Source organism: Nyctibius grandis, chromosome 2, assembly GCF_013368605.1.
Source record: "Nyctibius grandis isolate bNycGra1 chromosome 2, bNycGra1.pri, whole genome shotgun sequence".
NCBI lineage: Eukaryota > Metazoa > Chordata > Aves > Nyctibiiformes > Nyctibiidae > Nyctibius > Nyctibius grandis.
Window position 1 is genome coordinate 16,233,138 of NC_090659.1, and position 72,089 is coordinate 16,305,226.

Below are 72,089 nucleotides of genomic sequence, written 5' to 3' on the forward strand. Positions count from 1 at the left end.
TTAATGCAAATTACCTTTTAAACCACATGAAGAAGGAATCACTTGCAGTAAAGTACATATTTATTTCAGCTCTGTGAGCTTGTAGACTTCTTGGCATCAGAAGGGGATCAACAGAAGCCACTTATGATCAATATTTCCTTTAGTGCTAGGAGACACTATTTTTCTGCCTATGTGAAGCTACTTCTGCCTTCTGGATAGTGCTTTCAATCTCAAGCACAGTTCCAGTTTTTTAATATCAACCTTCATTGCTCTGTGTGTGGAAGAAACTGGGGAAAGTACAGCTTTCCTCCCGGAAGAGTACAGAATGAAATTGCATGCTGGGCCTATCAGCATCTCTCCAACCTTTTTTCAATGAGATTGCTGCCATAACTGCACCTCAGCCACTAAAAAAGTGGAAAACACAGAAGGCAAATTTTATGTTGCACCCTAGGGTGTGCTGACTCTGTATGTGCAGAGATACTCAGCTGGTCTCTGTGAACAAATCTAGAATCAGAGGCTTGCCCCTAACCTATATATGAATTATTTTCCATTAGCACTGTAGATACAAATAATTTTAAGCTTAATTAAAATATTTTCAATATGTGAATAGCAATTTCAATCTTATGCACCACTATATACAACCACCTCTCTACAAATGAAACCATGGTAGCAGCTTTGGTGCAAATGCAAAATGAGCTGGATTGACGTGAATGTCTATGAAGAACAAGGCCAGGGTTACTGAGCTCAGGTTTTGCAGGACTGTGCTGACATGGCTATAATAGTTCAAGACTTGAGCTGGTGCATCTGTCCAATACTGTAAGAACACACCATCTGGTACTCAGACATTTCAACAATACATGGCAAGAAATAAAGGAGCCCTTAGGTTCTCCTAGGAGCACATGATTTCTTTGCAGCCTCTCAGAAAGTTGCACCTTTGCTTCTTGAAGGAAAATATATGACTGCAATGTGGTAATCAGGTACATATTTTATTACAGCAAATTCTCTAACACTGGTATCTTGTGAAATCCCAGCTCATTGAAGCACAGAGGATTTTTGCTTTGAATGCTGAGGCCTGTCTCCCATGCCATTTTCTTTTATTTTCCTGTACAAGCATGTATTTAGAAAGGATAGTCTCTTCTACTTATCTGTGCATGTACTTGCTGTGAGCACCTGCAAATGGAAAAGTCTACCCTTTCACAGACACTGCAATACCACAGTGATTGAACTTGACTTCAGATACATCAGAAAACCTTTCTATTATAACGGTCACATAAAAGGAATCAGAAGCAGAAAAATTTAACTTCTGTTAACTGATCAAACAGCATTCAGCCTCCATGTATACGTAAGTCGCTTAATCTCTCTGCAGTCTTTGTTCAGCAAGAGGTAGCACGTCATGGAAAAATTAATCTATTTGGAGAACCCAGCTGCTGCTGATCATGAACATTTCATGCTCTATAGTACATGTATTTTAGGAGCACATAGTGCTGTGAAATCTCTTTCAAAATTAAACCTGGTAAGAATGCTACTTGCCCTCTATCACTTCAGTAGGAGAAAATGGAGGTCTGCACTACTTGTTTTTCAAATCCTCAAAGTAACAAGCCACTCTTTCATTTTTTTTTGCTTCATGTTTTTTTATGTTTCATAATAATCTTAATAAAAAGTTTGGGAATTTTGATTTTTCAGTTAAAAAAATTTTCATAGCAAAATAAAAACATTTTCCAATTAGGGAAACACTTTATTTACTAATTTTAAAAACATATTTATTAGAATCATAGAATCATTTAGGTTGGAAAAGACCCTTAAGACCATCGAGTCCAACTGTAAAACTGCCACTGCCACGTCTACCAAATGTTTCTTGAGATCACAAGCATGACTTAGAAGACAAATTAAAATTATAAAGCTCTTTCAGATTATTCACTGAAAAGCCCTCCAACTCAGAAAATTTTATTAAAACTTCATTTGATAACGGAATAGGTTAAAATGCTTAAACTAAAAAGAAGCCTCTTTTCAAGGCAACAAGAAGAGAAAATACCCCATTGCAAGAAAATTCTTCAGCTCATATAATGCTAAAATATATTATAACTTTTCAAATTATTGTCTTAATCTAGAAGAATTGATTTTTCCACTTTGAAAAGCTAAAGAATGGTTTCATCTTGTTAAAAGTCACTTAATAAGAACACACTTATTTATGTAATTGAGAATGTCACAAATTTTTCAGCTAGATTTAGTGCACAATAGACCATAACAGTTCTCTCAGTACTGCAATCTTTTAGGTCTCTGATCTACAAACTGGTGTTGAAAATTGTAGATTAAGCAACTTTCCAGCTCTCTTTGCCGTGCAGTGACAGGCATGGTCTGTGATCTGTCTATACCAAGTGTGTCCATTGTGCCTGTCACCAACCACTCAGGGGTCGTACAGTAACATTGCAGCAGCCCTTTGTAAATACAGCAGGGCTCTGCATCCTCTTCTTTTGTTGCTACATAGAAGACAAATACAAAGAGTTATATGTGTGCACATATGACCACATATACAGACACTCATTTATATAATAAATAGAAGTGTGTTTTTGGATGAGCCTTTTGCTAGGCTTGTTCCTAAAGCTGAAATCAGAGCCTCTATAACAGTTTTTGTTCTTATGGGGTCACAGAGAGGCAGAAATGTCTGTCTGTGGGACTTCAAGTCCAAGATACTGGACAGATATACAACAAAAACCTTTTTCCTCAGCTTTTACACATCAAAGTAATAAATCAGCCTACACTGGACAGGTCCCCAAAAGGAGAGCCAAAACATAGAAAGTAGTCTGGAAACAGAAAAAGCTTCAGGAAAATATTTTAAATTCTCCCTTCAGTTTGAATAAGTGAAATAATAAGTGATATCTAAATTGCTTTACCTGAAGAGCTGTGCTAGAAGTCTTTTACACATATAATCTAGAGATATTTTCTGAGTCTCATTTAGGTTATGTTAATATAACCACTTCTGAACTTGACTTTAATCATGAAGTAAAAGTGATGAAAAATGTTTCAATGGAAAGATTTGTTCAAAATCTTTTTTTTTTTCATTTGTTTTCTTTTTCTTAAATGGGTCATCTTCCCTCAGTGAGCCAGCATAACTGTAGAAATATAGATTACAGCATCTGTGTACTACAGAACACCACATCACCAAGCATAATTAAAACCATAACAAGGGTTTAAGATGTATAGCAGAGAAATTGGAGAAGTGTTTTTAAAAGAAAATTAGTTCCAGTATTTTTCTATGTCATTTTACTTGATAACATTTATCATTTCCCAGACATCAGGGTAAGCATTTTACAATGTCTTTAGGTAAAAAGGTGAACGTCTCTACATTATCACATTGCATGTCACACTGTGCAGTACAAAAATTTTGAGTAAAAAGTGATAACTGGATAGTTTACACAATAAAAAAACAGACTAGCTAGTTGTATAACAATCTTTGATTTTCACTTCAGTAAAGGAGGGTTATCATTGGCTTCTAGAGGAAATTTTGGAAAATAGCTGTCTACACCACCAGATGAAAACAAATACCTTCACTCCCATAACTAGATTCAGGAGGTGACAAAGAAACCTGTGAGATCTTTGTCCACAGGTTTAAATCAAGTGAGAAGCAAGGGGAAAAAAAAGGGTGGAGGAAGAATAAGAGAGAGAACAGCTTGAATACCGAGGGTCTGAATTACTGACCCTAAAAAGAATCTGCTTTTTGAAGGAATTCAGTCATTGAAACAAATCCCTTGCGTAAGCTGTCTTGGTGGCTAGCAATTCTTCCACAGGGAAAAAAAAAAACCAACACAAACACCAAAACTGTTTCTTACAATACAAAGATTTAGAGGTTAAGGGCGTTAGTTAATTAAAAAAAAATACCACAAACAAACAAACAGGAGGGGGAAAAATAAACAAACCAAAAAACAACTCACTTTCCAATGGCTATAAGTCCTGCTAAAATTTGGTAGAAAAAATTAACTGCAAAGAGAATTTCTTTACATAGTAGATGCTTTCAGTGTGAATACTGTTATTCCTGCATCAGATACAGAGAGAAGTAATGGCTAAAGAGTTGAATTCCCGTCCTGGCATCCCATACTCTCAGGATGCTTTGCAGGACGGAGTTCTAAGTCACATGTAGGATGCATCAAATACCAATCCCTATATAAAGATCAAAGCAACTTGAATTAGATAAGGAAGTGTAGTGCAATTGTACAGTGATTAAAACAGTAGAAGATCAACTTAACAGCAGTGTTACAGATAACCAGAGTAAGGTTGGATATCTGCTAATGAAGACATGGTAGTATCATATAAGAAAAGACAATCCAAGCATGAAATAAAGGCACAGGAAGAAAGAAAAATGGGGTCAGGGATTCTGGTGGAAATTCTTGATAAAATGTAGCAAAAATGGTTGAGACAAAAAACTTGAGAGAATCCTTTCATTTGAACTTGTTATACAATTTACTTCTTTTGCATTAGTGCACATAAAAATGGAAGAGATCACTAATTAGTACAATTTCAAAGAGGATTTCTTTTGCCTTATTTTGATCCAAAAATATCATTACAATGGCAGAAGTCAAATAAGCATCTCAGCAAATTTTTGTCTGTGTTTTAACACCAATATGCAAATATCCAGGAAGCTTAGTCATGTTTACTCCCACTTTTCTTTCAAAGTCTTCTCCATATCAACTATATCTTTGTCTACTCTAAATTTTCAAAGGATTTATATCATATGAACTTCAAATAAGCATATCTGGGCCCATAAAAAAAGAAGTTAAGCTATTGTTTCGAAGACAAAAGTCTGTAGGGGGTGTACAGATATGTATGCCATACTGGATCAGGTCAATAGGTTATCTGATATAGTTCCCTGTCTCCAGTGTTAGGGATTACTCGATTCCTCAATGACATTGCCAAGAAATGCAACTAGAGAAAGATAAGAAATCTCCTGCCTACACTTAAAAGCTTTATTCTAACCTTGACAAGTAAAGTGGCAAGGTTGATATGTTGAGATAAGTACTTGCAGGTCCTCCAAATATCTTTGCTTGTGGGGTTTTTTTCTTGCATTTATTATTGCTAATTCTGAATATCCTTACTAAGTGAATATTTTCTCCCCATAAGAGAAAGGAAATGTAGCTTCTCTTTACATTATATAGGACACTGGTATAAAGTGTGAGAAAAATACAGTGTTGGCTGTTATCTTCCATACTGTGGAAGAGTACTGAAATTATGGTCTACACCTATGCAGCCTTATTCTCACAGAGGTATGTGTCCTTATTTCCCTAATTACAATTCAGTCAGCATCAGACTGAAGAATTAAACACATTACTAGCAATCATCCTGGACAAAGTGTAACAAATCTTCTGAATGAGAACAGATACAAAGTTATCTACCTTTGTACAGGTAGCAGGTCAGTATGGATAGCATGTACAAGCTAGTACATTTAGCTTCTGCTCCACATATCACCACCACACCTTTTGACCTGATGATATGGTGACTTCTTCATCCCCTGAATCTGCTGCCTCAGTTAAACCAATCCTTACTTTGGTTTATTGTATTACTTGGAGCTAAACTAAAATAAAAATCTAATATCTCTATAAAAGATAAGATTTGCCATCAAGAATATTGTGCGTGTGATTATTGTGACTGTCCTAAGGACAGAGTTTTATATACTAGAATGGTGATTTTAGCCAAAGGCTGCTCCTTTGGAAAGAGCATTGGGAGATCAAGGGAGCATTCCTTAAAATAAGGAATCTTGCCTTAAAATAGGAGGAAAAAAGTTTATGTTACCTATGGGAGATACATTTGTGTGATCCTTTCCTTCCTGGAGTACTGCTGGTATCCAGCTTTAGGGATGCAGAGTCGTAGAACTTTTTTCATTTCATGTGCAAAAGATGATAAACTTAATACGCTGAGGTAGAAAGTATTTATTTGTTATTTGTAACTACCAGAGAGCTGTAGTGCTCATATCTGCAAAATCACATCATTAAAAAAAAAATCTTAGTTCCCTCCAGCTCTTCCCCTACAAAGAACCCACTACATTTACGGAAAGGTAGCAGATAGTTCTGTTCACGGTCTGCCCGTTGGAACCCAAACCATCCTTTGGTGTGACGGAGATACTGTATTCCCACTTAATAGAGAAGAAAGTTTTATACAGCCTCATTGCAGGGTGCTGAAACTCATCAAGATGATCTGATAGTGTCATACTCCTGTTATATTTTATGATTCTTTTTCATGGTTTACCAGTAAATAAAGGAAGTGTCAGCTGGAGACAGTAACTTGTGTAATACCAGCAGGAAGAAAAGCTAGCTCAAGACTTTCAAAATCATTTGAATGCATAAAAAACTTTGGTGCAGTGGGTGAGGAGGGAAGTACTGTTTTGTCCTATGATAGCAAAAAGAGTAATGTATTACTCTCAAACTGAGACATTTTTTGTTGCCTTTATGCACAGAAATAATTCTCCAGTGCTGTATGCTGGACATTGGTCAATAAAGTGTTTCTTCTAACTTTGCTACACAGGACGGTTTACAATTAATGGGTTCTAAAGTATTCAAGAGGTAACAACTAGCTGAATGTCTACTGCCTCATTTTTAAGCACTGCACAATTACTTAGTATGTATAACAGTATATGGTCCTCTGTGAGGAAAAGAGACTGGAGAAAAAAAGGTATCATACATTAAAAGCACAATATTGTAAAAGAAATGTCTGCCCATAAAAACCCTGGGATTACTGATATTCTGTTATGTTTCAGCTCCTGTAGTGTAAAATGAAAATACATGACAGGTTCTGTGTTAAAACTGCAGTAAACCAAGCTTTAAATAATAAAAGGAATATCATCTACAGTTTTTGTAGTGTAACTCTTCCTTTAAAAATTCCATAGCCATGACTAGAGGCAAGATCCTTAGGGTCAGATTAAAATTATAACTTCTTAATGTAAGGAATTTAAGACATCCTAGATTTTTTAATTCTGCATTATCTCTAGTATATGCCTGCTGTGGAATCCTCTAGGTGGTTTAGAAAATGGATACAATGTTGCTATCTTTTGAAGGCAAGATTGTCTCTTGTCTTCGACATACCGCGTGGAGTAAAGAAATATAGAAGGCTTTTAATTCCTTGCAGGTTTGGTTATCTGCAAGGCATAATATAAGACAGAAGAGTTGTAGAGAAGTCTCTTCGGAGTCACTCGTACTTCCCATTTGCACTGGAGAGGAATAAAGAAACGGCAATGAGAAATACGCAAAAAATTAGTTTCCTTGTATTGTGTCAGATATCAGAAATTAGTAAACATGAAGGGACAAGCCATCTGCTAGCAGTAGTAATGTTTTTCCTGAAATAAAGAGACACTAAGTAAATGTACTGTGATTTCCATTTCTATGTTTTTCACTGGTTTGCTTCTAGGCAGCACAGTAATGTGCTGCCCCTGACTAATGAGATACTCTGAAATCTCTCTCTCATTATGTCCAGATGTATGTGTCTCAACAGCTAAAGAAAATGTCCTGAGTTTGGATTGGGTGAGGTTGGAAAGGAGGAGGAAACACTTTAATTCCATTTTATATCAAGCTGGACAAATAATTGAAAATGTTGTTATGAACGTTAGAAGGTAGAATATCCTCTCAACTCACTTTAACTCCATAGGGTTAGAAGAACAGACCCTATAATAGACAACTAATTTATTTACTGTGTTGTCTCTCTTCTTGAACATCATATCCATGGGGATATAAACCTTACTGAATGCACTTCTCTTCCCCCTGCTGAGAATTTAGGGAAAATTTATATAAAATGTTGAAACACAATTTTAATTTCAAGTAGCTATGAATCTTTTTTCTTTACTTGTTCTCCTAATGCTAAGCTCAAGACATTGCATTAAAGTCCATGTTACATACTTATTCATTTATAAGGCAGAATTAACCACTCTGAACATATATTTACCTCTGAAGTATTTTTTCAAGCAGGTGAGCTTTGATCTGTTACACGTGGTCAGAGGAACATCAATTTGTCTTTAACTTTTAGGTTTTGTTGGGCTTTGCTATGACTACGCTCCAGCCTAAGTGATTTAGACAAAGTGTGAGTGCCTGTGCAGAGCAATGCTTTCTGCTGTAGGATTTGGGCTGAAGCCATTAATTTCCTCCCTCTCCCCACTGCAAGAAGCATATTGACAAAAAAAAAAAGATACTAGACATAGTGAGCTGTAATTTTTTAAAATGCTGAAACAGGAGTCAACAGCTGAAGAAAAGCTTTGAATTTCTACATACTAGTTATAATCAACTATTAGTCATTCTACTTACTCTATATTTTCTGTGGATATGCCCCTGAAGGACTAACCTACCTGAATTACCAGAGATTTTCCACTTCTGTTCCTAACATGAGACAAAATCCTTAGCACACTGAAGAAAAAGGGGAGTTTCAAAGGATTGTGATTTCATCTCAGATAGTTTTTGGCACTCAACCCTTTAAAAATATTTCTGCATCAATCTGTCTCCTTACCCAGAGCAAAATCATTGTTGAAGATACATAAAAATCATCAGTGTCTGTCCATAGTCACTAGTAAAAAGATAAAGGATAAATTCAGGAAGTATTGTAGCACTATTTGTTAGCAATGTGAATAAAAATATAGCAACGTCATTCTTTTAAAGAATCTTGCCGAGTTTTTCAATGCAGATCAATACCATAATGCATTGTAATGGCTTTCATAAAATTGTTATGGCACTACTGAAACTTCGCTACTGTCCGTCACTTACTGACTGCCCATACTAATGCCTGTCTAGATTACTTGTCATCTTACGTGCTAGTGCTAAACACCATTTGCTCTACAGAGTATGGCCATTTTTCTTTATTACGCCATCTACTACCACCCTAGACTGCAAAACCACACACTTCATCTTGCAAGTGACACACGCTACTTGGTGTATTAGAGTAGTGCCCAGGTTCCCTAATTGAGATCAGAGGTGAATCCTGTTCAGCATCATAGGATCACAATGGGAGCCATAAGCAGCTTACTAACTGTATAAACAAGAAGGAGAGAGGGCAAAATTAAAGGAAATAGATGCACAGGGAGATGGAGAGACTGGGCCATGGATGCATAGCATCTAAGCAGCAGTGAAAAGGCTGTAAATCAATTTTCTTTACATTGTTTTTGCCACTAGAAAAGTGTTTCTCATTCACTGCTTCATGAACTACTCTTAACCTACAAGACATTGGCAGGAAATCCACGAAATCAAGCTAAAAAGAGTACACCTGTGGTTGCTTACATATTCCAAATACGAATAACAAGGGCAAAATAGAGCTTAAAAAAGGGAGCATTCAAACTTTAGTCTAATTTTGTCAGTGTGATGAGACACAGCTCCTCCCAGGGAGCACGTAGTCTCCCTCCCAAAGAGTTTCACCTGAGCTGCTGTGCAGCATCCATACCAAGAAAAAACAAAAACCCATCACTACTCCCTGCTGCCTAGTCACATCCCTTTTACTAGCACTATGAACAACAAAAAATGTATAACTTTTATTGGAGTTGTAAACAAAAAACACACACTACGGCAAAGCAACACACTTGGCCTTTGGATTTTTTTACCGAAATGCTTATGTGCTTCTCAGGCTGGAGAAGGGGGAAGAAATACTACCCCAGATTCTTTTCTAAGTCATGTTTAAGCAGAGTGTAAATGACTTGTGTTTTACATTGTAGAAAATTAAATTGCATATTCTAATAATTATGTGTCATTCTAAGTAACATTGCCTTGTTTTAGATAGTTTGACATGAACCTGTCCATGTCATGCTGCTGACTGGAATGCTTGTGCAAGCTGCAGGTGTTGCAGTGTGTCTTCACTCAGCACTGGGGCTCCTCAGATGATCTCTCATTGTGACACTGGATGATCTATACTTGCAAGACACGAACACAGAAGCATCTGTCCAGTTTCCTCTGGGGCTGTAGTCACCTCTTGGGTGCCCTCCTTGCTTTCTGTTAGTTACAATTTGCAGCTAATGGTCCGGGCCATGCTTGCCTTCAGATCTGGAGCCAAACTGCCGAAGTCAGACACAAACACCTGGCAAATGTTCAGCTATGTTCCCATAACTGATTTTACAGGCTCTGTTCCTGCAAATCTGATCCTAGCTTTCCTGTGGTGAAGCAAAATCTTAGCCGTATGATGTCTGCATGTCCTTGAGAAAAGTTTGGTCTTTCATTAGGAGTAGTTGAGATCTGAACACAAAGTTACAGGGAATAGATAGGTCACATTAAGATAAATTTAAAAAGGTGTCATTTAGGAATTTTATTATATTGTTTATTATTTAATATATTATTACCTTATATTATTTAGGAATTGTTATATTATTTTTATAATAGACTTCTTTAATTGTCTATATCTCACAAGATGCCTCGTATTTTTGTTTCCACCTGAACTACCAGCATGTTGTGTGTGTAGCATCCCTCCCTAGTGACAGGGATTCAGCTTCAAAAGGAGAATGCAGCCCCACGGCAAGTATTCTGCAACATCTGTGAGGCACCTCATCACTTGGGACAGGCACATTTCAATGTCATACCAAATAGAAATCAAACATTGCTGAATATATTTTCTGCATTTTCCATTTCATTAAGATTGCTGCCTCCCTCCTGTATTTTTAATTTCTCTGGGTAAAGAATGCAGACTGCTATTTCCATATCAGACTTTCCTTTTGGGTACTAGAGATACGAAATGGTCTTTCAGGTCACTGAAATATATCTTTAAAAATATGTAGGTATTCTTCATAAGTAGTTTCTTTGCACAGAGCTAAAAAAAAAAATAATCCATGAATGTGAAATCTGTTCTCACAGGACTTTCAAATTCTGCTGTTGGTGACTAGCCCTACAGATATTTTAGACTATCTGTAAGTTTGTCTTTTTAAGTCATTTCCAAGACATCAAATTCATCTCCTGACACATATTGGCTGATTGAGGTTCGAATCTTAACAGCTGCAGAAGGACCACGGAAATAACTGTGTACAACCTGAGTAAAATATGGCATCTCCCAAGATATTGATGCATTTCTGGTATCTGTGGGATGAAGTAGATCACATAGTCAAAACCTTCCTCATTTTAATTTGTGATCTGAAGGGTGTCTACACAACAGTCCTGTTACTGCTTATAGTGTAGAAAAGGCAGAGAAGAGCTTATTTAAGCTTATTTTTAGCTTTTTGCCTATCCATAGGAAATTGGCAGTGGCACAAATGATCCATCTGATTCATGAATCAGACTGGTTTTTGACTAAATGTCATACAGTCATGGTTAGACTGCAACCAGCAGACAAACAAGCTAGTTGAAAGTTTGTTTAGCTCGCTCTATTGTGTTCAGTCATTTTGGTGGGGAAAAAAAAAAAACAACTCCAAAAAACAACCAACCAACCTTATTTTTGTGGCACTCCTATCTATCATATTTTTCTACACTTGATTTATGACATGTCCTGTAATTATTTTCTGTTGCCAAAACATAAATACAATGTTTACATTGTTCTGTGCTGTGGTATTGAAAATTAGAGTGTGAAAACAGGCAGAAATGGTAATTGTCAATTACACCCTTGGGATTCAGTACAAATAGGAACCAAAACAGTGGTTGAATCAAGATAAAAGGAAAAGTTGGCCATTTTATATGGTTCATTATCTGTTATGTTTTAATTTATAAGCAGATTAGATGTAATTTCAACATTAAAATGGGTAGAGGAGGTTGTTTGAGCTATTCTTACGAAATATTTAGTGAACATCTACCTCACTGAAGAAAAAGCAGAAACTGGAGAAGAAAAGTCTGAAAAAATGCAGAAAATACAGCTATCAGTTTAATCAGGAATTTAGAATAATTGAATCATCATAGAATCGTTTTGGTTGGAAAGGACCTTTAAGATCATCAAGTCCAACTGTTAACCCAGCACTGCCAAGTCCATCACTAAACCATATCCTTAAGCACCACGTCTCTACACGTCTTTTAAATACCTCCAGGGATGGTGACTCCACTACTTCCCTGGGCAGCCAGTGCTTGATTACCCTTTCAGTGAAGAAATTTTTTCCTAATATGCAATCTAAATCTACCCTGGAGCAACTTGAGGCCGTTTCTTCTCGTCCTATCACTTGTTACCTGGGAGAGGAGACTGACACCTACCTCACTATAACCTCCTTTCAGGTAGTTGTAGAGAGTGATAAGGTGTCCCTTCAGTCTGCTTTTCTCCAGACTAAACAACTCAGCTGTTCCTTATAAGACTTGTGCTCTAGACCCTTCACCAGCTTTGTTGCTCTTCTTTGGACACACTCCAGCACCTCCAGTGTGTCTTTCTTGTCATGAGAGGCCCAAAAATGAACACAGTATTCGAGGTGCAGCCCCACCAGTGCAGAGTACAGGGGGAGTACTTTTTTTTTTAGAATACAGCCACCACTTAGAGAACAGACTGAGGTCTCATTGCAAACTTTCCAGTTCTCATCTTTGCCCACTGAAACTTCACCCCTTTTTAAAAGCGATGTATAAGCACTGATGAAGGTCATTTGTGATTGTTCACAATAGCCTGAGTTCTACTTGTTTAAGAGGGTAAAAATTAATTTTTCTCCCTTATACAATAGGAAAAATTTCCTAGTAAGATTTCAGAAAAATTTGTTTTGAAATTAAACACTTTAGAAACCTTTAAAACTGAAATTTTTAACACCTACTCAATGCATACTAATGAAAGATAAAAATTATGTATATTGTAACTCTTCACAGGCATTTTAACCCTTTGTAACAGCAGTCAATAATAGCACAGTACATTTAAAATACCTTGCTAAAAATACTGTTTTCTCACATTTGAGAACATTCTATTTTTTCTTGCTTTTAGAGTGAGGATAATAGGTATTGTTAAATTCACTGTAGACACCTAGCAAATATTTCACAGAAAAATACAGTATATTAAACAAAGTCTATCCTTTATTGAGGTAGAAAGACACAATGAACATCCCAACTTAACCCTTCATTCATTAACAATTTTGAAATTTGTACTGAATTTCTTAGGGGTGAACAAGAAATTCTTGGTGGTATGCATATCAATGCTGCTGTGGGTTCCTATTTCCAACACCACAGCTTCAACAGACTTAGTCGTTTAAATATCAAAGAGGAACTGTTTCCAGAAAAAACTCTCCTCTCACTGCAATACAAAATAATTTTAGTAGACATACTTTCATAACTTCCTTAGGAAATCCCCACATCTGCACACATGCTTGAAATAACCTTTATTCCTTCAGCATGCTTTGAGGAATAAGTCCAAGCAGATCCTAGTAATGAAGCAAAGAGAAACAAGACATCTACAAAAAAAAGAACTTTTAATCTTTTCCATTATTTAACGGTCTTAGCAGCACATCGCTTTTTCCAGTCAAGTTTGGTGGGAAACTACACTTTTCTTTTAGCACGTTTCTTACTGACATTTGTCTATTTGTTTAATTGTTTTTTTCCCTTTACTTCTTAATAAGCTTCCACTTAGGTTGTTGATATTTTAGGGAATGATTCCTGGCCATTGAGCTTCTAATGGAAAGAGAGAAACTCCAGTCTAAGAATGTCACTTCATAACTTGAGAAGTTGTGATGTCAATGTGGATTTTTTATGTTTATGGAGTTGTGGTCTTTACTTTGGAATATCTGAAAATTGTGGATTTCAACAAGTAGCTGCAGTCATTCCAACACTACAAACAAAATTTTTATTTAATCTTGGCTATTTTTAAAAGTTGCAGAGTGAAAAGAGGTGACTAAGTTTTACAGATTTTTTTTGTGCCCTTAACTAACAACTTTAAGTTTTAGAGAAGACTTATACTGTTGCTCCTGAACACATTGTCCAGGTAAAATTGTTGAGTATTTTATTTCCTAAATAATAGGGTACATTTAAAAAGAGGAAAGTTTATCTTTGTGCAAAGTCCACTGAAGCCTTCTACTGGTCTCTCCTTAAATGGGATTTTGAAGAGTACAGTGGCATTAAGATAGGTCCATCAAACAGATATGGGTGTATGATATTGTTTCCTGGGAAGTGAAGGTTCAAGTTTTGCAACAGCCATGTGCAACTTACAAAGTTTTCAGGACAGACTGTTCATTTTAATAGCCTCCTGAGCTGACAGCAAATCAACTACTCTGGGGAACAGATGACAGAAATATCCATGAATTCTAAAACAATGAGAAATCTTCTTACAACTAGCTTTATATGGATAGTAGAGGGTCTTATTTGACAGAGTAGAGTATGGGTAATAAGTTTGGTACATTTATTACCTTATCCTTGATGACTTTTCTCTGAGGTTTAAAGATATCTTTAGAAAGTATAAGCTCATAGAGCTTTGAGAAAATCTTAGAGTGCATTTATTTTGCATAAAGGGGACCTAGTAGAAACAAAGATCCTTAAGGCAACTACAATATAGGGAAACAGCCATGAAACGTTAAGTGAATCACAAAGTATTACTGCGCAAGTGTCTTCATTTAGCTTTCACCCAGGGCTAAACAATAGCCAATTGTTCCATCACCCAAGACCCCTCCCCAGCCAAGAAAAGGAATTGGCAAGTCCCTCCAGGGACAGCAACCATTAAGGAGAAGGAGGGAGAGCAGATCAGTGCAAAGAACACCCCCCACCATCCCTACCAAACTTTCTCACTTATAGTAAACGTGATGTTAGTTACAGAATACACGTGTGGGCCAGCCTGGGTCAGCTGTCCTGCTTTCACTGCTAATGGCCTTGATCACCATACCACAGATGACCACAAACTGAAACAAAATGTAACAGAAAATTGATTCTATAAATTTTATCCGTGCAAAACCAGGACATTGGCAGTATTGAAAATTCAATTGCTCTCTCTTTGCCTCCTAAGCATATATCCATCAAATCACACTCCTGTTAATTTTGGGAGGAATTGATATCAAAACATGATATTGCTATTTCTTTTCAATAAATATTTAAACAAGCCATAATTTTAATTTAAAATGCTTATTGACAATAACTTTAATAATTCTTATTTTTAACAGTATTTAATGAAAATATTTATACTTCAGGAGTTTTACAAACAACAGACTCTGAAAAATTATTGTATACAACATGAAGCATATATCATTAATGCTGCTAGTGCTTGGAAATATTACACAATGTCCTCTTTCTGCAATATTAGACAAACTGCTTATCAAAAATAGTTTTTGTACATACTGAAGCTTAAAAATATAATACAAAAACTAAATAAAACTCCTTTGTGCACATAATCTCAATTGCTACATTCAGAGTATCTTATATAAGCCCCAGGGACTCATTTAGGTCAATCAATTACCCTCTTTCAAAGAAAAATCTGTCCTCCATGTTATTCTTGAACTTTTTGATATGCCTGAAATATTTCATATTTCTGCTCAAATCAGCTATCAAAGATCACAGAATCACAGAATCAATCAGGTTGGAAGAGACCTCAGGGATCATCGAGTCCAACCATTGCCCTGACACCACCATGTCAACTAGACCATGACACTAAGTCTTTTCTTAAATGCATCCAGAGATGGTGACTCCACCACCTCCCTGGGCAGCCCGTTCCAATGTCTAATGACCCCTTCTGAGAAGAATTTCTTCCTAAAGTCCAACCTGAACCTCCCCTGGCAAAGCTTGAGGCTATGTCCTCTTGTCCTATCGCTAGTTGCCTGGGAGAAGAGGCCAACTCCCACTCCACTACAACCTCCCTTCAGGTAGGTGTAGACTGCAATAAGGTCACCTCTGAGCCTCCTCTTCTCCAGGCTAAACAACCCCAGCTCCCTCAGCCATTCCTCGTAGGTCAGACCCTCCAGACCCTGCACCAGCTTGGTCGCCCTCCTCTGGGCTCGCTCCAACACCTCAACACCTTTCTTGAAGTGCGGGGCCCAGAACTGGACACAGTATTCAATGTGCGGCCTCACCAGTGCCCAGTACAGAGGGATAATCACTTCACTAGACCGGCTGGCTACACTATTCTTAATAGAGGCCAGGATGCCATTGGCCTTCTTGGCCACCTGGGCACACTGCTGGCTCATGTTTAGCCGGCTGTCGATCAGCACCCCCAGGTCTCTTTCCGCCAGGCCACTTTCTAATCACTCTTCCCCCAGCCTGTAGTGCTGCATGGGGTTGTTGTGGCCAAAGTGTAAGACCTGGCACTTGTTCTTGTTGAACCTCATGCCGTTGGTCTCGGCCCATCTATCTAACCTATCCAGATCCCTCTGTAGGGCCTTCCTACCCTCCAGCAGATCGACACTCCCACCCAGCTTGGTGTCATCTGCAAATTTGCTGAGGGTGCACTCAATCTCTATGTCTAGATCATCTATAAAGATATTGCACAGCTCCGGCCCCAAAACTGAGCCCTGGGGAACACCGCTAGTGACCGGCCGCCAGTTGGACTTTGCCCTATTCACCACCACTCTCTGGGCCATCCAATCAGTTTTTAACCCATCGAAGAGTAATGGGTTAAAGATGTTCCCCTTCTCTAGATTAAAAGTAGCAGTTACTGCTAGACTACTCTAAGGCCACCAGGTTGGACATTTGGAGAACAGTGATGTGCAGGTCCAAAGTGTAGATGCTGCCTTACTTTCCATCTTTGCTTGATGTTCATAAGTTCCAAAATTACATGGAGACACTTCCAAAAGTCCTCAGTGAAGAAGGAGTGTAAATATAGGGCAATGTACCCAGAAGAGTCTCCATCTGCAGTGCAAATGCCTCACAGAGGGAGCAGGCATGGAGAAAAATGTAGAAACTTGAGATGGTAGCAATGTACCCCAGTAACAGGTTTTCTAAAGCGGAGATCCAACTGTTTTAATAGAAAAAATGCTCCTTGAATACATGTATTTATTGTGATCCAAATGCACAGTGGCAGCCCATAAGGCCCTTTAAATATAGTAAGAATTCTTTGATTTGCAGACTCTTATGAGACAAGGGACCAGATACTTCATCCATTCTTCCTGCCCACAGCTTCAAACCTACTAGCTACTAGCTGTCTCAGCAAGGAGAAATTGCAGGAGTGATTATTTACATCAAATGACCTAGCAGAGCAATAAACAAGGTTATCAAGGGATTTTGAGACACGAGAATGTGTTGTTTACTCCAAGTAAATAGATGTGCATAGATGTGCAGAATTTCATTCTGATTTCTCTGTGGTATTTTCTGTGTAAAGACTGAATCCATCTCAAATATTAAGGCCTAAAATTGCTCTAGACAGTTTCTATACACATTTCTTCATCCGATTTACTAACAAAAACAGAAGCAGAGTGTTAGGTTCAAGGTACTGTAAATTTCAAATATGCATGATGGAAAAGTTGTTTTGACCATTTTCTCTGTTCTGCAATATAACACTACTTCCATAAAAATTAATTGCAGATAAATATGGCTACTTGAATTTTAAATATCTTGTGATGAGCCATCTGGCCATAGATGTATCAGCAAAGAGTTTCATCTGGGTCTACTCCTTTTGCTTATATGTTTTCTGTTGCCAGAACAAGAGAGAATAAAGGCAAGATTCTCCCATAAGAGTCATAGGGTTGGATCAAAAACAGAGAGGAAAAGATTTACTTATGTTTAAAGTTAGTTTGTTTCTAACAAGAGCTCAAAGCAAAGAAAAACCCTGGCTGAGGAAAAGTCTGTTTCATTCCAATGACCTAAATGTCAGCTTTTCCTAACTATGATTAGACTCTAAGTTAGCTTTGAGGTGGATAGGGAAGGTTCAGAACAAACCAAGCACATGATCTAATCCACTTTTTTTCCAACTAGAACAACTCACCTTAATAACAGAAACAACTCAGATCTGCTGCATTAGACAGGTTGAAAAGAAATCTCCCCTATACTGACTATATCAGTGAAGGTCATGTCCTCTCCCCTGGTCTTGCATTCAGTCCGTTCAAAGCAGGTGTTTCCTTAGTTGCAGAAAGCATAATGCGGTTTTTTTTTGGTGCCCCTAGAAAACACTCCTTCTTTCCACTCTCTCAGAGCACTGATTGCCTGTCCCTTGCTCCTCTCAGCAGCCACTTTGCTCATGCTATGGACTCCCCCACTGCTTTTCTCTGCTTGGTCCATTTCACTTCAAATATTTCTCCCAGCTCAGCACGTGGCTTCCCTGAGGGCACGTGAGCAATCTCATCCCCTCTCCAAAGAAAGTTACTTTACCCTGAGTGTAGGAGGCACAAAAACATGCTACATGTGCATGGATTACATCTCCAGGGCCTTCCAGCACTAATCCTTCCTGCTGTCCAGACACAATCTCTCTACCAAACATATGGTAACCACACAATAAACTGAAAACAAAGAGTTACATTATCTATCATATGGGCATTTCTGCTTTAATGTAAAATCTTTGCCATTATTACATACAGAAATGCTGATAATCTATTGAATTTACAAATGTAAATGGGGGAAAAAAAGTTAATATTCAAACCTCCTTGCCTTGCCAAAGAGTAAGTAGCCATATCTGTTGGGGATTGTTGAAGTACCAGTTGATTCTATGTGGAGAAATTTTTCTCTGAATCTTCTGAATTTCATTAGACAATGCTATCATAGCCAGATTCTCAGCAAATACAAACTTCTCCAACATCCATAAAGATTCATGTCCAAAGATTATTTTTTCATCTGTGTTTTTTTTTTTTTTTATTCACATTAACAAGTAGAGTTTCTGGGGACAGAAACTGGACATAACAGAAAGCCGGTCTGACAGAGTTGGTACAGAGAAACAACTATATGACCTCTCGTTCCTGTTTTCTCTCTGCAAAAGTGCTTTTTAACTGTATGTCCTGGAATAACTGTGACTACTCACTTCATGTGGTCCCTAGAAGCTAGCAAAGAAAAGAATATCTAGTGTCAGTAATTTAAATTTGTATTATGAATAATTGGGAAAATGTACCTCTCCTGCAGGAATTTAAGGGTATTCAAATGCAACAGGACTGACCAGGGCTATTTGTCTAAAGGAGTCAGAGATCTGATTTCACTGGCACTGTACCACAGAACTGTGGATTGCATATGCCTTAGAATTACAGAATACCAGAATATCTTCCAAAGCAGCTCAAATGAAATGACTGGAAAATATCTACAGCATCTGTAACACAAACTCCAATGTTGGCTTAAAATAAAAAATCAGTACGAGCACTCAATTTTAGTATTCGTCTACATGTTGGGACATAAATGGCTACTATATAAGCACTGTGCTATCACTGAATTTGGAGCTGATAATTTTTCTTCTCACCTTATGAATAAATGTGCAGTCACAAAATAGTTAATTTTTTTCATAATCTGGAGCTATGTAAAAATCTTTGCAATCACTTCTTAGCTGCTACACGGTTCTATGGTGATTATTTGTTCTATTGATAGATCAAAAAATGTTCAGTTGGGTGTGTGGGGAACACAACATACATCTTCTGTGGCATTACAAGAGTTAAACAAACAGAAAGGGGGAGATGTGGCATTACAAGAGTTAAACAGAGCTTGGGTGGAAAGCACCGAGGAGCTGATTACCCTGGTGGGAGGGTGACCTTGGGAGTAATAGATAAAGAGAAGCAGAGTTAGTGTTTATGCTGAAGTCTGCAAGGAGCTTGGCTGAAAGGGTCCAGCTGTTTTTGATGGCCTGTTTGATGGGAAGGCCTGATTGGTTGGGAAGGTACTGAAGGTGTGTATGAAAGGTGGGTGTGCCACAGAATAAATGTCTCTGTCTCTGCTTGCTGACATGATTTGGAGTCTGTGCTGTTAGTTGCTGCAATTTTCTATAACTATTAATGAAAATTGTAAGTCTAAGTGCTTGCATGTACCTCACTGGAAATTTATTCCATAGAGTGTTACTTTGTCTCCTCATACAGATTACTAAAAACAGCTGAGAGCTTGGGTGGACAATATGCCCATGTCATCTAACATGCTACTACATCTTCTGAGAAGCTGGAAGAGGCAAGGAAGTACTGGCAGCACATACCGCTTCTACCTTTACAAGACCTGAGAGATTTCCAGGTAATTTATTGTCTATGATTTTTCCTTGCTCAGTAGAATAACTTCTTTCCATTTGAAGTTTTTAACATGCTTAGCCATGCACACAGAGTAAGGACTGACTCTATTTAACAGAGATTCTGAAATCTTGAGGAGTGATTTAAATTAAGTAATAAAAGTTGTATCACTGAGAGATTATATATTGCAATTCAAAGCAGTAGTTTGCCACAACTGTTTTCAAAAGTCAATTCACTAGGTGCTGTCATTGTCTAGGAGACTTGTCTCCATGGGTTTTTTTATGCCAGACTTATATTTTAACCCCTTTACGGATCTTCATGAAAAAAACCCACCCTCCTATTCCAGCTCAGAACCTCACTGGCCCCTCCACATACTAACCATCCTGTCAGAGCTCCTAGGGAAAACAGCATGTCTCAAGCTACAGTATGGGACACCCAAATGAGTCGTTAACTCCAGGAGGTAGACGCTTTTATAGGATTGAATACACTAACTACAAGTCAGTCCATAGGAGATTCACATTATTCAAAGATGAAAGAAGTTGACTAACAAAAAAAAACTGAAAGCAATCCTTGAAAATTTTAAAGCTTCTGAAACATTGCAGCAGCTTGCCTCTAAGTCTGACTGAGATTACGAGCAGAAACATTCAGTTATCATAACAAAAGGGTGATCTTCAAATAACTGTAATTCTAGCCAATGCTAAAAAGCTGTAGTATTCTGACCAATCCTCTTGTCAAGAGACTTAATTTGGTCTTGACTGTGGCTGAAACTAAGCTTTCAGTACCACTGAGCAAAGGAGCTTTAACAGAATTGCTGTTTTAGTTTTTTAGTTTTAGGCCAAAAAATTTCTTTTTCAAAAACGACATGTCATGGAAAGGCAAAAATTTCCTATTTTTGTAGGAAATTATGAGAGATTTTTAATTTCTTCACTTCAAATTAATTGGAAGAAAAGTTTCAACTGAAAATTGTATATAAATCAGCTTTCTTAAGGATAATGACTTTTCATTTTGAAGCTGTTTAGTAAAAAATATTAAAGCAAAACATTATTGACATAAAAAATAAAATATTTTTCATTATTTAAGTGAAATAATTTGATTATCTCCCCTCCCCCACCAATTTCTTTCTCGGTCATTTTTTACCATTCTTTACTTTTCACCCTATTTTTAGGAAGGAAAATAATACACCTTTACCAAATGTTCAGGAGATGAAAACTGTTTTCCTAGCTGCTATCCTTAGTTAATTGATTAATACTTAGACAATAAACCAGTACTCAATTAAAGTTAGGCTTAGTTGTGTACTGAACACATGGGACCAACAGCTGCTGTTTACATGGCAGGTCAGTTTGATATGATTTGGATCTATACTTCATCTTTACTATTTTTTGTAGTTGGAGATGTTTATGTGCTCTTAATCATAGAATCACAGAATCATAGAATCATAGAATGGTTTGGGTTGGAAGGGACCTTAAAGATCACCTAGTTCCAACCTCCCTGTCACAGGCAGGGACACCTTTCCACTAGACCAGGTTGCTCAAAGCCTCATCCATCCTGGTCTTAAACACAGACAGGGAGGGGGCAGCCACAGCTTCTCTGGGCAACCTGTTCCAGTGTCTCACCACCCTCACAGTCAAGAATTTCTTCCTAATATCTCATCTAAATCTACCCTCTTTCAGTTTAAAACCATTCCCCCTCGTCCTATTACTACGTGCCCTTGTAAAAAGTCCCTCTCCCACTTTCCTGTAGGCCCCCTTCAGATACTGGAAGGATGCTAGAAGGTCTCCCAGGATCCTTCTCTTCTCCAGGCTGAACAACCCCAACTCTCTCAGCCTCTCTTCACAGCAGAGGTGCTCCAGCCCTCTCATCTTTGTGGCCTTCCTCTGGACTCACTCCAACAGCTCCATGTCCTTCTTATGTTGGGGGCCCCAGAGCTGAATGCAGTACTCCAGGTGGGGCCTCACAAGAGCAGAGTAGAGGGGCAGTATCACCTCTCTCGACCTGCTGGCCACGCTTCTTTGATGCAGCCCAGGATGCGGTTGGCCTTCTGGGCTGCAAGTGCACACTGCTGGCTCATGTTGAGCTTCTTGTCAGCCATCACCCCCAAGTCCTTCTCCTCAAGGTTGCTCTCAATCCATGCTCCACCCAGCCTGTATTTGTGCTTGGGATTGCCCCGACCCGCATGCAGGACCTTGCACTTGGCCTTGTTGAACTTCATGCGGTTTGCACAGGCAACTATAATACGGCAGGCAATACAATAACTTTCATTCTATTTCCTTTGTGAAAAAAAAAATGTTTTCCAGAAGTATTCACGTTGCAAAGGTGGTGACTTTAACATTTTGGAAGTACATAACCGTTACCCAGGGGAAGATTCCTATCTGTATTCTTGTTCTTGGACTCCCTTTAGTGCCCCTGCTGTCCTTGCCTGCATTGTGTGCACCACAAATGCTTGAGGGAATGCACTGGGAATAGCACATAGCTCAGCATTGGGCTGGAGCTTTACCAGAAGGTGTAGGCTTGCGATTTCTGCAGTTTGAGAAGTACAGAGAGAGAATGGGATATTACAGCCCTTGCATGAAGGCTCATTCTTATTCCATGAAGGGCTGTACAGAGTTTACACAAAGATAAACCAATCTGATCTGACTATGGGTACTTAGGGGAATGTCTGAAAATGCATTTTGTCAGGATGGCTAAAATGTATTAGAGTATTTATGGCTTGATGTATTTTATTCACCCACATTTCTCAATAGAATGAACATGAACCTTTACAAGATTTAGAGGACACTTTCAGAGCTAAATCTTGACCTTTTGTTCAGCCTTTTCACCAGCTGCAGGTACCAGGACATGCTTGTGGAAGAAAGCCTGTGAATACTCAAGCGTATGTTACACAACAAGGCACGCCATATCCCTGAGTCTACAAATATGATATTTGCAAGCTATAAGCATACAAAATGATTTGACATTAATCATTTCAATTTGGAGTGCCTCTGCTGTTATATACATACACTTGAAGGTTATTCCCTGCAGAAGAATAACCACTCTGACAATCAAACTCAACTTTTTTATAGTATAAGTGTAATAAAAGAATAAAACAAGACTTCATTACCTTTTTTATGGGAAAATAGAACCTAATCAAGCCTACTGATATGTGTAGCTGATGCTTTCTAAAGAACCGCTTTTCTCGCATGCAAGCATATTTTGAACTTGAGTGGGTATGGGAATTAAGTACTTAAGCAGCACAAAAAATGTAGGTGATTATTTTGAAAACCTTTCAACAATTATTAGGAAGAAAGGAGGAGTCTTATTAATCCTCTGTCCTGTATTATATAGAAAGGATACAACTGTACACTGCAATGAATAAGAAACAGATTTGTTCAAAAATTGCTTCTATTCTGCATGTAAGGAAACACACCATAACAGCATCCTATGGAGCCATGAATGTCGTCTCCTTTCTTCTTTCCTCTTCTTTCTTCTCTTCACTTTTGTCATGCTTTCTCAATCCAATTAAATATAACCTCTTAACACCAGTTTGGGGAAAGGAAGCACTGTTTTGATTTTGCAGAGACAGCAAAGAGTAAATATGAAGCCCAGGGTTACATAGGAAGTCTGTGATTAAGCCAGGTAATGGAATATGTTTTTCAGAGTTTCAGATCAGTACTTAGTTCACAAGATATTTCAGCCTCCTAATAAAGATTTATCACCAGCAAATGAAATGATTTGTCACCAGCAAAGACAAGGAACTACTGAAGATAGTCCAGAAGAGGGCTACGATGATTAGGGGACTGGAGCATCTGTCTTATGAGGAAAGGCTGAGAGAGCTGGTTATGTTTAGCCTGGAGAAAAGAAGACTGAGAGGGGATCTCACCAACATTTACAAATACCTTAGGGGAGGGTGTCAAGAGGATGGGGCCAGACTCTTCTCAGTGGTGCCCAGTGACAGGACAAGGGGCAACAGGCACAAACTGAAACATGGGAAGCTCCATTTAAATATGAGAAAAAGCTTCTTTACTTTGAGAGTGGCAGAGCACTGGAACAGGCTGCCCAGGGAGGTTGTGGAGTTTCCTTCTCTGGAAGTATTCAAAACCTGCCTGGATGTGACCGTGTGCAACGTGCTCTAAGTGAACCTGCTTTGGCAGGGGGTTGGACTAGATGGTCTCCAGAGGTCCCTTCCAACATTTACCATTCTGTGAAATGCTGTTGGCAGCTGGATAAAAATGGTTATTTTCTTCACTTTATAGATGGTGGAAAGATTCATAAAAAGTTTCAGGGGCATGCATATGAAAACTTGAGAATTGCAATTTACAGACTAATATGCACCTGTAAGCCACAAAGCAATACAGTGTGTAGTATTAAAAATAATCAAGAGATAAGTCATATGGGCTTAATGAAAACTTCGCACTAAGCATAATATACCACATCTACCCAACTTCTTGACAAGATCTCAATTCCTTTATAGCCATTTATGCCAGACCCAGACAGCAGATATGCTTTATATTATGTGATGGCAGAAAACAGCTTAGGCAGCAGGCAGAGCTACACTGGGGTTGGTCCAGGTTTATCAGGCACCAGGTGGGTAGCCCTGCAATACACTGCAGCTCAGCTCTGGCATATTCCAGCAAGAGTACATCAAGGACCTTGGCACTGAGGATGGTTCAGAGGAACATAAAAGGCTCACAAATGCTTGGTACCTATTCACTATGTGAAAGCATATGTGACATATGTAGCATGTAAACTTTTCAAAGCATAAGGAAAGGCAATACTGAATGTATTACTAGAGTTACATGGCTCATCAGAATATTTATACTGAAGGTAAAAAAGTGAGCAGAAGCACTAGCAGAGCATAAATATCTGTCTCTAGCACAAGCAAGAAGAGGAGATGAAGACAGAGACAACGGAGTCTTACTTAGCATGTGAGGCTTGGTAATGACCAAAGTGTATAATTAGAGATGAATGTGAAAAATAAAGTAGTATATATACAAATTACCCAAATCAGAGAAGTTCCAAACACTAACCAGGATATTTGAGGTTCCCAAGGACTCTGAGAATTGCTTGCTGACAATATTTTATCCAAAAATGGAAAAAAAAATAAGGGCAGTGTTTGGGGAATTGTTCTGCTTTGCCTTTTTTTAATGCTAATGACAAAATGGGAAAACGTTGAATGGTAAGTTAATGAATCTCTAAATCTTTTTTGTCAGCAGAAATTACATTACTGCAGAAAAGCACACCCAGAAATTCTTACTATATTCATTGTGCACAGACACTGGCTGAGACTTCATTTCAGGAAACAGGGTTTATATCCTTGTTTCACCTGTGAGCTGAAGCAAATCTCTTGAGTGCTTCAGCTTTCTCATCTGCAAAGAGACATGATTAAATTGTTTTATGTGGTGGCTGAGCCAGTGATGGAAAGCAACACATGAAGTCAAAGTGCTATTATAATAAGTACAAAAAATGTGTAAGTTATGAAAATATATTTGGCACCAGGTAACTTGTTTTTTATGATTCACATGAAGTAAGCTTATTCATGTAACCGCAATAGTGGAACTACATGGTAAGGGAGAAATTTGACCCAATACCTAAAATATGATTAAGCAGTTACATAATAAGAAAAGAGCAAATTTTCTATCAAACACTACTTTGATCAATTAATTGTAAATTGCTTATTGGAACTATTTAGAAATATGTTTATTTTCATTTTGAAATTATTAGAAAATACAGGGTTAAGCAGAAAAAATATATTGCATAGGATTTCACAATGATCTGTCCAGAGTCTGGTAAGATTCAGATTTTGATTTCTGAATGAAAAATAGAGAATAATCTTACTAAATTTACAAATGACTCCAAGATGGAGGGGCTGCATGTACACAGGAGCTCAGGATAATAACTCAAAATGTTTTAATTGGAGCTACAGCCTGGGAAATGGGGAATGCAATTCAAAATACCTTGAATGTATAAGGTTTCAAAGCAAGGATGGAGGATGGCTATTCAAATAACTGTACAAAGAAAAAGGACGTAAGTATTATAAAGCTGCACGTAGGTCACCTGTGTCACATTGTTACAGAAGAGAAGACAAATACTTGCAAAATGTAGTAAAAGCAGTCTTGTTTGTAGGACATTAAGTAATTCTTCAGACTTCCTTGGTATCTGCTGCTTCCCAAAGCATTCTGGGTTTGGATGCTGCATTTCAGGAGGACAGGGGTCAACTGTAAAGAGCCCAAAGATGAGTACTAAGAAATAGCAGAGGTCTGGAAAATCTGATTGATGAAGGCACATCAAAAGCATTGTGGCAGGAGACATTGGTCTGCAAATGTCTATAAACTAGTTATAAAGAAGTGAATAAACTCATTTTCTTGTCATGTGTGGAAAGAACAGAGAATAGCCAGTTGAAATGGAGGAAGGGAGATTGAGATTAGATTCAACAAGGCAGAGAATGACTGGAAACCAATGCCAAGGAGAAATATTAAATTTCAATCCTTGCAGCTTTAAAAACAAAACAAAATAATACCCTGATTTGATGTAACAGATCCTGATTTTGAGTAGGAAATGGTCATCATGACATCTTGTGGTACTTAGCACACCTATGATCTGTGATTTCTCTGTTCATAATAATTGGAGAGAACTGCAAACATGAATTAACTCAGTTGAAGTCATCTGAGTCACCATGGTTTTACATTAATGAACCTGAAATCAGAAACTGGCCTAAAATGGCCAAAAGCCCCCACACTTTTTTCTTCTTGTTTCCAAATGGGAGTTCATCTCTCTTGAGTCCACCGATACCTTTGCTACAAACGTGTCCTTCCAGCTGTTCTGTGCTACTGTCTCTTGTTTCAAGCAAACAGCAAGAATTTGTAGGCATATACTGCTCGCTCAGGTAAAAACTTCTTGGGGGTTTTACTGCATTATGCACCTGCAAACAGTAGGAGTTGACAGTTTTGATTTCCCAGGGATCTGTAAGTGGATGACAAAGATTAATGACTCATTTGCAATTTCAGTTTGCTTCCAAGCATCAAATGGTTGAGAACTGAGTCACCTGGGAGCCCAACTTGCCTTTTCATGGGGGGGTCAGGGAGTCTAGCCACTGTCACTCAAGGGTACCCAGTAGATTTCTCAATGGGTTGCTAAATAGGATGTTCAATGGACAACGTGACTGTGAAATATTTTCTCAAGGTATTAGTGATGTCTTCTACTTCTTTTAATTTGTTACAGATTGGAGAAAGTGTGATAAGCAGTACATGCTTTTTTTTTTCCTCTTTTCATAATACTCTCCTGTGAATTTCAGGCAAACAATATTGTTTTCAATAAAAATCTGATGGAACAGAAACTTAGTAAAATCTTTTCTCATTCTTTTTTGTTATTATTTGCTTTCCTCAGGAGCTCATGGTTCAGTTATTAAACTTTTCAGAGGAGAGGGAAAAACAGAAAAAGTTGTGCTGTTAGTTACTTTTATGTGTTTAAAGTAAATTTCAATAGACATCCCTAATGGAAATCTTGAAAATGTGATCTGTTACCAAGAAAGCACTGTAAAATCATCTGAGAGCAGCTCAGAGAGAAAATAATTTAGTATATTAACAGAAAATCTACACTCCAACTTCTACTGTCTGGATAAATCAGTCACAGGGAAGTGTAGGAGGATCTCACTGAAATGACAGCAATGTCACACAACCTCAAGTTTAATTACTTTAGCTGAAAACTCTTTTGGTCCAACTGATAATTGACTTCCTCTAATGACGGCAGAGTGGGTAATTTTTTTTCATTGTATTTCTGTAGCTTTTTCTTCGGTAACTTGAATGGAGCAATTTTTAGCAAAGTAATAAGCTTTTAAAATGCCTTTTTTGATAGAACCTCAAGTATACTTCCCTGTTGAAAGGCAGATTGGGGTGCTTTATTATTGTTATATAGAAAAACTTTGTATGTCCCAATTGACTTGCTAAAGCTAATAAATACGTTTTTAAAAGATCAAATTATTGCCTCTCCTCAGCAATATATTATCATTTTGAAATGTGAGAGAAAGAGAAATGATTGACTGAAGAATATCATATTCTGGGTCCTATTGTTACTATGTAAACAGGACATCACTTTTGTTATTGTTAGCCTGGCTTTGAAAACTTTTACAGTTGGAGATTTAATTAGTAAAGTTAAGTCTTTTTCTGAAATGCAGCTATCTAGACTGACAGTTTCTTATTTAACAGGTTGTTGTTTGTATTCAATTCATAGCTATCTACTATTAACATACATTCTCAAACTTTTCCTTTTTTCAGATAAACTTTCTGAAGAATGCTAGGAACAATCATCCATTGCAACATGGTGTTAATGTTTGTCAGTTTTCTCCTAGAATGAAGCTTCCATTGAAGTTTTGTATGTTGCTATTCCTGAAAGTTTGCTTTGTTTGTTAAAAATCTTGGGGCAAATTCTGAATACGACATTACTGTTATTCTCCATACAGATGCCCTAGGAGAGTTCCGACCTCATGACCAACTGCCGTATTTGCTTACCACAGAGGAGAGCAGAGATAGACAGTCTTCTGCTAGAAAGAATTAGCTGACTAGACTGTTTTCTATATTGATAATATTTCTTAATGGAAGAGACCTACACAGAAGTATATTAGCTTGATAGTCCATTTTATCTAATTAAAAATTATTACAGTTGTCCAACAGAAGTGAAAACATTTCTCATTATTAAAGCAGACCAATATTTTTCATTCTTATACCCATCTTCCCATCACTTGCAACTTCATTAAATTTAAAGTGTCAAGGTAAGACTTTCCATATGGATTATATCTATTAGGCTTGGTTTTGTTATCTTTTGTAATGATTTTTAGCCACTTTATAGAATGAGACCGAGGGGAAAATATACTGTTAATTCCTTACTGAAATTTTAGAGATATTTTTTTAATGTGGCTCCCACTATTATACACTGGTAAGACCTGAAATTTAGTAGGGGACCCTTTCCAAGTCACAGGCATTCCTTTGAATGTTTTGGGGTAAAACCTACTCCAGATTTGCCTTTGATAAAGACATTTTGCACACATTCAGTAGCAACTGCTTACAGTTCATGCTAAATCCCTTGAAGATCACACGTGAACATGAGCTTGTTGAGAGCCTTGCATTCCCTTCAGTTGTATCTCTAAGCATCAGTAACTAGGACCAACAACAACTGCTTAAGACTGCAGAATTCAGTAAGAAATGTAGGCTTTATCCATCCCCTGCTTTATGCTTGCCCAGAAATGAGGAGACTCCTCTGAATGTTCTGCACCCCTGCTCTCCATTAGCTGTTTTTTTGAGAAACTATCCCCCTAAATCTACCTCTCAGCATTACTGTTTAGCAGGTGCACTTAAGCCTAGAGAAGAGGTTGTCACTCCTGTGATCCTAGTGATGTTGTTGGTAGGAGCCACAGGAGTTGGACAAGAAGCTGATTAGCCTGTCCATAGAAAAGACAAGTGTTAGACCTGTGAGTGGGTAAAGAGGAATGGAGAAGCCATGAGCTGCTGTGACTGAAAGGAGAAGTTAAATTCAGGGGCATGTGCTAGCACCCAAAGTTGTTCAGGAGATAGGGAGAAGCTGAGATGAGGTTATGAGGTGAACTTGATAACCAGTTAGAAAATATGAAAAGATGGCAGCAATGAGGAACCAGAAGCTGGGAGGAGAAAAGTACAAGTGTCTGGTTAAAGAAACTGGAGCTATCATGAGACATCTGAGGAGAGGATAGAAACCAATGAAGTGAGGAGAGTGGGGACAGGGCAAAGACTCGGGGGAGAAAGAAAAGATCATGGACAAGAAAGAGTTAGGTTTGAAGTTCAGTTCCCAATACATGCTCAACCAGGAACATAATTCAGTGTCTTGCTTTTTCTATTTTATTTTCCAACAGTTTCATCCTTTCATGAAGGACCAGAGAGAACTAGATCCTACTGCTTTATCAGCTACTGTATTAGCTCAGGTGACTGAAATTTATGTGGCAAAATATATGTGGGAAAATTTATGTGCTGATGATTCACATGGATATCAGCATAATACAGTTTATTTTTTTTTTAAAAAAAAAAGCAGAAACCAAAACGGAGGGAATTTCACACATGCATGCATACACACATAAAATTTGTATTGAAAGAATATTCTTAAGCAGGTACAATTAAATTCATCAAATGTGGGAAGAGCCAGAATCATGGTTACATTTGTTAACTTAATTCAGTCCCTTTTGTACATTAAAACCATGTATTTGGGGGACTTTTTCCAGTGAGTCCTAGGAAAAAACACTTGATCATACAGAAAGGATCAGATCTAAGGATGAAACATGATGTAAGAATGATGGGGCAGTGAAGGAGGGTCTTGCCGCTGGTCCCCTAATTCATTTGCGATAAGAAGCAGTAAACACGTACTGAGGGCTGTTGGTGAAGATCACTCTAATTGTACGTTCCTTATTTTCTGAGTGTCTGACTTAAGACATCTGTGGCCTAAGTTGCAGAGCTACTGTAAACTCATGGCTGCACATGAAGCCAACGTGAAATGCACTGAAATATGTGAATGCTATGCAATATTAGACAAGATAAATCCCAAATGTTTCAAGCTAAAAACTTAAAAGGAATAGTTCTTTAGACAGTAACCTCTATGCCTATCAGTCTCCATGTCTTTAGAAAAGATAAAAATAAAGCCTTTTATCATAGTGTTGTCAGAACACAGACATTACTGTTTATGAACAACTCATCTGTGAATATGATAAGCCCCAAAGAAAAATCTGTGAGGAAAATCAGTTTGGCCTCTGTGGGGGTAGAGAGTGTTGAGCTAAATGCTACATAGCATTGCTCATTAGAGCAGCATTGTGCATTCTGCATAAACTCTGTGCTCCATACAAGGGGGAAAACAACAAAAATAAAATGGGATTAGAATGCATAAGCGGAACAGACAAATGAAGACAACCTTTGCTTTCATTCTAGCATTACCAAAGTAATTTAATTTACAATGTATCAGTGTTATTCTAATATGGATTTATTTTCTATGTACAACCTGTATGAATGTAATGTTATACATCAGAAATGTTCCTTATTTTTGAGGATTAGTTTTAATGGCAGACTACTGTTGCAGGGAACATACCTTCCATTCTCTTATGGCTCTGCAATGCATGAATCCTTCACACATTTGTGGAGTAAATGTGCATCTCAGTCGGAGAATCAGAGAGATTACTCATTGTTAAACTCACCTAAATTATCCTAGTATTGGATGATGATACTTGTACTTTTATCGAACTTTAAAAATTGGAATGGATATTTCGGGTACTTGCATTTTTTCATTAAGTTTAAATGATTTCATTTATTTTGCTGAACAATAGAAGTTGAAGTGTCTGTTTGCTCTTACTGTCTAAATGAAAAGAAATATTTTAAGAGTGATAAAACCCTGATATAGCTCATTCAAGTTGAATAGTTGCATACCTGTTTCCAAGAACATTCACTCTGGTTTTAGGTTTCAAATATTTTCCCTCATATTTATGTGCAATTTCATGAACAAGCCCTGTGTAAAGAAATAACACAGTACAGATTGTTCTGTCTAGCAAGACTATATTTGCTAGACAATCTTTAGCTCAACAGATCATTGCAATGATTGTTCACCTAAAGAAAGCAAAGTCCTTTCTTGAGAGGATGTAAAACTGTTTGACACGCAAATCACATCTCCATAAGAAGGCTGGAAGTCTCGAGAATTTTTCTTCCATTTCTTGTAACTCCATTAATCTCCCTGGATTCATGGAGCTCACCAGGCAAGTAGATGAAATATGTTCACTCTTTCACACCACAGGGCTTATTATTGTCAAAAGTCCTTTCTGAATAGGATTCAGTGGTCAATTTTCAATTGATACAGGTCAGTTCAGAACAAAATCATAGAGATGCATACTCAGCATTCATGTCAATGTACTCTTTCTAATGTCACACTTTCTTAAAGTATATGCTGTTTCTTTTTCAGACACTCTTGTTTATTATGTAATAAACCCCCAAGGTCTCTCTCTTGACTGTTTCACAAACGCACAAAATAATTTTGGTAAAAAAGTTGGTTTGGTTCCTTCTACCCTATTTTTGTTCTCTTCTATTTAATCAAATGTGGTTTGTCAAAAACAGATTAACAACATTCAGCAGTCCCAATGACAAGGATCAGGCACTTGTAAAGACACATGCTCTTTGTGTTATCACACAAGATTTAGGTCTCCTGCAAAGTGTGGACTACAAAAAACATCTCAGAAGCACTGATGCTGGTGAATACTCAGAAACATTAAGAAGTCAGAGAGACACTACGTACATTCATCAAAATGCATCTGTAAATCACGCATACAATCAAACAGTATAAGCCCTGCTATCCCGTGCTCTTATCAAAGAAACACTCCCTGTGAGTCTGCATTATACAATTCCCACAATAGTTTTTCTAGTTAAACAAACCACTTAACACTTTTAACAGAGAACTTACATTGTGCTCTAAATCTTATGAGGATAAATGTTATCCAGTGCTTTTTATGATTCTTGTGGGGAGCAGTTATCTGGTAAATATATGCATTAATGCAGTTTTTACAAATGAGATTCACTAAATCTTTTTGTTTCAATATTTTAGTTGCATGGCTGACACTTTTTGTGTGTGTTTTAACCTATCCTACAGCAGACAGTGGTTGTGGAAATTCCTAACCTTCTCATTTAAAGTGTTGCAGGGTACAGTATTGACCTTTTCTTTTGGTTCATTCAAAATTCCTTTTCAGTATTCTAAGATGCATTGCAAGTAGGCTGAAATAGATTAATAAAGCACTACCTCACTCACCCTCACTTCTACCTCTCCTTGTGTTCTACTTTTAGACACTGCCACTATTGAATCATCCCAAAATTAAAATGGAAGCTCTTGCAGGCAAATGTCATGATTTCCTTTAAAATCCAATTCCCTTCTTCCCCTAAAAATAGTAATAAAAAAATGTACCAAAGAAGAAGGAAAGACGTCTTTACCATACATTACTTCCAAATACACCTGCGGTAACCCAGCTTTAAGGAAATTAGTTTTAATGGTTAGGAAGAACAGGAGACATAATTTGGCTAATTAAAAAAATCCTATGAGTTCACAGTGAGGACATAAATGGAGAGGGGAGAAGTGCTGCCAGTAGCTCAGCAATGCCTCACCTGGGGCTGGAGCTTAGACATTCAGTTGGTGTGACTAGCGTGCTGCTTGAAGCCATGGCAGTCCTCTCCCAACAGGGAGAAATGGAGGAGGCAGGCTCCCCCATCCCCAGGCCATTCGGTGCAGGGCACACTTCATCCTGGGCATAGCCATGGCGTGATGGGTGCCCAGCTCTCCTCCCTGGTGCAGACCAGGGTGCCTCCACCCCCAGATACAGAGACATCTTAGAACCCACAACTTAGAGCACCATTCTCTGGTCATATAAATCAATATGCAATCATAACACAGTACTTGCACAATAGCACATTATTACATAGGCTGGTTGCAGGCAAGGGGGAAGATTCCCTCCTTCCCTGATAGCCTTAAATTGCTAGCAATGGTCAAGTTCCTGCTGCTCCAAAATCAAGTATATATTCCTGCTAGAGGGAGGATAGAGTAATAGATGGACCCAGCAGTCAACCCATCATTGCTGTTTCTTACACCAGTCAGTTGAAGTTCTGCTACTACAGAGCCTGTGATCAATTTTAAATATAATTATGTAGCACAAGAAGGCTTGAGCTCTTAAAAAGTTCAGTTCTAAAATCAGTTAATCTTGAATGTAGAAAAGGTCAACATGAACAAACCAGGAGCAATAAAGCAATAAAATCCCATCCCATTAAGTGAAGAAATTTAATAGAAAAAGTAATCTATACACATGTTTCTTCATACTGTAAAACAAGAAAGCATGCCCTGTACTTTAAAAAAATGAAGCATGGCAGGTCAATTTTAAAGCAGCAAAGGTACTAAAGAACACAGCTATTAAACAAAATTCAGTTTTAATCAAGTGATACAGACCAAGGCTTCCTGGTTACCACTCACCATGATGATGTTTTTGTCATTAAAACCTTAAAATAAATGGAAAGACATAGCCAGTTTTTGTTTAGGAAGACATTTAGAGGCGAAGGAGAATCCTGCCACTTCTTCATTTATTGTAAATATATTAGAAGCTAATTTAATGGGCCAAAATTTCAGCAGCACTATAATAACGTGCACTATTACAGCAAAATGACCACAGACTACATCATGAGAATCAAAGAAGGTAAGGTGAAATAACTCTGCATCTTCTATTCAATTTTCCAGCTAAAAAAAACAATTGTTCCTTAAAGCACATATTCAAGTGTTTAGTTTAGTTTAGTTTTAAATGTCTGAACAGATAGACACTTCTGTTTACTGTTTACTTGAGATTGCAATCCACTCCCTTACAAACTACTGAGAATCTTTCCTTGACATTCAGCCCGTATCTCAGAACAGAAGCAATCAAGTTTGTCTCGCAAGACTTCCCTTCATCTACCCTTAATGCCCTGTGACTGTTTATCCAAATAGTAAAGTCAAGAGCCACCTCAGTACAAAGATGTTTCTAAAACAAAGGAAAAGTCCCAATTCTAGGAAAATAAATTACCTTATTCTTATTTTATTATTTTGGTGTTCAGTGAAATTGTAGCACTTGACTTGGAATACAGTGCTTTGTGGTAAACAGGACCCCACTAAGCTCTTTCCCTGAAGAGAAATTTAAGAGCCAGAAAAGAATGATTTTGTTGAACTATGTAAAACTCAGGGAGAGATCTTCATCTGATATCAAACTTTCTGTAGGCATTAACTTGAGTGGAGCTCAGCCAAGTTATGATCTGAGGATTTGGATCATTAAGTTTGATATAGTCTTTTGTACGGGACAATCACCATTGATTAAACATTATCATTTGTATTATATAAATGTCTCTGAATATGACTTTTACTGGACTTTTCTTAGCTACTTCTCCTAATGATTTTACATTGTGAAAGGAACATTTTAGATGAAAGTGGCACAACAATGATGAACATGCATTTGTTCATGCTGGCATAAATATTTTGATAATGTAAGTTTCTGGATAAAGCTTATAAGTATGTGAAGATCACTGCAGTCCTTTTTGGATAATGGCCAGTCTCAAGTCCAAACATGAAATTCCCTGCAATATGTCAGTCTAAGAATATTCCAGAGAGATCACAAAAGTAACATTTATAATTTATGACTCCTAGATACCTGAGAAGAAGAAATCATTTTCAACCAGATGATAAGATTTAGGGCCTGAATAATTATAGAGGATCAGGACCTCAGAGCTGAGACTTCTACATTTCTTGACATCACTTAGATCAAGTGATGAAGATCAAGTCCCTGAGCAAGGGACCCACTCGCAATCTTTTTCTACTTTACCTCACTGAGCCTTCACCTTCCACATAACATTTTCCATTCGCATAGGTAAAATCAACACATCACACACCTGGATATAAGTCACCTGGAAAAAGAGAACTCACAGGTGCGTGACATATCTTCCTTATTCGAACATCTTGGCAGAAATCAAACATGTCTGGGCGTGTGCCTGAGGATGCTGCTGTGACAGAGAATTTTCTGACTGGGCCTATAAATTGGCTACTGCTGTTTGCAAGACAGTGTAAGAAATGAGCTAGATATAAGCCTCACAGGAGTCATGCTGCCTTGATAAAACTGTTTGGGTTTTTTTTTTCCAGAGTTTTTGTCAATATGACATTACACAATTCTTCATTTTTGTACCTCAAGCCCACCATCTGATACAGGCAATACAACACAGTTTGTGTGGTCCATAAGTCACTGCAATAGCAAAACAAAGCAGTACCATCTGCTTAACCTAATGCATGATCAGTAGTCCTAAGGATTTCAGCAAGACCACTTGCTAGAGTTGAGCATAGCAAAAGCACAAGTCTTTGCAGTGTAGAGGAGTTACGATGGAAAAAATATCTGGTCAATGACTGAAGATTCTGAGCTCTAATACAATATAGCAGTAGCAAAAACAACAGCAAGAGGTATTTGTTACTGTAATCAAACTTACAGATAATTTGATTTGTACAGTAGTTCTCAATGAATTGATTTTACTTTTCAGTTAGCCATTTAATATACTTTGTGAATTGTAACTTACAAGTTGCTTTAGAATGTAATTAATTTTTACAGAGGAAAGTCTTTAAAAAATAAAAGCCTATAAAAAACACTTTAACAAAACTTTGAAATGAAGTGCCACTATGAATCAAGAGATATGTTTCATCAAATAAAAAATGCAAAATATTTAGATTTTTCAAAAGGATTTTTTCTGATGAATACATTACTCATTAATGATTTCTGATCTCAACATGGAATTAAAAGATGATTGAAATACAGTAAAAATCAAGAAAATATTGAAGCTTAAAAAAAGCAAAAACATCAAACTCTTCAGAAATTTCAGTGAAAGTATAGTGTTTCTTACTCATGGGACAGCCTTGGGACTGTGTACTAATTATCTTGGTGTATATAAATATCCATCTGAATATATATATATGAAGGAAATGGATATTGCATCCCTAGTTATGGAAGTGTCAACAGAATATTTCAGGATAATTACTTCATGAAAGAGTAAATTGGGAGTTGTCTGATCCAAAGACTTTTTCTGTGATCAGAAATGAGTAAATTCAGACAGGAGCCCACCTCCAATAGTGGAGAAGTGCATCCAGTGGATGACCAAAGAAGTGAATGAATGAATCTCCTTTGGACAGAAACTGCTAAAGGAAATTAGAGGCAGGAGAGGGGACAAAAGCAAGGCACCCATTTTTTGGGGGGGGAGGCTATACTTGAGGTAAGAACGAGCAGTGAAGATACAATTGTAACGACTTGTAATTATGTGACCTATGTATTTTTAAAAGTAGAAATCTGAAATACTTGCCATCTTCAGAAACTCAACATCAATCTGTATATACGCAGTGTGCACAACATAACGCATACAGCTGTTTTAAAGTTGCTTGAAAGCATAGTAAAATCTCAGTGATGTCAGAAGGTCAAGACACCTTTTGTTTTCTAGTACAGGTCAGGTGCCCGACGTTTAACAAAGCAGTGATTATGGTAACTTTTACATTGTGAAGAACAAAAAATAGCATAAACGTTCTTAAAGGGTGTTTCTAATAGGAATGCATTTTTATAGCCTATCATTTAAGATATGCATACAAGTCATTGATGTTACGGTTTTATAGTGAGATGGAAATTACCAGAAGATTTGGTTTGTGACACTCTAGCGGTAAAACCCACATAGTGCCTGAACTTTAAATTTGACTGTGTAATATTAATGTCACCTGGAGAAGTTCTACTTGTTCACAAAGATAGTGGAGATGTGAAAGGCTATTTTTTCATAGGCATGATGAGAAAAAAATACCAAATTTATTCCTTTAGAAAAGCCATGAACCTGAATTTCCAGTTACTCTAAGGACTTCTCATCATGGCTCACTTATTCCATTTCAAGTCCTATTTTCATGACTAGTAGGATACAACAAGTTTCACTGTGAAAAAATAAGACAAATTAATGGGCTTTATCACCTGCAATTGTACACTGCAATGCACGATTTCTCTCTAATTATTAGAGAAGGGCAGCTTTTCTAAGCTTTCAAAATATTGATAACCCCCTAAACTTAAAATAGTCCAGATGGCATTTGACATTACTCACAATTTACCACGTCAAAAATGTAAGATTAATTAACATTTGATATATTGGGTCTGTGAGTTATGGTCTAGCTGAAATGTTACTTTTGAACATATGATTATTATGAATCTCACCACCACCACCTTTTTTTACTTATCAACTCTCCCTCACATGCCACAAATCTCCAGCCATCTCTCTCTTAAATCTTTAACTAGTAAATGATTTGTTGGCTCAAACACATAGCAAAATGCTACACTCTAAGTAACCTTGATGAATTTATATGAAAATTATACATCATGATACTTAAGGTACATGTTTACTGAAAAAGAGAATCATTCTTCCTACACTGTTATCTGTGGATCCTTTGTCCTGTGATATGGTCAGAGCTGGACATCAGTCACTACTGCCTACACCTCTGAATACAAAAAAGTCTCCAAAATTATGCATGCATATCATATCTAAGCACTTCACTATCTCTAATAATAGGGCTGATTTCGGTGCCTAGTGTGTACTTTTGTAAATAGCAATGCATTAGAAAACTAAACTTTTGAAAAATAAAAGTGAACTCATTTTTTATCATCTCCTGTAGCGATGGTGCAGTTCATGTGCATTTTCCACTAGAATTTAAGGGCAACTAAAGCAGTTTACTGCTGATTATAGTAGCAAAGTTTATGACCAAAGGAAGAATTATGCTATAAAATCAGGTTGTACTTTTCATGTATTTATAATTTGCCTTGATAGACAGAAATTTCTAATTTCCTTAAATTTTACATTTAATCCTCCATTCCAATAAATGTGATTTTCCAGCTCCTTGCAAAGCTGTGTTTCAATCAAATGTCAACACCTACTAGATTAACCAACACAGCATTAGGGATAAGGAGGTCAAATAATCCACCCAGCTGTAATGTGACATGGTAATTTAGCAGTGGCTAAGAAATCACAGAAAAAAATTGCATTACTTCAAGCTGTCCTAATGTAATGGAGTAAAAATTACAATTTTTACTGATTCTACTGACCAGAATTCTGGGTCAACAGACATTTCACAATAGTTCTGAAAATATCACAGCAGGAGTTCAGTCTAAATATAGTCTTAACCTTAGTATGTCTCCTCTTCAGCTGATGCTAATATTAAGTGGCAATCAACATCAAGAGGCAGTTGAAGGAGGAAAAAAGACAAAAAGTCAAAAGCAGAGCAGTGTCTGAAAACTCTAAAGTTTCAATAAATAATTCATGAAAATAGAACTAGTTGCCTTAAAGTAAATAGGTAGTAAGAATCCAGGGTAAGTTAAGCCTGACAACCCACTTTCTTAAACAACCAGTATTTTCCTATTTTGTTTTAACATTCCTAAATACACTTTGTTGTCCTATTTAACTGACCCTATTAACTTACTGAGGTGACAATCAGGACAGAAATCACATAGCTTAATGAAGAAATTTGGTTCTCTTTCAAAAAAAAAGATCATTTGATTAATAAGCTGCATTGAACATTTTGTGAGTGTAAGACTGTGAGACTGCAGTCTGTCTGGTTGTGCTGATCAGCCACTTAGATTTTAATTTTTTTGATATTTTACCTGTTTTGCAAAGGACAGAAAGTTCCACATAATAACAAAGTACGATTTTCACACAAAATCTAGTTAATTTTAGAACAATCAATTATTTTGGATGTGGTACCCAGTTTGCCAGAGCAACTTTATGCTCATTAGAGTACGTTTTCTTAGCCTCATGCCTAAATCAATATTTAGAACGCTATTTCACACAAACATAGATAGAAATAGGGACTGCTTTTACCTTTCACTTGCTGTGTCTTTCAAACTCATTCTCTACTTTTAAAATTAACACTGTATATTATTATAGAACAACTATTCAAAGAATATTTTTGATCATAAATCTTCAGGTTAATGCTACTGATACTAACCTTCACAATAACATACAAGCTTTCATCCTGAAGTTAAGTTATGCTTAAATTCAAACATATAAACAGTAAAATTATAAGCTACTAGGCTACATAAAAGAAGTACTTATATATGGTTTATTCAGTCAGAAGGAGCACTCAAGTATTTTTAAGAAAAAAAAAAAAAATCCTAGTTATACCAAATATACAGTGTTGCATTTGTACCTACTGAAATGCAGAAGATCTCACAATGTAGGGGGGGGGGTTGCCATTGCTTTGTTTAACTCAGCAACTTGTTGGTCCAATCTTGTTTACTATGGTAACTCATTTCCCTTTCAGGCTCACCTTTATTCTTCCCAACTTGTGTTTTCTCAGTAGAAATTAATGAGAAAATTTATATCATTTTAGTGTGTTTAGCAGTTAAGATAATAATTCTTTTTTTAAATAGCACATAGTATATACGAGGTTAGTGCTTCAGCATTTTACTTACAGCTGAACCTGAAATAATTTAGTATCAGCCACAGAAGGAGGTATGGAACATTTAAGCTGAACTTTATTATGGTTAGTGGAGCATGTTATTAAATCTATATTGTTAGAGAGACATATTTTTCAAGATCTGTTGACTGTTAGGTTGCAAGGAACACAATGAATATTGATTTAATTGCATACTATGTGTTTGACCTAGACTTAAAATTGTTAACTGGAATAACTAAATGCACAATTTTAGCACAAATAGTGTATACATGACTTCAAAATAGCAGAAAAAGAATGAATGAAATGGTGGAACTTCTTTTTCTGAGCAGGCACTACCCAGTCCTCTGTCCACATCACTCACCAGCTGCAGAAAAGCCTTCTTTTGACTGCATTCATGTACCTGATATATGTTTCCTGCTCAGTTAGGCAGTCAGCTGAGAACAGTGATTTGAGGTAGAGCACCTTCTCTTGCCCTTTTGACAGCTGGATGCATGACTGCCTGGAAATTAATGTGAATAATCTCATCTCTGGGAAACTCGGAATCATCAGGTAACTAATTTTATGTTAAATACATGGTCTGAATTTTTAGCTTTGTCTGAAGAAAACTCAAGTATTCTTTGCAGGCAAGGTAAAAGATGGAGTAGGTGAAGTTTGCCTTAGCCTGTACTAGTTTCTAAGGGACTTCATATAGAGGAAAATTTGCATTATATGGCTCTGCACTGACATATTCCTTCTATGCATAAATTTCCTTCCTTTCCCCAGAAGATGGGTATAAAGGGTTATCTAGGTGAATGTTTCTCCTTAAAACTCTTTGTAGCCTATGGAAAAAGTCAAACCATATTCTGACCAGCTGAGAAGAACATGAAATTCTTTCGTGTATAAGTAGGAATAAAATATTTAGATATCATAAATTCTGTATCTTGTTATCTTCACTTTGATTTGAAAATGGGCCAGAATCACATTACTGACTTCACTACAGTTTGACAACATCTTTCAGATACATTTCTTTGAAAATTTGTCACAACTGGTATTTGGTCTAGATTGGATCTGCTAACAGATAAGGTTATCCCACAAAATCAGTCAGCCAACTGAAATGTTAAGCATTCCTTATTATTTCTATGGAACTCCTACACATATATCTTCAGAATGCATTTAATTGAGAAATATACCTGTTTTTTATTTAATAATTATTTTTTGCACATTTTAATTATGGAGTGAAAAAAGATCAGTTCAGGAAATCACATGAATTAGCATGAGAAAATATTTCTAGAAATAAATACATAAATATAATCACAATCTGATTACCTTTACTGGGGCTATAGAAACAGTAACTATTGATTAGCTACAGTTTGTATAATTACAAGAGAATTGCTCTGTGAATTCAAAGTAAGTGAAAGATTTCCATTTTTAACACATTATTAAAAACTTTTTTTAATCTCCATCACCTCTATTTTCTTCATATTTTGTACAGAATATCATGGGGAAAATGTTTGAAAATTTTGATTGTTACTTTTTCAACGCTTACTTAAAATAGAATAACTGTGGAACAGGAGCAAAACAGAGCAAGAATATATGTTAAGAAGACGCAGTTCGCATTTCCCAGACTGCAAAACAAACTCAGATACCACACTAGAGACCTTTGACACTAAGGAAGTTTTCTGGGGACAGAATATGATAAAGATACTCAAATACAAAGAAAATGAAGGCATTAAGTATACTCTACAACGCCTTTTTGTTATGACTATAATAAAATTCTTTTGTTTCTTTAAGGAAGTAATGCCTTAAGGTCTAATCTTACAAATCCTGGTTAGATAACTCTAATTCGTGTTGAAATCTGTAAAAGTCTAAAAACCGTATGACTCTTCAAGTCCTTTAATAAAGTATGGAATTCCTGTATTGTAAGACAAGAGTCCTGATTTTTACTTACCCAACTGAAGAACATATCATGTTTTATAAACCTGATTTCTATCCTATTTCCTAAGGCAGTAAGAAAGACAAATATTTGCCTAAGATGTGGCAGATTTCTTCTGAAAGAGAAGAGAAACAAAGACTTCTGCCTCTCAGTACTCTGCTACCATTGCCACATCTATTCATAATGATCTTCCCTGTGAAAAAAAAAAACCTATCCTAGATAACCTTATTTTTATCTTCAAGATTTCTGAGAAAATTCAGTAACCATGATCTTATTGCTTATACTCAATGCCTTTACGTATTTTTGTTATGCATTGTTCTGTGTATATCTCTGTATATCAGAGTGTATCTGGGCTGGTTTCCATATGACTTCAAATTTAAAGAAAAAGCTTTAAACTACCACAAAAAAAAAAACAAACAGAAAATTTGACAATAGCAATAATATGTTATATGAGCTTCTGCCAGTGCACAAACCATGACATATATTTTTATCAGAGCACTTGCTGTTCCAGTCCTTCACTGTGGTAAATACCAGAGTTTTTACCTGGAACTCTGAATGCCTGTGTCGCTTGCTCCCATAACACAAAGAAATGTAAATAATATAAGTGAAATGCTCACACCACTGTAACTGTGGGAAAAAGTAATATTGGCTTCAAAGAGTCCAAGACTTTAAAACTGAAGGACAGGAGAGTATAGATATATTAGAAGGAGGGTGAAGAATCATAAGCTGGATCATTATGAAACCCTCCACCCTCACATCTTTTTTTATATTCCTGTAAACAGAGCACTTTTGAGCTCGGAATTTATCATCTATTTCTTGACTTCTTTCAATTTCAACACAGTGAGGAATGGCTGATGTTCTCTTATTAAGCACATGATTAACTTCTAAAAGGAGAGATTCATAACAAACTAACCTCATTGAGTTGAAGGGTACAGTAATTGAAAAGCATCTAATGGTGGCTTTTTCCAGAAGAAAGCAAACAAAAATTCAGTGGCAGAGCAATGAATTTTGGAGTGACCATGAGCTGCTAAACGAACACAGGTGGCCATTTCCACAAGAAAGCTATTTTTAATAGACTTCAAATTAGCAGGAGGGAGACATAAGCTTTAAATACTTTTGAAATCTCACAAGTGTGAAAAATGTCATACATCATAACTGAAATAAAGGAAGGTGATTAATAATTGTCCCTTACCTAAATGAGTTGCCAGATGCACTGACTCTCAGGTGTAAAGAAAAAAAAAAAAAAAAAGAAGGTAAAAAAAAGTAATCTGGAAAAACTAAATATTCTTGATGCTAAATTGATCACAATTCTTCCTGTTAACCCTAGCAAGTTAAAAGTGAGTAATTTTTCAAAGACTACTTTGTATTAAGAGCTCCTGCCAGGAACCATAGACCTGCTTATGGAATTTTAAGTTTAAAAGATGGCTGGGTTCACTGGTCTGTCTGGTGCAGCTTCTCCAGTGTAACATTCATGCAGTCATGCATAACAAAACAGAAGTAATAGTATTGACCTGAATTCACTTATCTCATATGCTCAAATAATTTGAATTCAGGTATTAAATTTACATTTATTATCTCCCTACAGAGGCAAATGTTACTGTGTTACTGTTTGAATTTTTCAATATTATGATGCTTTAAGTTAGATTAGCTGCATTTATTCAGGTTCTTTGACTTCCTTTATCTTCTTAAAATACATTTGGAGAAATTTCCCCAGACTCTTGTGGAAGAAGATTGGATAAATTCAGTCTTCCAGTCAATAAATAGAAGCAGATAACAGACACAACTCAACAGCTTCAAGGCAAGGCTGGGCAACGACTACAGGGGCAAGTAGGGATTCTTTAGTTACAGGAATCATGGCAGGAAAAGAGTGGAGTTACAAGAGAAGGATTGTGGAGTTAATACAAATTTGAAGACATGCAAAAATATTGGGCAGAACTCTTGCTCCCTAAAGCTCCACTTCACTTTGTGACTGTGGTCACTTCACTTTCCGCATCACTGCTCCACTGGAAAAGTCTAGTTCAAAGATGTGGACAGGAAATCAAGGGTGCTAGACGACTACCGTAGTTTTCTTACAGCCAGGCACACAGAGAAAAATCCTTGCCTCAGTTCTTGCTTCCAAAAATTCTCTTCTATAAAAAACAAACATTAAAAGATAGCCTGTATCTAATTTTTATTTTCTTTGGGACTATGTCTTCATTTAGCCCACATCCAGGGCTAAACAATAACAGTTTTTCTCTCACCCAATGTCCCTTCCCCAACTGAGGAAGGAAATTGGGGAAAAGATGGAGACTCATGGGTTAAAATTAAACAGATTTAATAAAATAAAGAAACCAATATAAATGATAACACAAAACACACAAAAGTATACTTAGCTACAGAGTCACAGCAGGTTGTTCTAGGAATACCAATAGATTGCAATGAGGAAAAAGAAGGGCTATAAGAGAGAACTAAAACAGCCCCACCTCTTCCCAGCAAGCCTTCCCTTTTATAGTGAACTTGATTGTTAATGATACAGAATACACCTGTGGGCCAGCCAGGGTCAGCTGCCCTGCATTTAGCTGCTAATGGCCCAGATCACCATGGCTGGCCACAAACTGAAACAAAATCCAAATGAAACCAGGACAGACTATCTAACTGTAGTTTTAAATATGGAAGTAGTTTTTTGCACTTTCACAGACAGAAATGTTATGATATACATATATGACCCACCACTTCACATCTCGTACTTATTCAGATATTGCATATTTTGTTATTAGTGAAGTATCAGATTGCTCAAAAGATGAAAGATTAATTTGATATTTTGTTGAAATTTTAAACACACATATACATATATGTACATTACTTGCTTTTTCTATTTCCCCTAGTAATGAAACTCTTTATACTTCATAACTGATACATGCATTAATTACACAAAATGCCATCAGTTAACTAAAATGGATTGATTCACTGTGGGCTTAACATGTATCACTTTTTCTTTTTTTTTCAAGTTTTATGATATCCATATTTCTTCAACTGCCATCTTATTTGGCAGGTGTTATCCTATGTGTCCTGAGTGTGTGTTATTGCTTAAACAAGGAAATCTGTTGTCAAATAAAAACTTCCACCTGCTATATATTTTTAGCTTATTACCTTAACAGACCTTTAAACACTTTAAGCTAGACTCTATGTAAATAGTATATGGGAGAAGTAATGCTCATATTTTACAAAACATTTAATACTAAAAATCTCTGTTAGCAACAATAAATTTCATGACAGTTTTCAAATGGATATATATATGTCTTCTCAAAACCAGTCTGTGTCAAGGTGTTTGTTAGGATTAGTAAAAGGTGTTCAACTGAGCTTGCAATTTGCAATGGAATAAACAAAACACTGATTTTTTACATTAATAAGAACTGCCAAGGACTTCCATCCTAATTTAATTAGATACATCTCTTCTTATCTCTCTCTCCAATTTGATGTTTTGGTAATATTAGTGTTAGCATGGGGCTGGACTGAGTGTTAGTCTGATCCAGTGCAGATCCTTTTTTCTGAATTATCCTTTGCTATGAATTAATATAATTTTGTAAGAAGGGCTGAAGCTCTCTGCTGAGTGCTGAGAAGTGCTACTGCATTCTGTAATGATGTCTGGTGCTGATATCATCTGACATCTTTTTCTCATAAGATTTCAACATAAGAGTTTTCAAATCAACACCTCTTATCAGTTTTGTACATATCTTCCAGTTCAGTTTTTTAAGGAGAATGTATTGGACTTCATGCAAAACTGATTTTGAAAAATTGCCTTTAAAAGAAAAAGAAAACACTGAGCATGTCATTTGCATTTCCTGCAACCGTTTCTGTTCAGGATTCACACAATATTTATCCTCCAACTAGATACTGACTAAATAAAACGAGTGACCGGGAAACCACTTGAAAGAGCAGAGAATTTTTTTTGTAAATGAAGCCCAGTACACTTGATCTATGGCTACCAAAGAATATTTTAGAAGATGATGAGCTCTTTTTCTTCACTGCTGAAGGCTTAAATAAATTCTTTAGTTGCCATATCTTTCCAAATTTTCACCTAGCAAGGAAAGTGAAAAAACCAATATATTACATCTTACCTTAGGAATATCACTCTTTGTGAAGTGTCTATTCCCTAGTCTTCTGCCTATTCCCCCTTCTATGTGCAATTCAAACAGGGGCTGTCTAATCTAACTGTGGTCCACCAAAGTGGCTTGGTGGCCTTGGTCTCAGGGCTTGCTGCATTCAAAATGGTTCCCAAATACCTTTTCAAAAATTCAGGGATAGGTCTATTGCTGCAGTCCTAAAATATTACTGAAAATATTTCTTGACAAGTTCTTACAAGAGTTAATTAGGAACGGACACTACTTATACTTCTAGAAACACAGTAATTCAAAATAGTTTTGACTTCTTGATTTCACTGCTTTTATGCAAACTTGTAATTACTAAAAGATCATTTCCATTCTCACACTCATCTCCGTTAACCCTCCTCGGAAGACTGTTCCTCTTAAAACAGAAAATATTTGAATTCTGAAAAGACTTAAATCTTAGATTCATGTCAGCCTGCCTCAGAAGCAACTGGCTAAAACAGTAAAGCAGTTTCCTCCTTCTGTTGGGATGGTAGTTGGTTTTGGGATACACCCTGTTGAGAAAAAACTGTCAGTGATAATGATGTATCGGCTTACTTCACTGCTGTTGGTTTGGTTTACTCTTGGTTTCTTTGCTTACTTCTCGATTTAGTGCTTGCCAGACATTTGTGGCTGCATAACTATACACAGTCTGAAGCAGACTGAAAGTCGTTCCAGTCTACATCTACACAATATGGTTCATAGGTATGAATTGGTACTGAGGATCTAACATCTGTACCATACACACTTTGGAGATGAGGGCCATGTTACTTCACACTAGCTGTAAACTGAATTTACAGACTAAAGACCCATCTTCTTATTTTATTGTATCCCAGAGATGCACTGCAGTGTAAACCAAAGCACAGTAAGGAGGAGTGATTGTGAAACTTTTATAAAGAATAACCCTGATCTCAGCTAACATATTGAGTCAGATACACCCATATTTCAAGAGGATAAAAATTAAAAATGAGGTCTGGGAAAGGAAAGTTCTCTTTCTTATTTCTAGGGTATATTTTACTTCCATAACAAAATGGCTATGTCTTGTTCTCACATATCACTATGCAGCTTATGGACAAAAAGGACATCCCTGAATTTTATGTCAAGAAGAATGCAAAAAAAAAAATCACTAAGCAATAAATAGAAGTACATGTCAGCATTACACAGTTGGAGTACTTGAAGGATTAAGATGAGTTCTTAACCTTAGGCTAGGCTTCTGTAGTTTTTTTACCTCAAGACACTTTTAAAACATATTAATGTCTTTACTGCCAGTATTATACTGACATGAGCAGTTAGTTCTAACTTTTGATGACTTGGAAAAGGTATTTGATATTTTAAAATTGAGTATCTAAGAATGGAGCTCCAGAATATGTGACTTGACTTTCAGAAATGACAAGTCAGTAAAATCTGACTTTTGTGAATGAGGATGTTTGTTCTGGTAACTTCATGAGGACTGGGCTATCTAATATTTAGTACCTTGTTTTGGCAAATAGATTTGTAAAATCCATAGTAAGTCACATGTCAAAAAATAAATGCCCAATTAATAACCAATATCAAACTTAGTGGCGTATTAATATCAAACCTAGTAGGAAGGAGTTAAAATTTCTCAACAGATCAGTGAACAAAATTATAATAACAACTAATAATCCAATTGAGTCTGACCATTGGAGAAAAAAGCATGGTATCACAGAAAGAGTCAGTATGGCAGATGGATTTCTAGAATTGACAATACAAGGCAATTTAGGGACAAAAGTTTAATATCACAAACTTGAATTTACTAGGAAACTTAAGTGATCATATCTCTATTACCACTGATCAGCAGGATCTGCTGACAGGACAAATCTGGGCTGAAAGTACTCATGAATGTTTCTATTTCTAATTCAGGAAAGAATAGTCATGAGATAAATACGTCACTTGGAAATTTAAAGCATAAGTGCCAATTTGTGAATACATGGGTAGCATTTGGGTTTTTTGGTTTCCTTTTTTTTTTTTTTAAATGTTTCTGATGCTACTGGGGGGGCATTTCTAGATATCAGCTTCACAACTAGTTAGCTACTGTGGTCAAGGAAAGCCCTCATAGGTATAGAAGACTGATTTTTGGTTTACAGGATTTTTGTCTGGTTGGTTTTAATGTTTAAAGATCATAGACCTAAAGTCAGGTTTAAGCATTTCTATTCTGGGAGAAAAAGCCTAGATAAAAAGTAATTGCCAAAGTTAAGAAGCAGATAGATACTTTTAATCACTTCAGAATAAGATTTAACATCTTTTATACCCCAGATTACTTGTCTAGCCAGTGCAAGAAATTTACTCAGAAAGATGTGATTTGAATAAGTGAATGTTTGTTTTGTCAAGGTAGTTTTGTCTTTTGCATCACTTTGCTTTGTTCAGAGTAATAGCAGTATTCATTTAATTCTTTACTGGGATGTTGATATCACTGGTCATCAGGTTATCGACTTGTTTATAGTAATTGAATGATTTGTATTAGAACTTGCCTACCATGCATTTAGGTGAATTACCATGAAAGAAGCATAAATCACTCTTTATCCAGAATAAGAGTATTCATTCATTGAGTCATCACAAAACTACTGTATTTTGTATATTATCTTAGTCCAAATTCAGCCTCAGGTGTTGACAAACAATTCAAAACATTCTTGATGTGTATTTTCATTCTGCAAATAATATGTGGGTTTGTGTGTTTATCGGAGCCAAATACCTCCATATGCTTTAATATATTCATGAGGAAAAAAAAAAAAAATCACTTTCTATATGGTCTATGCATTCCATTAAGAAACTAAAAAATACACTGGAATGAAAATACAAACATGAAAAATGCAGAAAACCATTTCTCCCACATGTAAATCAGGGCACTTAGAACATACATATTAATCAAAATCATCTTTAGAAATTCACATTTCCAGTAGTATAAACATTAAAAATTCAAGCTCTGATTAATAGAGACATATCTTCAGATGCTTCAGTAGCAGCTGAGACCCAGTTTTCGTTATATGAAAATTGTATTAAGAAAGTGAGTAGATAGTCAGTATGAGAGAAGGTGACAACAGGAGAACATTGAGGTGAATATTAGTTTCCTCCAGATGGTAATTTCAGGGTAGGAAAAAAGCTGAACTAATTAGAAAGACAAAACAAGAACAACAAGACCATTGATTTTTTTTTAGTTGATGAGAACATTTGACCAGAGTCATAGAACAGATTTGTTAAAAATTATATTGCTTATTGTTACGACCTGGTCACAACTAGTTCATAAATCCCTTGGAGTAAATTAAAGCAAAACGACACCAAATAACTGGTATGAAATTAAGAACAATTTATTACTACAAGGAAAGTGGCATGAATGTAAGTGTCTTGGGTTTCTAAAGGCATTGAGAAAAGAGAGAAAAGGAAAAGGAAAAAGAGAGAGAGAGGATAGAGACTATGAGAGAAAGGAAAAGAGAGATCACTACCCTTAGATCCAGCGATGTAAGCTATCTGTAGAGTCGGTAAATTGCTTGCAGAGTTGCTCCTCTGGTAAATCGCTTGCAGGATCGGTCCTCTGTCAGGAGCATGCACCAGCATCCCTAGTGAGAAGGTCTAAATACTTTAGGTCATTTGCATGCGAGATAGGAGAGGGTGGTAACATCCCTCTTGTCTCCCCCCTCTGCTCGCTTCTCATGCTAATTGGGACGCCTGCGCTTTGTAGTCTTAGATTGTTCTCAAAATGAGTCGGTGGTCCCCTAAGGGGTGTCTGGTGGTCGTGATCCCCCCTAGTTGTGGTGTCCGCTGTATGACCCCGCTTCTGCACAAGCGTGGTTGATGTCTTGCAAAGTTGTTGCATATGTAGGCTGGCCCCAAGGAAAAAATAACCATCCGGCCTCTGCAGGACTTATCTCTTCCTCCAGCCAGACTTGTAAATCACAACAATTAAGGCACAGCAGGGGTATTGTTCTGTTCCCAAGGCCCTTATCTCTTGCCAGACTTGCAGGCCTCTGTAGTACACATACCCTTCTCCAGCCAGAGTTGTCAAACAAGTTGTTTAAGGCATACAAACTTTGCCTGTCACACTCATATAGTGAAAATTTTGAAGACTTCAATCTCCTCAAGTTTAGTTAGCTAGTTACTTAGTTCATCTTGGTGGGGGGGCAAGGGGAGGGCAGCAAGAATATTAACGTTTTCTTCTCTCCAAATTGATTTGGGGAAAAAAACCAAACAAAACCAAAAAAACCCAAGGCAACTGCTTTGTCTTTGTCACTGCTTTTATGGTGTTTAAAAAAAGAAAGAAAAAAGAGGATTCACTGAAACTATTTTGGTGTTTAACCCACGTCTTGTTTCTTACAATCTTACTTGATTATTTTCTTTACCTAACTGAAATAAAACCTTACTAATCAAGGCCAAAGCTTCTCTCCTGTGCCCATCCAAATTTTGACTGAAGTCTATGTAACTTCATACAATTCACAAGTCTGAGATAACTGATCCAAAAAAATTGATTGAATTTATAGGAGAAGCACAGTAATGTAAGAAAATTGGTCCTGGCCTCAACAGCTAGCTGAGGAACAAATTTCTCTCTCGTATCTGACTTCTTCCCTTTATTCATGAGGATTCCCAGTTAAGCCAAGAGAAATTTAATCACAGAAGCAACATAGGATATTCCTATATGACATGAGAACACAGGACCTCTAGAATAACATTCAGTGCTACAATCTGTGATGCCCTTAGAGAAGGAAAAAGGGCAGATGAGAGGAAGACATTAATAATTTAGGTAATAAGTATATGCTTGTGTCTGACTTTTGTTATTGTCAATTATCTACTTATCTCCTATTATTAAATACTAACTGTTTATCAATGGGGTGACACTGATACAAAATAGCAGGGCACAGACAAAAGCTTGGAAATAAAATGAAATATGTAGAAGATGATAGACAAGATGAGTGAGCTGTTGGCAGTAACTATATGCTACTAGTTCTGTGTACAAAATAGTCTTTAGGAAAGCTCTAGAGAAATACAGAAGCATCAGTAGGCATTAACAGGCTTTTTCATCTTACTTTCTCTAAACAAGGAAATTTAACCTGTACTGCAAATCACTGAATTATTAAATTAATTTTAAAAGCACTTCTTTTTTCTGTTCTCTGACTCTCACAGTTTTACAGACACACATCACCTTAGTTTAACTGAAAATCATTATTCCTGTCATCTGATTAACACCTAGTCCAAAAGTCACTCTTTCCAATATTTGATCCATTCACAAAAACTTTTAAAAATTATCTGTGTGAAAAGCCAAGCTTGAGTTGTCTTTCATTTCCTTCCTTGGCGCTTCTCTGCTTCATCCTAGCTATTTTGCCACAGGCAACAGTCACATACGTTCAGCTGGGGTCCAGCTATTCCAGTGGCAGTATGCCATCAGATAGAGTGATGTAGGTAACAGGGGAACTTTGCCAGTCTTCTGTAACTAAAATTAATTCTTCTATGGATTTTCCTTGTCAACAGGGCCCTGCAAATACTCATTTCATGCAGTGAAAAAAAGCAAGATGTTCTCATATGTCAGTCTTTCTTCCTTAAGAAATCATATTGGCTGTGGGTGTTGGCACCTCTGGGAAAGCATAAGAAAGGGCAAAATGTTGCCCAGCAGTGAGGAGTGAGTAAACAAGTGTGAGAAACAGCCCTGTGAGCACAAAGGTGAGAGAAAGGAGGGGGAGGTGGTGCTCCACATGCTGGAGCAGAGATTCTCCTGCAGCCCTTAGAGAAGACCGTGGTGGATCAGGTGTTTCCCTGCAGCCTGTGGAGAGCACCATGCCATAGCAGATATCCACACTGCAGCCCATGGAGCACCCTAAGCCAGAGCAGGTGCATATTCTGTGAAGGAATTGTGGCCCATAAGGAGAGCCCACAGTGGAGCAGGTTTATCCTAAAGGACTGCAGCCTGTGGAGAGCCCACACTGGAGAAGGGGAAAGGTGTGAGGAGGAAGAAGCAGCAGAAAGGAACGGTCAGGGACTGACCACAATCCCTCATTCCACATCCCCCTGTGCTGCTCAGGGTGAGGGGAGGCAGAGGAGTCAGGAATGAGGAAGAGAAGTTGAGCCTAGGAAGAAAGAAGGGTGAAGGGAAAGCATTTTAGTTTTTGTCTTTGTTTCTCACCATCCAACTTTATTTTTAATTGGCAATATATTAAATTAATCTTCCGCAAGTCGAGCCTGTTTTGCCAGTGATGGTAATTGATAAGTGATGTCCTTTATCTCAACCTATGAACTTTTTCTTCTGTTTTCTCCCCTGTCCCTTTGAGGAGAATGAGTGAGAGCGCAGGTGGGTGGGCATTTGGCAACCAGCCAAGGTCAACCCACACCACAGAGATATAAGAGGTTAACAAATGTATCTCACACGTACACTCCAATGTCTTTTTCAGCACACAGCACTTGCTGCAGTTTGGCTAAATTTTTTTTTTTAAAGCTATCTTTTGAATATTAGGTACTTGCCTCTATAATACACATATGCTGAAGGCCATTATATATTACAATGGTTCATTCTGTTTTGTAAAAATATAAAAGTAAAACATATAAAGACAAATTGTGTGGCTGATGTACTTGATTGATGTAGTTGAGGTAATTAAAAGGTTTAACATTTAAAGGTTTAAAATAGAAGGTTATTGACATGATTCCAGTGAGTACTTATATTTAGTGTTCTTTGTTCCCCAACCTCATATTTTCTCTCTGTTCATGCGTTCGTCATCTATCCTATCAAACTGCTACAGTTTCAATGCACTGAAATGGCACTACATCCATGGTTTGTCATGGCTATGAATGCATGTTCCATCTCAAAAACACATAGTTTTCATTGTGTGGTGATAGTCGGACAGTTTACTATTTGAGGAACAGTGAGATGTCAGTCTATATTGTGTCTTCATTACTGCATAATTTATTTATGCTGTTTACAAAACTGCTCAATGATGCTTCATAAAAATACCAGTCTCTAAAGATGAGGCACTACAGATCACAATTCTTTGAAAGAGGACAACTAAAGAATAAATACATACAGAGGTAAATATTTCAGTAGTTTCTTCAGTCTTCACACTTAAATTAATGTTGTTCACTTGCTATTTAGATTCTTTCATGAAAATTCTTTCTAGTTTCTAATATTGCATACTCATCAAATACATTGATAGATATACGCATAGTCAAATAGCTCACTTAAGGTGTTCAATAAAAAATATTTCCTGTCTCTCTCATACAGAAACACATACTATGTGTAAGCCTCATGGTGTGAGGCTTCTCAGGTTCCTGTAATATCTATTTTCTGATGAAACTGAATTCATGAAGTCTGGTGTTCACAGGTGCATGATAAATTAATTCATTCTCTGACTCCCAGGGAAAATGGTATAAAATCTTAACACATAAATGTTGCATGGGTCTCCCTATCGTGTTGAACGAGACAGACATAAAGATTACCAATTTTCACTGATATAAATCTGTGTTAGTTAAAAGTTACTAAAAACCATAATTGCAGTTGTTTGATGACATGTGGCAGCTGTCAGGCAGCTAAGACTGTTACTGTACCCCTTGATGTCCACCCTGTTCTTATGACGGCTGTTCCTGCCACAAAATAGGGAGATCTGACGAGCTCTCAAATTCCCTTCTGAATTGCCAAACTTCTCAGCTTGGCAGAATAAAGTAAATCAAATCTGATGTCTATTGAGTGAAGACTGAATGGGAAGTTCAATACCAAATTTTCCAGTTTTAAACTGCTTCCACATGTCTGTGAGGTTGCTGTGGTCCTATGTTATATATATATTCTTACATGGAGGATTTAACTGCAGTATCATCTCAGACACTGTGATGTGATGATAACCTCATGTAAACTCTTGCTGTTGATCATTTGTCAGTGTGCATACTAATTTTTAATGATCTGACCCTGGAAGACATTGAACACGCTCACAACCTAAAATCTAAATCTAATTTTCAGCACCTGCTTGATCCTGTTTTCTAAGCAACCATCCACCAAATATCTGAGAGAATCATAGTGAAGAAAGTGAGAATGATGCAACAGCTTCTCTCTTGGAAATGTTGTAACAGCTTTTAGCCTGACAGTCTCTGGATCACCTCATTACCCAGACTCTGCCATATTTCCTATAGCATAAGATCGCAGACACATCCTGATGAGGATACTCAGTGAACGCTGATTTTTGACTCTGCAGCGTTCTGAATAGACATGACAGCAAGCAGGGGAGTTTTCAGTTTGTTTTGGTCAGCAAACAGAGGCAGATTTGCCCCTGAGGGACAGGTGACTGGAATAACCATGTCATTACTTTGTAAGGTCTTGGTCACCACTTCTGTTCCAGGACTAGCGTTCAGTACGAGTACGTGGGGATTCAGAGTCACTGACTACTCCTTTCCCAAAAAAAATGGACAATGAAGACTTAGATCCTTGCAGAGAGGAAATATCTTAAAACCTCATACACCAGCCACTGACAGAACATGGCAGGGCCCTTATAATAACGCTGAGAACTTGTAAGCAGGGTTCAAGTCATTATGTTCTTGTGTTCCAGAAATCATGCAGCATGCTGTGAGTTAATCTTTAAAACACCCCAGTTAGGACTGTGTGAATCCAGACCATTACAAAGTGCTGAGTATGCCAGCTTCAGTAAGAGGCTTGGCATCTGTCAAATTAACAGATTCTTCATGCACCAGGTATCCCCTACAAACACAGCAACAAGGAAGTACAATATCAAATAATCATTCAGGTTGTGGTCCTTATCCTGTCATTGTAACACATCTCTTCCTTGGCCATCAAAGATGCATTACGCTCACTCAATGGCTGGTTTAGGGTTCAAAATATCAATGTTTTCCTTTTTACTTAGGAAAAATCAGTGCAGTCAGTGCCACTTTAACTCACAGAAGACAAAAGGAGCAGGAAGAATGTCAGCACTGACAGTTGTAGGTGAAAAGAATCAGTGTTATTATAATTGTTGATAGTGTCTAATTACTGGAAACACCTACAGCTGTTATATCTTTATTAGGTCTGCTTCCATCACTGGCATAGCTAAAAGCATGATCTGAATCATCTTCAGTGAAGGCAAAATTTAACCTAATATTTTTTCTCAAAGCAAAAACCTCAAAAAAATTCATTTATATCTGTTTTTTATTGGAGAGATAAATGAAATCTTACAAAAGCTGAAAGTATTACATTTATAAAGATCTCCAGTATATACATTTTCTGTAGAAATTGCCCTCTAGAGATTGGTATTTCATCAGTACAAAATAGAGACATGTTTACTTACTTTCTGTTTGTCTATTGCAGTAAAAGGAAATTAAATTTTAAAAATTGCAGCTAGTAAAAGTGCAGTGAAGAGAGGAACAGTAGCCATAAAACTACTGTTAATGTTTGATCAGATGATAGATCAAAAAAAAAGAAAAATATCTTAAGTAGTATTCAAATAAAATTATTTTTTATAAAGTTATCTAATTTCTCCAGAATGACACATTATATGTTTCACGCTATTTTTCACATAGCTCTGGGAACAACTTTGTCCTTGTTTGGCCCAAACCAGGCCAATTAGTCTTAGAGAAACCAAGGTCACTGCTAAATTCCTCACTGGTTACGAGTGAAGAGCCGAAGGGGGGTTGCACCTGCAGGGAGGAGCAGATGGAGCAGGTGGCCCAGAACTGACCAACCAGGTATTCCATCCCATACACATCATTCTCACTTTCCTATTTATCACTAACCCACTGCCTCCTGGAGGCGGGGCCCAGGAGGGAGGGGCCCTCCTGTCTCCCACTGATTGGTACCAGCTTTGCCAATTCTCCAGTTAAAAGCCTGCAGGTGTGATGGCAGGGGGAGCTACTGCATTTTCCCCTCTGCCTGTGCTGGGGGGAACAACTCTGCCTGAGGAGGATTTCCAAACTCTCAATCTTGGTTTTGTATATATTTGATTATTTCTATTATTCTTATTATACTCTTTTTCATTACTATAGTTTATTAAAACTGTTTTAACTTTCCAACCCATAAGTCTCTCTCCCTTTTCCCTTTCCCTTAGGGTGGGGGGCAGGGGGAGAGGGTTAATAGAGAGCATCTGCCACCGGGTTAATAGCTGGCCCAGCTTTAAACCGTGACAAACTTGTACCTAGGACCTGACACACAGCTTTGAATTATTATAATTCAATTTGCATGCAATTAGGCAGAAAGTAACTGTGTGTATATGTTGGTGGCTGGAAGACATAGAAGAGACAAAGAATATTTTTTTCTTGAAAATTTCAAATATAATATACTCACAAATATAATATGCGTTCTCCTTTCTTAAACTGTAGCAAGAAGAGGAGAATTAAGCAAAAGTCAAATGTCCAGCCATCTGGGTCACTATCCGTTGTGGATATTTGAAGACCTGCATTTTTGTTTATTAGCTATCAAGAGTAACCCTTGCATAGTCTTCTCTTAGTCTAGTTCTCTATCCAGCAAGGAACTATCCTTTGTTTTAATTATGAGAATAGTTTCACTGAAGCTTATGCGTTAAATTCTCTGCAGCACCAAGATTCTAGTTTGTGGGGTAATCCGCTTATTGCCAAGAAAATTCCATTCTTAAGAGCTGTTACTCTGGGACATGTCAGTGTATTAGGTAAGAGTAATAATGGGGCTTAGTTCACTGGAGTCTTCAAAGATGAGTTGTGCATTAAGTGAACCCACACAAATGCTTTCTGTCCACAAGTAGAAACAAACTTAGCTTTAAGGATGTAACTGGCCCAGTTGACTTCGGTGACAAGGTGTCTATAAAAATGTCAAGCACATATCTGTGGGATTTCCTGAATTGGGTACAACAGCTTTGAATATCAGGAGAAAAAGCACAGAAAGCTATAAATAATAATAAAACTAAAATAGATTAAAAGTGGATTTTTACAGTGAGTGGAAATATATTTTTCCTTTGCACAGGACAATACAGATTTTTATTTTTTCTGTGGCGTATCTCACAGTGACAGAGTATACTAAACAAGTGTGTCATCCAGTTGTACACTCCACAAGCCAAACGTACACATGGAAATAAACCCTGCTACCAGAAACTGCTACAATGTGAAAGAGCAGCAGTAAGGGTAGAAGCTCAGGACAGTGACATCAGCAGGCACAAATAGGAAATTGTCAGCAAGATGGGACTGGGAGTGTAGAAATAATAAAAGACTGTTTATTGATTATTTGTAATTCTTTTTGCCTTGTAAAAACATAAAATATGCAAAAGAATGTTTATCAGATTTCAGCATTGCAAGTTGCATGTCATCTCTGAATCTCTGCTAAATGCATACAGAGATCTTCAGTGTGATATCTGCCGTTTTGCATGCAAAGAATATGCTGAGATTTCTTCCATTCTAATGCAAGGGCCAGTCTCCTCAACTGCATACATTTAATTATACAACCACTCACTTCTACGATTCTGGCCTATAATTTTAAAAAAGAAAAAAAAAAAAAAACAAACCAGCACAATCTTTGCCCTTCCAGGTAGGGACCCAAAGCTTTTGCACCTTTTGTGTATACACAAAACACATCAATGGCTTCCTCTCAAGCAAAGTACAGTATTTTGTTTTCTGACAGAGTTTGCTATTGCTGCACTGATAGTCTGTTGGATTTTTATGATTATTAGATTATTTTGTTATTTGACCACACTGTGCTGTTTCTTCTAGTTAGTAAGTTTTTTTCCCCAAAACCTTCTGAAAAGCTAACTGAGTAATATATATACCTGTCATGTCCCTCCTGGGGGAGAGGGATAAATTTGGTAGGAGATGAGCCCCCTTACTTTCTAGCCAATCCTCAGAGATTAGAGGGGCTAGGGGTGGCTGGGCTAATCTCTTAATAGGGGAGACAAATATTGTGGGAGTCAAATTTTGGGGGAGGCATTCAGATTCACAGATCCCCAGGTGTGGATTAAGGTGAAATGACACTCAAGGTCTGTCTACAAATCACAACTTTAATAAACAGTTGCTACAAAGTGAAGCTCGTTATATGTATTGGCATGTATCCACTCAAGCTATGTGATTTAACACCAACACAGGGTAGGTTTTGTGCTACTTAGCAGCTTAGAGAAACTAAAAAGAGAGGGGAGAAGTAGAGAGGAAAGAAAGGAGGGGAGGGGGAGAGAGAGAGAGAAAGATAAAGAGATCTTCTCTTTATCAGTGACCTTTACCAGTGGGTCAGGGTTCCAGCGTTGGTCCAGCCAACAGGGGGTCTCGGGTCTGTAGGACGGCTTGTCCAGAAGCTTTTTCCCCACCTGTGGCACTTGTCTTCTCCTTTTTATTATTATCCTTCAATGTGGACTACCTCTTACTCAAACTGAGCCTCGGTTGCCATGCAAATTAGCATGCATGCTCAGTCTATCCTTCTTTTGGGTCAGTGGGCATATAGCATCGGTGGTTAATGGGTCGGTGGTCATGATGTCCCCCTGCTGGAATTACCTTTCCCCCAGGTACTGCAGAGTTTTGCTGAGTCATACAGCTCCTTGCAGGCTGTTCCTCTTATCTTGTGTCGCTTGTCAGTGTTTGAGACATTCCTCGGACAGGCTCAGGGGACCTCCACCCCTGTTCCCTTGTTGAGTTTTGCCTCCAGTTGTTGTTTATATCCTTCTGAGCAAACACGTCTTTAGTTTCAGTGGGGTTATGAATTAGCCTTAATGTTTAAACTGTTTGTAAGTCCAGCTGGTCTTCTACAATACCATAATAATAAATTACTGTTATTGAGATATGCTTTGCAGCAGGGGGAAATCACATATCTAATGTGTAATGTATATCATTACAATGATATCCTACACTAGTTATTAAGGGCCCATTCATACTGAACAATAAAGTAGGGGACCACCATTTTTCTTAAAAACCACTTATGCTGTGTAAATTGTATACTAAACAAGAAGCCCCACTGAACTGTATGTTGAAAGAACACAGAACTACTGGGACTGGGCATAATCACAGCTTTAAAGAATAGGCAAGGTTGCATACACAAGTGCTCAGGTCCTTCAAGCTTGTCCCAGCTGACAGAATACTTTGCTCCATCAATTTTTTTCAAACTTCTTTCAAGATGGATCAGCTAACTCACAGCAGAGAAGTATTCTACACTATATTAGTTTTATGCACTTGCTTGACCCTTTATCTACTCCCAGTTCTAAACTATCACGATTTCCAGCTGTTTCTTTATTTGACCTTACCCATATGATCACAGCTGTTGACCTTTCATAGAAGACTTTGCCTGCAATTTCAGTCACCAGCTTGCAGGAACCAAGTTACAGAATTTGTTACCCCCACCCTACATCAACACCCCTTCTCTCATTACCTTCAGAATTTCACTTACCCTTTTTTTTTTTTAAATGGTCACATTTTGCTCTTACTGCCTTGGTGGGCACTGCAGCTTTCTCACGTTCCTGGGTTCTAGAAAGCACCATATAAGTGTGTGCAGACACACATGGGGTAATAGAGAGACAAGTTTACCCTCAGGAAGCTCCAGAAGGAAAACATACTAGGATTAAACAATAGCAACCCTTGTTCCAGAAAGCTATTGCTAACAAAAGCTTCGTTGCTGTTTTCCATGTTTAAAAATCCTGAAATGGGACATAAACTAGTTGTTTGTACTTTTTTCGTAAACAGAGGTCACTAAAATCTGCCTGTTAAGATGGCAGACTAAAAGATGAATTTTATTAATTCTAGGGGAATGAAGTAGGGAGGTCTTTATCATCACACAAGAACAGACTTGTTGAAAGAAAGTTTTATAATTGGCTTCAGGGCTGAGGTTCATACATCAGAGAATAATTAAATTTCATTGTTAAAATATGTAACAGGCCCCAAGATATTAAATTAATTAACTTTAGGAACATTATTGAGCTAGAATTTATAATCGAATAGACAGACGGCATTTTAGAAGCCTCTTTAGGCACTATGAAGTTTGGTTATATTTATGAGGAATTAGATGATTTAATGATTGGCCAGCATTTATAACTAGCTTGTTGATGTTCTGACACTACTGACTCATTCTTCATTTAGTAAAATATTTCACAGCTCAGCTCTGAGGATAATTTTTCTTGATATTTTTTAGCTTATTTAATAAGTTTCAACATATTGTGTAAAACAACAACACACAAGATTTTTACAAAATTACGAGGATCTGGGGTGATACAGGCAGATGACTCAAGAAACCTAGACTTTCGCAGTTCTGTTTGTAATATGATTAATGAAATAAGTATTAGGTTATATGTTTTAGAAAATGGTTGACAATGTAAGGAGAATCAAGGAAAATTGTCATAAGCAAGAGGAGGGAGAAGGAATTAACATTTTACTTGTTCTGTTATGATTAGCCAAGAAATAAGATCAGACAAGCCTGAGCAATTCTAGAAAGAAAAATTAGCTAAAGTTTTGATCTTCTTTGTTTAAATAGAGTCTTCATATCCTCTTACTGTTGTGAATCAATGGTAGCAATTAGATAATAAAAGTGGCTGCTTTGGAGCTTCTCATCACTTAAACTTAGCCATTACTTCTTATGAATATCTACTATTCCAGGTGTGCCATTTTTAAACAACCATATCTTATCTGGCCCTGCTGGTACCTCACTAATTTCAGTCCGTTATGAATAAAAATGATACTTGGTCTTTAAGCATCAGAAGCCATATTCTGTTTGTTCTTTCACTTTAACATATATTGCTTTTGCTTTATATATGCCATTATGAATCCCAGTTTTGCAAGCACCTTTTCAATTTTTACTCATAAAGAATACTTACATATAAACCTGCCCAGCTGAAACACTAAAAACTCGTGTAAGGCATATAGCTAATGAACAACTCTTGATCCTCTCATAAACATGGAGTTTTGTGAAATATGCAATAGAGAAACAAGGAAAGCATTAAAATACAAATTTTCACTTCCTTAAAATAGTGATTTCCATTTATAGATTATTGTAAAATTCATTAGTTTCCTAATATTTTGCAATGGAGCAAAATATCAAAATTGAGGTGCTTGTTCACTTCTCTCTCATTACTACAGCTTTTGATAATGTGCTCATAAAGTTCTAAATAATTTATGGAACCACACAGTTCTAAGAACCTTCTGAACAGAGAAAAGAAATCTTCATTGAATGACCTTTAATCCGTAAAGCATTTTTCCACATATATGAGGAAAGCTTTATATTTATAATGGTATTGTTAAACATAGTTTTAGTGACAGATGGAACTTCCAATTAGACCAGTGTGAAGCCATCATATCTTAGAAGGCTGAATTTTAATGTTAATTTTGTATAGCTGAGAGAAGCTTCAGTTTCATTTTGAGTTTTAAACTGTTAGAATGTCAAGTGTAATAAGACAAGCTATGTGAGTACTGAGAAGTCCGAAGTCTGAAATTCCCAGAGTTCCTGAAAAGGATTGTTTTTGCCATTGTTTTCAGTATAAACTCTTCCGTTGGTTGCAAGAAGACAACAAAAATCATAATCTTTTTCACACAAAGGATCAAATGGTGGTTTATTCTCCCCCCCTGGTATTTCTAATAAATAAGTAGAAAAAAAAGCCCACATCTTGCAAGTATAGAGAAATTTATGATAATTTTCTTTTTTGTTGTTGTTGGTCAATTTGTCTATATTCATATTAAGAAACTCAAGAACAGGACTCAAGTTCTTCAAGAGATCAAGGTAGGGGACATCTAACAATGGTCATGTCAATCTGTGTTTAAATGCTGATAATCACAGTATGAAATGTGTCTTTTAAAAGCACTGAATAGTGAGATACATGCATACTGTCAACAGAAAAAAAACATTCATAAAGAAAGGCAAAGGAATATTTATTTGTATAAAAAAAGGAAATCAGATTTCTGTGATACTGATTACTTAGGTGAACATACAACACTTATCATGCAAAAACTGGATACACATACTTCACAAAATAAGAAACATTTCCGTTTTTACCAAGAATATTGTCCATCATTCTTTCTTAGTGTCACTCATATATTGTGTGTCTTCAGTAATTTACAGAGAAATATTTATAACAGAGATTGTTTCTTACCATGTATGCAATTCAAATCACAGAGGCAAGCCCCTAGGAATCACTGAAATGGAAATAATAAATGTGCTAGAGGGAAAAAAGTGCTTAGCCAAAGGCACTGATATTTCAGCTTTAACTTCATTACAAAGTGAAGTTTGCAGGAAGCAAAATCAACTTCTTGAAATTTTTATTACTTTTCCATTATTTTCAGAAGAAGAATGCACAACAGCTGATTTATTTTATTCTAAATGATAATAAATAATAACAAAAATATACTTAGCATAACATTGAGGTGACACATTAAGAGATGAGCATTACCTGAGCAGAAAATTCTGTACTGGCAGATTTTAAAAGAGACAAAACAGGTATGCTTTACACACCAATGTTTGGGTGCATATGTGCAAATAATCATATAAAACAGATTTATTGTACTGGGCTGTAAGATGCTGGTAAGCATCCGTACTGAAGAGAAGATACAAGCACTTAAAAGAATTCTGATATAGTCTAACAGCTTTAGTAATGTTTTTAAACCACCTGAGATGATAGTGTTTAAATGGGGAGGTAACTAGGTTCATGTTTGAAAGATGATTGAAATCATTCCCACTGTAAATCTGTGCTGAGGATAGGGGTACATACCCTAGGAAATTCCTACTTAAACTTAATCATGATCATTGCTTCAGAGGAAAATGAAAAAATTTCATACTGCTACCTCCAAAATGTGATCACATTTGTCAACAAGAAATGAAATAGCAGGAAATTAATAGCAGTTCTGTGAGGATTTAGTCAGTTTGATGTGGCTTTATAAGATAGATAGGTTTGCCTTTTGACTGAACAAGGCAAAAGCAGTTTTTTCATTAAATAAAAAGAATCTGTCTAATGTGCTCTTAAAAAAAAACAAAGCCAAATTCTACACAAGAGAACACTTTTTGGTTTAACAATATTTGTCATGTTTAAAGATACCTTATCGATAAGCTAATCGGTTTGAGGTTCCAACTGATCTGTGAACACAGTAGGAAAGTCCTTACTTTTTACAGGCTTCAAGAAATTAACTCACTTTTCTGTTTTGCATCTGCAAATCAGGGTTAACTGCACTGAAATCAGCACCGTAAAATCCTCACATTCAAAAACCAGTGCAAGGAACAAAACAAGAAAGATATAACAGTCAGGCAAAAGTATAGTTTGAAGAGCCTGAGATAAAAAGCAGTACATTTTTCCAGTCATGGAAGCTAACAGAGACACTAAAATAAAAGGCCACATTCAGAAATAAAATATAAATCCTAGTTATTGAATCTAAATTCTTTTTGTTTTGGACAAGAAAAAAAAGAACAAAGCCTGACAATGAAAGTGTGGAATAGTGTCTATGTCAGGCAGGAAAAAGGAAAGAGCTTAGACAGCTGAGTGTGAACTTGCATGCCAAGCCATTAAGCAGAAACTTTTATCGCCTTCCTTCTAAAACATGTACACACACAAAGCATTTCAGAAATGGATTTCAAAACTCATTCAGGTTCAAAATAGCTCTTGCAAACAGCTCCTCCCAAGCACCTCACTCCTTTAAAGTACTGATGTGGAAGAAAAAAGATTTTACAAAGCATTTGCAATGTCCTAGAGAACAGGAAAGACAAATATGGAAAAAAGGGCTATAGAAGACCTTGAAAAGCATATGTTTAAAAAAAAGTCAAAAAGCTTCCAGTGTGTAGGAGAAAAAATGTGCACAGGCAACAAGTATGATACAAAAGGGAAAAAAGGAAGATCATTTTACCAGTCTAAATAGCTGGCATTCCACTTTATATTAATCTATATCCATAGATAGTGCAATAAGAAGGGTGTGACCCTCTAAAATATTCATTCCTCATATTACCTCACCAAGTAATACCTCAGCTGTACTGAAAGAAAACCACTCGAACACTTCAATGATTCCCTCCTAGTCAACATCTAGCTGTAAAGTTTACTAACTGTACAAAAATCTGAAAGTTACCTTTCTATGGAAAAGAATCTGTTTTTCCAAAGCTTCTTCATTGCCATTGAACTACTGGTGTCCAGGAAAAACAAAATCCAGGTTGTTTTTTTATCATCTTTGACAACACATTTGGATGACATGCAAGCTCATTTTTACATATTTTTTTTCAAATTTTGAGTTCTTTCTTTTCTCCACCTTTCTGTGGTCTGCAGGAAGCATAGTGACAGGTATGAAATAAAACAAAAGTGTTAGCTGAAACAGAATTTTCAGAGACATTGTGGCAATCATCAAAAATAAAAGTTTTGTTGCAGGTGAATTTGTGATGCTACACTTCATTTCAGTACAAATGAATTTTTTTACCCATCAAATCAAAATATTTCATTAATTTTTAATTGTCTAATTTTTTTCTTTTTAAAAAAACACTACCACCCAGCTTATATAAAGTATAGGTTAATTTCAAATCATAACTTTCCTTTGAAAAAACATGTTTTGACTTTCCAGAAACCATAATGTAGAAAATGGCAAATGCAACATTGTAAGTTCTCCTCAGTGATCATTTTTTTATTTGGAATTACTTTTCAAATCCAACTCAGCAATAATTTTTAACTTGTTAGTGTTGTATTTTTGGTGAATTGATTGTTTTCTTTCCCTTATTCCACTCCCCCAAATAATCAAACTACCATTGTGGTTTGCAATCAATGATCAATATCTTTGAGAGAAAGGTTTGTAGCTTTGTTGTCAAGCAATAGCTAACATTTGTTAGCCAAGCAAACATCTGGGGCACATCCCTAAAGGACAATAAAAGTGCATCACAAAAATCACCGAGTCAGCTTGGCCAGTCTGGTAAAACCATATGCCACAAAGCATACTAAGCAGACAGGCCAGCTAAAGACCATAAGAACTAGTCTGCTATAGCTACATTTGCACAGTGCTGGGTCTGAGCTGCTATAAGCCCTTCCACTAAACCAGTCTGGGTTTCTACACTGTAGACTGGCACTAGACACTGGGATCTGGATGGATTTAAGATGTCATTGACATATCCTTAGCATCATCAATATAGCTCTGAAGTTCTGTGGCAAATCATTTATTAATTTGCGGTTTATCTCTGCAAAAGACACATCACTGTTTTCTAGAAATGACTTAAAAATACTTATTCTTCATGAGCATATTGCTAAGACTTTTCTGTTCATTGTAGAAAATACATACTACTTCCTCTTTATTCTGAGTTCGTTATCACCACACTTAAAATTTTCTATGGGCCTAAGCATATTTGGAAATGTAAATTTATCCTTCTTGAATATTACTTAAAATCTAGTAGGTCATCATTTACGCAAAATCTCTTCTAATAACTTTGTTACTTGGATTACAACTATGTATGCATATAAAAAAAAGAGAAAAATGTAACTGAGACAAAAAACTATTTTTCCCTCTGAGAGGATATAGCTTGCTAGTCTTTCAAACTTTTTCTTAATTCCAGCTTTTTTTTTTCTTTCTTGTGAAATATACAAAGTGTGTATTTTTCAAAAGCATTTAGGACCTTTTTTATAATTGTGGTTGTATTTAATAGTAACTTAAAAAATTACTTTTCCAGCCACTTCTCATTAGAAAATAAAAACAAAAGCAAGGCAAACTTGCTTCTAAGGTAACCTATAGTATTAGACTTGAAATTCTCATGAAACCTGATTTTCAAAAAGTGGAATATTCTCTCTGATTCTATGATTCTATGATACTATTTGTTTTAAAATTTCCCAAAGTTACATGCCCACAATCACTGGTCAGTACAGACTTCCATTGTTCAAATATGAGTTTGAAACATTGTCTCTTCCTGTACTCAGGGACATAATTTTTTTTCAATAACTTAATCATTTCAACTCATCTGTAAAAGCTTGAGCTGATTTCTTTTTGTTGCCTACAATTACAGATCTTTGTGATGCCCTTATAACCAAAAATTTTTCCTACCATCAGTAGTTTGACCTCACAGAGGTCTGCTGAAGCAAACTGAGGAAATGTCATAAATTATTCATAGTGACTATCTATTCTGTTGGGTCCTGTTTGAGTTGCCTTAAATCACTGCACACATGCGGCTCAGTGGTCTCAGGTTGCCATGTAAAATAGATACAAAAGCGGAGTCTGAAGAATGATTTGATAAAAAGGGGGAAAATGCCTCCTCCCCAAGTAACAAACCTGTCATAAAAGCAGTATGGCTAATGGATTTCTAATGTAAGTGGAAAATTTTAGTCAAATTGAGACACAGGTGTGATTGACAAGAACAATTGTACCTTTTAGTGGTATTCTTGGAGCTGAAGGGATATGATGGAAACAGTTATTTCACTAGTCCTGCCTCCTATTGTCTGCCTCTTTTCATCATTCTGCAGTAAAGGCTATATTTATCTAGAAGGTTAATTTATATTTACTACTGTTTCAGTACTTTGCACATGTTTTGGCAACTATGGAATGTTCCAGAAACATATTTTGCTGCAAGGATGCTGGAGCTGAAGGATGAAGTATAAAAGTAGCCACTCACTTTTTCAGCTGCCATTCAAGTTCAGCAAGAGCAGAAGTGGGATATGTCAGTTATGGTAACTTAAGCATAGTTCTTAGAGATAACACGTACATATCGCAAAAATGTCTTTATGGTTATACAGATATTTGCTCTTGTAAAGAAATAACTCTAATGGGGTAGCATAGTGTGACATGGTAATGTCCTCCCTCTCGTAACATAAATGCTGGATCAGACCAAGGAGTTTATGGAAGACAAGCAAGACTATTATTTACCAAGTGGGAGGCGAATATCTCATCTGACAATAGCAAATATAAAATTATTTCTTTAAATTAAACTTAGTGTTAAATAAGAACGAAGGTTGCAAAAGCAGTTGATGCAGAAAGACTCAACTTTCAATGTGTATACGTGCAGGTACTAAAAAAATGTCCTCAGAAAGAGGTATTTCTAGTTCCTTTAAGGAAAGAACTATGATATTCAGGATGCAAATCAGAAGCCAACTTATTTTAAATATTCTGCTCTAGCCAGGTATTTGACAAGGCAGGCAAATCCAAGACAACATTTATGTCTCTTCCCAATTTAGCGTAAGAGTCTCGGTGTGGAGGATGCAGACAGGTAGAACACCAAGATGGCTGCCTGGCAGAATCCCATTCTCAGAAGCTTTGTGGGCCAGGACATCTGCCTTCTCATTGGATTTTCATCACTATCACTCTGAACATAAACACTATCTCCAGAGATTTGGAAAGCAGTCATTCCCAAACCTGTTTTCTTTGGGTACACCATGCAGAAATAGGGCACGTATGGGCTGTTCTTAAGTAGCGAGGATATAACTGGTATATCAGAGTTTGAGTTATTTTATTGTATAGAATAAGTTGTAGTATACCTTAGACCTTGATCTACCGCATCTAGTATAGTCTGCAGAGTACTGGTGATCTCCCATCTCAACTGGAGATTACTAGCATAAGATATGTCCAGGGAAGTTGCTTAGTAAAACGAATATGTGGCTCTTCATGTAACTTCAGTTGATTTTTAAAGCGCACTGCTTTAATATTTCTGAATAAACTTAGAGCTTCCAAGAAGCTTTTGAAAAATATTTCTATTAGAAACTCAGCAATTTTGTCAACCTTCAAAAAAATGAACAATGCATAAGCTTAACAGCAATCAAACAAACTTTAAACTTAACATCAGCACAGACTCACTATAACCTGGCATGCTAATCCTAAATTTTGTTTACAGGGAGGAAGCTCGACTACCATTACTGATTGTAAAGCAAACTTTAATAAAGTGCTGTGAGAACATCCATGTCTGTTTCAAGATAGCTGAAAGTCCATTGAATGCAATGAGAAAACTAAGGTGCTTAAAGTTCAGTGTGTTTAAATGCTTTTCTGAACAATGCTGAAGCTGCCAAGACTTCACCTTTAGAGTTAATAGAACCAAAAAGTATGTAATCATTTCATTGACATGAAATGTGCTAAAGATCCGTGATGAAAATGTATTTTTACCTCAATGTGAATGCTTAACACCATAACCAGTCATGTTATCTTAGAATATAGTCATCTAAAATTAAGCTCATACTCCTTCTTTGCATCTCAGTTAGGAAGGAAACCTGATTTTACCTGGGATTTTGTTATTAAGCCCAACTTAATATCAGTCATGCCTGTGGTCTATTTAACTCCTCCACTTTAAGCTTTCCGAAGTACCCTGTTCGTGTTCAAAAGACATAAGTGAACCTCTAATTCTAAGCAGGTGTATGAAATACTAATTTCCTACTGGAAAAAAGATTAAATACTCATTTCTTAGTGGAATTTCCTAGAGGAAGTGTCATCAGATTCAGTTTTCACAGGCTGACCAACATTTTGCAGTTAAGCAGTGGTGGTTTAGTTATGTATTGGAGTTCAAGATACCAGAAACTGTAACTCAATTGTCATTACAGGAAGGAAACATGTTGCCGCTTGTCTGCAGCAAGCTCCGTTCGGTTGCTGGCTGGCCTGAGGCTATCCGCACCCCAGGGCCATTGAGCACTGACACCAATGTGAGGATGCAACAAATGGCGTTTATTTAACTGCGCAACAGCCTTATATAGTCGTCTTGTCCCGTACGAACTCGCACGATAATGACACATCCTGCTCCTTTCGCCACGCCTACCTTCCGTTACAGCCCGAGATTTTCCGGTCGCCGTACCCTAATCTACCTACATTTCCCCCTCCCCATGCTTCAAGTCATGCAAAGTAAAGCGTATCGCTGATTCTGGAGCCTTGCGTCAAAGCGTAAGCGTAGCTGGCGGATACAACATCCCGAGCCCAGGTTCTCCAGTAAGATTCCCCTGCAACTCCTGAGATGCAAAGCAAAAGCAAGCTAATCATAAGCGCATTGTTTAAAGCTTTTGTTTCACTCAGCAACGGCCGCCGTTCCTCATCTTTCTTGGCACCCCGCCGCTTTACCAGACTCTCTGTACTGTCATGACTCCTCACGTCTGAAGGTCGAGGCTGGTGCTGTTTCGGCTTCCCCCACAGGTACTCCTGCAAAACATAAAGCTCGGACAGCGTACATATTACTTCGGGTTAGGATTTTGTTTTAAATCAGGGCGCAAACAGCGTGTAGGGACCCACTGTATAACATCATCCCGTTTGATGGCGGCATACCCCCTCCCGTGATGTAGCAGCTCCCAACCTGTTTCCCACTCCGCTGTCCCAGGGAACCGAACCTTGACTGGGGGGCCCACTTCTGGCACCCCTGGACCCCAATGTCGCTCAATTGGGGCACGCTCTTGGTCTCCCCGGGCAAAATGATTTAAAGAATAAAGAGGGTGATGTAAAATGTGAGATTGGTAGTTGACAGGAATTACATCTGGGAATCCTTCCCCCTCCCCAAGAATCTTAATTCTGTGTTTTTGTTTCTTACTTAAACCTGGTTCCCTGTGTCTCGCAGAGCCCAGTCAGAGAATCCCAGCCTTGGTTACCCATAAATCCTGCTCTCTGTTGTTGAGCCACAAAGGTTGTATTGACCATTCGTTGCACAGTTTTCTGCAAACATGCAAACAAACAGGGTAACACAAGTAGGATAAAGCCTATTATAAACATTCCCATAAGCAGACTCTATCTACAAAACATGCAGTTTACTTCAGAACATACTGTTATTCTCTGCTATTCTAGCTGAAAGGAAAACTACTGACAGGAAAGCTGATTCTGTTTAAAGGTAACACAGATCAGGCCTTTTGGAGCCTACTCTGAGGCCTACTCTTGCTAAACCGTTGCTAAACCATCCGGTATCAATTTCCCCCTTTGGAAGTAGTTAGATTTATTATCTCACTACTTCCATATACTATTCTCAATGATTGCCTCAACACAACCCACGCAGATCCCTATGATATTTATAATCACAACTATATAAACTATTCCCTCTAATAATATGGCTAACCATCCTTTTAGAAACAATCCACTGTACTCCTGCGCCTGTAGAGACAGAAACATAACCTCGACCCATTAGTAATAGTTCCCCTGGTCCCAACCACTCGTTAGTACCTGGTTCCCTATACCACACTTTGCCTTTGTTTTGCACATAGCTTGCTCCCTGTCGAACTGCCTCCCAATGTATTACAATTGGGGGTCGCTCCTTATCTCCTGCTAAAGTTAAATGGTTAAGTACATAAACAGCTTTTGCAAGTCTCTCAGAAGGTTCAGTTTCCTCTCCCCCTTTTTGTTTTTGCAGAAGCTGTTTCAATGTACTATGAGCACGTTCCACAATCGCCTGACCCGTAGGCGAATGAGGAATCCCGGTGACATGTGTAATACCCCATAGTTGACAAAATTGACGAAAAATTTATGAACAGTATGCTGGTCCATTATCAGTCTTAAGTTGTTGTGGAACCCCAAGACTTGTAAAGCAAGCAAGTAAATGTCATTTGACATGACGACCTGTTTCCCCAGTTTGTGCTGTTGCCCATATTATATGTGAAAACGTATCAACAGATACATGAACATATTTGAGCCTTCCAAATTCTGCAATGTGAGTAATGTCCATTTGCCACAGTTGCAACGCACTCAACTCTCGAGGATTTACCCCTATTCCAATTCCCATGCCAATTTTCTGACAACTAGGACAAACACTAACTAATTCACGTGCTTGTGCCATGGTGAGGTGAAATTGTTTCGCTAACATTTTCGCTGATTGATGAAAGAATTGATGGGATAGGTGTATTTGTTCAAATAAATTTGGTGATATTTGCGTATAGGATACAAGTGTGTCTGCTTTATTATTTCCAATGCTCAAATCTTGATCAAATTGATGACTACGAATGTGGGTGACAAAATAAGGTATCTCTCTGAGGTTTATTGCTTGATGCAACTGTAGCAAAATAGTGTAAAGTCGCATATTTCTTATTGGTCCATTTTACAAAAACCTGATATATCGCAAAAAATTCAAGTGTCTGCAATGAGTCCTCAGTTTGTCCTGAGAATTTACAATGTTTCTATTGTCCATCCTCTTGCCAGGTAATAACTGCTGAATGTGATCGCTTTCCTGCATCAGTAAAAAGAGTTAGTCCAGTCATAGGTATCTCTGATCTGATAGGTTTTTCTTCCCAATCCTGTTTGCAAATAAACTGTAGCTTTTTATCTTTTGGCAAATGTGTTAACAATTGTCCAGTAAAGTCCTGTAAGGCCATTTGAAAAAGAGTTGACTGATTTGTTAACCACTGTAGATATTCCTTTCTGATAGGTAAATAGATAGTATCTGAGTCTAGTCCGGTAATGTCTGTAATCCTTTTATGCACTTTGACAAGCAATTGTGCTATTGCTTCCACTCTGGTACAAATTGTTGTTTTAGGATGAAAAACCAAAGAGTCCACTCGAGCATTGCCTTCTGCAATAAACCCAGGCAAATTAGTATGATTTCTTACATGTAAAACATAAAACAATGCAGTTCGGATTTGAATTTCTTGCCACAGAGCTCGCAGCAATTCAAAAACACACTGATTACATATATGCTCTATAACAGGTCTATCCAATTGCTTTATAATGCCAGCTACATATGCTGAATCAGCAATCAAATTAAAGGGAATGGGAAAATTCTGAAATATTTTTAATACAGCTCGTAATTCTACCACCTGAGGTGAACCCTTTTGTTGTATTACCATAGATTCCCACTTGCCATCAGAATACCAGACAAGGCCCGCCTTGTCTCTGTTCCCAGATCCATCCGTAAAAATGGTAGTTCCATCCACAGGAGTGTCTGCGCACCACACTCCTGTGGCAATTGGAAGTTCCACACTCAATTTTATAACAGGATGGGAGGGCAAGTGGTAAACAACCTGTCCCGAGAAATTCTCCATAGCTGTTTGCAAAGCAAAGCTATTAGCCATACACCACTCAAAATATTGAGCTGCAAAATAGGAATGGTTAGTGATGCAGGGATCTCTGGCCACAAGCTCCCGACATCGCATCCGTCCTTTGATGAATAATCTGTGCCAATAGCTCTGTAACGAATCTGATCATTCTGAATTCCATTGACCAATTATTGCATACGGAATTTGCCCATCAAACAAAGTGATAATTTGTATTTCCTGATTCAAATCAATACGATGTACAAATTTGGAATGTAGCCTGCTTTCTATTTCTGTAATCAGTTGCTGTATCTCTCAAGTAGTGTGTTGTGGCGCTGTTAAAGTTGTGTCCCCTGCTAACAATTGGAATAGAGACTGCAATTGTGACGACGTAAGCCCCAAGTACAGCCGCAGCCATAACTTGAGCCTTATGTTCCACAGTACACACTTTTGCACAT